The sequence below is a fragment of a genome, unplaced genomic scaffold (genome assembly GCF_019419815.1).
Source record: "Pyrus x bretschneideri cultivar Hongxiangsu unplaced genomic scaffold, Pyrus_bretschneideri_v1 Contig32, whole genome shotgun sequence".
Classification (NCBI taxonomy): Eukaryota; Viridiplantae; Streptophyta; class Magnoliopsida; order Rosales; family Rosaceae; genus Pyrus; species Pyrus x bretschneideri.
The window spans coordinates 614327-686415 of record NW_025999635.1 but is presented as its reverse complement, the minus strand read 5'-3'; the positions used below and the strand labels follow the sequence as shown (position 1 = coordinate 686415).

The 72089-nt window shown below is 36.1% G+C and overlaps 3 protein-coding genes and 1 pseudogene across 10 annotated transcripts; 3 read left to right on the top strand and 1 right to left on the bottom strand.

Annotated features, from left to right (window-relative positions):
- Positions 1 to 14190: 14190 nt before the first annotated feature.
- On the bottom strand, positions 14191 to 21370 carry LOC125480124 (putative serine/threonine-protein kinase). The gene is made up of 6 exons (XM_048590435.1): positions 21161 to 21370; positions 20525 to 20640; positions 20168 to 20378; positions 18343 to 18580; positions 18072 to 18222; positions 14191 to 14705 (listed from the first exon to the last, which is right to left on the bottom strand). The coding sequence occupies exons 1-6, from the start codon at positions 21228 to 21230 to the stop codon at positions 14382 to 14384; spliced, it is 1110 nt and encodes a 369-aa protein (XP_048446392.1). The 5' UTR covers positions 21231 to 21370; the 3' UTR covers positions 14191 to 14381.
- Positions 21371 to 38131: 16761 nt separating this feature from the next.
- LOC103966626 (aminodeoxychorismate synthase, chloroplastic-like) lies at positions 38132 to 46588 on the top strand. 7 transcript variants are annotated; one of them, XM_048590621.1, is made up of 15 exons: positions 38133 to 38569; positions 39113 to 39496; positions 39682 to 39813; positions 40207 to 40274; positions 40452 to 40534; positions 40725 to 40791; positions 41471 to 41731; positions 41819 to 41945; positions 42349 to 42420; positions 42469 to 42671; positions 42905 to 42984; positions 43219 to 43321; positions 44082 to 44164; positions 44593 to 45210; positions 45920 to 46588. In XM_048590621.1, exons 2-15 carry the CDS (start codon positions 39166 to 39168, stop codon positions 46398 to 46400), a joined length of 2709 nt encoding a protein of 902 aa, XP_048446578.1. In that variant the 5' UTR covers positions 38133 to 38569; positions 39113 to 39165; the 3' UTR covers positions 46401 to 46588. The 7 variants fall into 7 exon arrangements, with proteins under 7 accessions (XP_048446579.1, XP_048446578.1, XP_048446576.1 ...); XM_048590622.1 differs by having other exon boundaries at positions 38132 to 38569; positions 42349 to 42671; positions 45615 to 46063; XM_048590619.1 differs by having other exon boundaries at positions 38133 to 38543; positions 42349 to 42671.
- Positions 46589 to 49168: 2580 nt separating this feature from the next.
- Positions 49169 to 58696, top strand: LOC103936634 (annotated as a pseudogene).
- A 1087-nt stretch (positions 58697 to 59783) lies between these two features.
- LOC103941229 (chorismate synthase, chloroplastic) lies at positions 59784 to 69015 on the top strand. Of its 2 annotated transcripts, none has more exons than XM_048590624.1 (13): positions 59784 to 60016; positions 64030 to 64180; positions 64527 to 64603; positions 64716 to 64774; positions 65259 to 65342; positions 65428 to 65520; positions 66276 to 66356; positions 67049 to 67180; positions 67405 to 67507; positions 67659 to 67753; positions 67856 to 67921; positions 68187 to 68271; positions 68518 to 69015. In XM_048590624.1, exons 2-13 carry the CDS (start codon positions 64137 to 64139, stop codon positions 68673 to 68675), a joined length of 1077 nt encoding a protein of 358 aa, XP_048446581.1. In that variant the 5' UTR covers positions 59784 to 60016; positions 64030 to 64136; the 3' UTR covers positions 68676 to 69015. The 2 variants fall into 2 exon arrangements, with proteins under 2 accessions (XP_048446581.1, XP_009349701.1); XM_009351426.3 differs by lacking the exon at positions 59784 to 60016 and adding an exon at positions 63465 to 63624.
- The last annotated feature ends 3074 nt before the right edge of the window (positions 69016 to 72089 follow it).

The following is a 72089-nucleotide window of genomic DNA, read 5'->3' as shown; positions in this document are numbered from 1 at the left end:
ACATTAGGGTATAGCTCACCTTATTCGTATTCTCTTTGTAAGGGTTACAACCATTCAATGCATGTTGAAATGTATTATTTGCTTGTTTATAAATAGGTTTGCAGTCAAACGTAATCCTTTCATTCCAATTACATGATTTGAGAGAGTCTATATATGAGAGATTTTTTTGTGTGATCACGGGACTAAAAACAACTGTCATCACAAGAGATCCTACTTGCTTTACAATTATACATAACAAGTTGTATAAATCATGGTTGATTTACGTATATTAGCAAATAAGGTATGATTAATCAGTCGATCAAACGGCTATAACCCGCTTGCATACAATACAAAATTTATATAGTATAGAAAAATCTTAATACTGTATGTGTTTGTGCAAGAGTACATAATACAGACAGACCCAAGCACGGGCACCACCGTCCATGTAAATAGTATAAAGAAAAGTTAGAAGAGGGTTGGAGTAGAATCTAACCGTGAGACAGATAGAAACATACAAACAGGACGGGGCAAGCAAATTAAACCACAACAAAGGAGGGAAAGGAAGTCGACTCTGATCACTGCACAAAACCAAAGGCTCAACATTTCTGACACCAGGATTCCCACACTTGTTGCTTCCAACACTCTACGATAAAGTTTTATTTATTTATTTCCACTTTTAATATATGGGGTTTCTCTCCTTTTTCCTCATTTCTTTTTTCTTTGTATACCAACTTCTCCATGCAAGGAAAGTGAAGCCTTGAAAGGAAGAAAATTCTTGCAGCCTTCCCTAGACATAGAAAGATAGATCGCTCTCCTTTCATCACCCCACACCCCCACTTCTCCTTTTTTTACTACTCTCTCTCTCTCTCTCTCTCTCTCAATAATACATGCATTTTTGTTGCATTTGTATATCTCATCGTTTTGTTGTTAGCTTTAATTTAGTGTACAACTGTAATGTTTGAATCTATGATTTTTTATTTAATTGTTATATTATAGTAAATGTGTAATTTTGTTTATAAATATTATATAATACATTTATTAAACAATATTTTATTTTATTTTTTTAATTTTTAGAAATTTTTTTTATAACGGGCATTAGCCGTGGCCAATTTGTAATCCACAACGGTTAGAGTGCATGTGGTGTTAGATCTTAATCTACAATGGGCACAATCTATGGTTATATTACAATTGACAACGGGCATAACCCGTGGTAGAATCTGTGACTTTCTATCACATCTAGATTACTAACGGGCACAGTGCCCGTGATGGATTGCAATCTACCACGGGCATCGACCGTGATAGATGAGCTTTTTTATACTAGTGATTCTAAGTGGGCAAATGGGGGTGTTCTATGTTCTAATTAGGTAGCAACATCTGAAAATTCATTTTTCTCATCCCTAGCTAGCTAGCTTTCGTTTTGATTGTATCTTTTACAATAATTATATATTCTTAGTTTAATTTTTAGCTATATTTTATATGTTTTTGTTTAATGTTACCAATGGCATGTTCTACATTAACCTTTGTCCTTATGGTTTAACTTTTGTGATAGTCTTGTAACTGAAGAAGCATATATATGTAGAAGAGGAAGAGTAGAGTTCCTGCTTTCTGTGCCCTATTTCAAGTATCACACTGGCTTATTACTAATTTTGAATTCTAGTTCTAGTATATTGTTTAGACAGACAACAATTGGTCAGATTGCAGGATTTATTAAGTTCATGAGCACAACATTTTCATACTTATATTTGGACGGTGAACTGAACTAATTATATATATAGCTTGGCCACGTTCATTTCAAAGGGATTTTAACTTGAAAAACATACATGCAAGACCTTAATTAGAAGCACGAAGCCAAGAAAGATAGCTGGAACAGTTGTATCAAAAAATGAAATTACTTTTCTTGTCGCTTTTGCACAACGGAATCACTGTAGTAGAATACATAGGATCGTCCTCTCGTATGAACACGTACATTTTGCAAGAACTGTCTCTTATATCTGTTCATACTTTTGGAATTATCGCTTGAAGGTGCATGCACAGATGCTTTGTATGTGAATGCCCTAATTCGTGTCCCCTTTAGCTAGAGCTTAGATGGGTTTGCTCGTGATTTTCAAGTCAACAAATCCCAGTGAACATTCTAATTAATGAGAAATGAAAATAGTTTTTCTTTGTTCTTTAATCCCGTTTGTCTCTTTCTGTCAAGTAGATCATTTATTAGATTAAATTACCAAAATAATATTTTCTTTTAGGTCAACATTACCAAATACAATATTTAAGGACTACTAGTTGTGTAATGTTACCCTAGTTAGGAGAATATTTCGGTGACTATAACTTTAAGAAATGTTAAGGAGACTCTTTTAAAAGTGGGATTCTTCATAGACTCTTTTAAAAGTGGGATTCTTCATAGACTCTTTGTCGCCTCACAGTTTAACATTAATTCCCCTACTAACATTATGAAACATTGCATAAAAAACATGAAGTAGCAGAGAGTTCATAAAAAGTTCAACTTTTAAGAGATTCTCCTTAATATTTCTCCTATAACTTTTCCATGGAAAGAACCAATCGAGTTTTCTAGAAAAAAGTTTCCATGAAATAGCCAATGAGTTTGCTACAAATTAAAGTTAGTTCATGATATGTTTCCAAATTATTTAGATTGTTAGAATCAAATCTTGTCTTTGTCAGAGTTTTGAAAGCTCTATGCCGAGGAATCGCTTTCCTCATTTTATAGGGAGATTATTTCATTTCCTTTAAAATAATTAATCATCTCCTTCCTTCCAACTAATAACATTTGGGTATCTCATATTATACACGAAAAGTTTATATATGTAATTAACATAAGTTTTTTTTTTTTTTTCCCTATTCGATTCTTCATATTCTCATTTCTTTGGATTCTTATTCATTCGCATGATATATTCACATTTCCTGAGTTGAATTTTAACCATAGTGCTTTGGCTCTGTTTTTTTTTTTTTTTTTTTTTTGGTGACGGCCACTAATAATAACCCTAAAAAGGATATAGAACAAAACAAGAAAATATTTTCTTGAAAAGCACGGTTTTCTTCGTGCTCATGTTCATGATGGTTATCTACAATCCACATCAATGGTAATATCAGGTGATTACCCAAAAAAATAAAAAAAATATCTGGTAACCAAATAAAAGGCAATCCTTTCCTCTTTCAACGCTTGGTCCTTTCGAATGGTCGCTTCATTGTTCGTCTACTTGTGGATAACATACAAAGCTATCTTGGACTATTCTGTTAATAATTACTTTCTTCTACGTACTGTCTTATTTTAAAATATATATACACATTGGTTGGACAATGCTAGCTACTATTGGCATTTCCAATTCTAGTTTCTTGCATTTCAAAATGGGTATTTGTAGGTATAGTTTCAATATTGCACTCATAATGCAAGTTAATTAGAAGGTAGCAGAGAAGTGTGAATAGTAATTAATTAAGGAAAATTCTACCTACTCTTTAATAAAAATTAGGATTTTTATCACAAATGGTCCTTAAAGTTAACCCTTATCATCAAGATGGTCATTGAAATTGAAAATTAATCAATGTAGTTCCTGAAAATAGGTGTCCCAAATCAATGTGGTCCTTTCGTCACAATCTTGTTAAAAATTCTGTTAACTGCTGATGTGACACATAAATGGGTTCCATAAGTCCCTTTTTTTTTCTTTTTTTTTTCCTCACAAATGGTTCTTGAATTTGACCCGCTACTAGGGGTGCAACTCAGGCGAGTTGGGTGGGTTGGAAGGTCAACCCAATCCTAACCCAACTTTTACGATTTAGGCTCAGGTTTGGGTTGTGTTTCATTTGAGTTCATTTAGGTTCGGGTTTAATTGGGTTAGGGTTTACTTGGGTTGGGTTCGAATTGCCCATTTTTTCAAATTTAATCTTGTAACAACTTAGTTTTCAACAATTCCTAAAAAAATTAAGTCAAGTAGCATCAAAGCTAGCTAACTTTAATTTTATAAATCAATCTACTATAAAGCTTTAGGTTTTAGAGACTACAAATATGCTGACTAATTAAAGCCTCTTATTCCCTAAAAGCTTAAGTAATTGTACAAGGTAATTTATTAAAAAAAATATTAGAAAGGGCATTGGTTTTTGGACTTGGCTTAGTTAGGTGTAGTATAATCATTAATTGATATGGGTTACAATCTGGTTAGATTAGGTTTGATTAGTTGGGTTGGGTTGGGGATGGACGAGCAAATGATCAACCTAACTCAACCTAATCAATGAACGGGTTGAAATTGGGTCGGGTTCGGGAGGGTTATAACTAAAAAAAAAATCCACTTGTTCGGGTTTAAAGTCGGGTTGGACATGGGCGGGTTCAAATTGGCCCAACCCAAGTTGTACTTCTAACCGCTACATCAAAATGGTCACTGAAATTGACCCGCTACATCAAAATAGTCCTTGAAATTGAAAATTGATCAATGTAGTCCGCAAGTAAGTGTTTCAAATCAATGTAGTCCTTCTGTCACAATTTTGTCAAAAATTTTGTTATGTGCTGATGTGACACATAAATGAGTCACACAAGTCTAATTAAATTAAAAAAAATTACAAATAGGCTTAATAATGTAATAGTTAATAAAAAATTGTCAACCCAAAAATCCAGTCCTGCAATCACCTCTGATCCAAGTCCACATTTCTCTACCTCTTTCGCTCTCTATTCTCTAAAGAAAATCTCAATGCACCTGTGTTTACACACTTCGATACCTTTCATCGAATTGAACCTGGATCAAGATCGCCTTTTTGACAGCTTGGCCAATTGGCAACGACTTCTGGGACATCACCATTAACATTTAGGCAACATCTTCACAACCTTAATCTTGGAGAGCTTGTTTGGCGCTTCCCTGGTGGCTTGGTGATGGAAAGAACGACGAGGGCTGCCTTGAGATAATGAGGTTATAACCGACGAGTGTCTATTGTTGGTTGACAACTATTTCCACACTCCCTCTTAGGCCTTGGTTAAGCCTTGTGCCTTTGAGAATTTATGGAAGGGATCTCTCTTTGGAGTAGGCTCTACTATAAGAAAAAAATATATTTCATTGTGCAAAAAGGTATTTAGACAACTTTTTAATTAATTATTAAACCCACATCAGCACAGAGCAATTTTTTTTTTTAATTATTTTTTTATTTTTTACAGAATTGTGACGGAATGATTGTATTGATTTGCGACATCTATTTTCAAGGACTACATTGATCGATTTTCAATTTTGGGCACCATCTTGATGGTGTGGGTCAATTTCAGCGACCATTGTGATAAAAACTCGTAAATCTTGTGGGCCCATTTATGTGCCACACCAGCACCTAACGAAATTTTTAACAGAATTGTGACGAAATGACCATATTGATTTGCAACACCTATTTTCAGGGATACATTGATTGATTTTTAATTTTGGGGACTATCTTGATAGTGATGGTCAATTTCAGGGATCTTTTGTGATAAAAACCTTGAAAATTATATTATAATCATCAAAGTTTGTCTAATGTTACATGATAATGTTGAGGTTATAGAATGATATTATTTATTACACTACCAACGTTAATTGTTACATCATGACCACCTTGTTATAATAATATAATATACACGTAAGTTGTAATTAGCGGACGTTATGGAATCACCCATTAATTATCATCATTCATTTTTGGACTCTCTACCTTGACGTTTAATGGTGGTACAACATGATGTAGACATTTAATTAACATTTGAATTACAAGAAATGTACAGTTACATTATAATCGTCAATTAAAGTTTATAGTTGAAGGCATAATATGGGAAAACTGAAGCATTTGTCCCGTTGAAACTTTCGTCCTTGAACTAAAAATGTGTAAGTATTGGTTTTTGAACTTGTCGCAATGTGGAACAATGGTTCTTTTGGGTAACATCGTTAGAACTTTAATTTAAAATAAAAAGTTTAATTAACGGGGCAAATAAGGGATAAAAGTTCTAACGGATTTACTCAAAAGATATATTACTTCACATTATAACAAGTTTAGGGACTAATGCTCCAACTTTCTCTACATAATAATGGTATGGTTATAGTTTATAATTAACCGAATGATATTGTTATTACTATAACAAGGTTAATTTTAACGTTGTGAACGTCGTAATATACCGTATAAGATTGCATGTTATGTGTGAACTGTGAACATGGTTGTATTAAACATTGTTCGATTAAAGGGTACCAATATACTCTTCTTCTTTTAAAGTTACCGTAGACTAATCCTTTCTTGATTCTATAATTTTCATTAGTTGGTAGATATCGATGTGTTTATATATTTAAAAGAGACCGAAAGTTGTTGTTTTTATACATTACTTGGTTAAGAAAGTATATGAGGTCTCATGTTCGAATTCCTTCCTTGTAGTTTAAATGTATATAATGTAAATTTTCCTATTATTTGTCAAAAAAAGAAAAAAAACATGTGCAAGGCACATGCCAACCAATGTTTAGTTTCAGAAATAATATCTGTGTTTAGTTTCAGAAATAGTCAGTTTAAGAAATAGTGTAGTATCTGTGCTCAGTTTCAGAAATAGTTATTTTAAGAATAGTTAATGTTCAGTTCAAGAAATAGTGATAATACCAACGTTCAATTTAAGAAATAGTAATAGTACGTGTGTTCAGTTTTCAGAAATAGTCGACATTCATTTTAAGAAATAGTGTTATACCTGTGTTCAGTTTCGGAAATAATCCGTTTAAAGAATAGTCAGTGGTCAATTAAGAAAAAGTAAAGAAGAGGAGAGCGTGTGTGTGTGTGTGATGGACAAGCGAGGGTCCTGTGCGTCCATTTTATTAAAATTTAAGTTATTTTCATTAAAGTATAAGCCATTTTCATTAAATAAAGATAGTAGATAGTTTGGTTAATAAAAAGTTTGGAAAACCCTTTTTTATGAAAGCTCCCATGATCAAATTGTTTGAAGAGATAACTTGTCGAAATACTCATGCATGATTTGAGCAATATAAAGGTAGCTATAGCATGCACACACAATATTTGGATGTTCAATTGATATTATTATTCTTCTTAAGAGAAATATTAAAGAGACTCTTTTAAAGTGGAACTTTGACAACTTTCACTTTCAACTTAATTCACCAACTCCGTGCCCTTTACACCTAATCATTCCTAAGAACAGTTGCCACCGCCCCCCTCCCCCCCCCCCCCCGGGCGACCGTCTTACCACTGCTGCTAGCATGGAGTTAGCCACGGCTTCTTCATCAAGTCCGGTCATGATCGCGCACTCGCCGAAAGAGCTTTACAAGTGGCATTGCCCTTCTTCACTCAGTCACCTCATTTTTTTTGTACAATGTTCTATAAAATTTGCACAAAAAAATAACGTTAAACAATGAGATGGCACAAATTCCATAAAATGTCCTACTTTTGAGAGAGTCTTTAATTAGCATTTCTCTTCTTGTTAATTCAACTTTATCAAGTAAACTGATCCTAAGAATGATATCACTGTGTAACTGAAATGAAATCAGTGATGACCATAAGGTAGAAATACGAAAGGACAACATATTCTAACGGACCCCTGCTTTTATACGTCAATACTAAAATTTATCCTGTTGATGGCCAATTTGGATAGCTAAAGAGATTCTCGTTGGATATTGACTATTCGTAGAAAAATCGCATAGGGTTAGAATATCAATGGAAAATTTGGCGTTTGGCGTTTGGTCTTCAATAAATGTGGACATTTCACCATGCTAAGTACGTAGTACCCTTAAACCCATGGTGAAGCAAGAAAAGAGAGATAATTAATGACTTAATCATTTGCCATCAAAATTAAATGTCTCGTGTAAAGGTTGGTCCAAAGATATATTCACATTATTGTTTGAATTATTTTTAAGAGACTTGTAGCTCAGTTAAATAAACACAATTATTTATGTACTTAGAGGTCTCAAGTTCGATTACTCCATCCATTATCACTTGTATAAAATAGAAACTGCTAGGATTAGGCCAAATTTTGTGGCTTATCTTATAACTTTGTGTCATCTTGTTTCACAAAGGAACACTCCTGTACCAGCTAGGGTTTCTTACCCGTATATTAAAAAGGCTTATGGGCATTGTAAAAACTCTCAACAAGATCAGTGATACTCAAATATCAATATTCCGTTGGATACGGCAGTGATGACATTGATTTTACATACATTCTAGCAGTTTTGCCAGTTTGCAACATTTCTTTTCTTTTTATCAGCTTTCCCTTTCTAATAGTTCTTTGCCATATTAATCATTAAGTCAATCAATTCAAAGCAATCTGTTTGCTTCTCGCACAATAGATTAATATAATTAGCTTTAAAGATACGAGTTTTTTTTTTTTTTTTTTTTTGACAAACGATAGCCTCAAAGATAAGAGTTTGGAAGTTCTTAGGCGTAGAAAAGAAACAAATCGATCTAGTTCCACACTCGGTATACAACCGTTCGACTAAAAATCAGACGCAATTTTCTCACATTCATGTCTACAAGCAGTTCATATTATACCTTATTCTTATATCTATAACATGTACATTATATTATAAATGAGTAATATTAAAAGGGTAATTCTAAGTGGAGCATTACTTGGCTCCACAAGATTGTGGAGCAACTTCTCATCAAAATAGTTCATGGTCAATTCATAAAATTTCGTGCTTATGACTGAGCAAATTTTGTGCTTAGTTTGTAGCAAATGAATAGACCGTTCATCATAATTTTACCGATTTCGACCATCTTTTTTTATACAATTTAATGACTAAACGATCTTATATTTTTATAGAAATACTCTTTACATAATAACTTATAAATATGAATAATTTCAAATTTATAAACATGAAATTTGTAAACCGGCTACAAACTACTTTTGAGGAGTACTTCAAAACCTTTAGCGCAGTATTGTTCTTGACTATGGGATGCAACCTGTATTGACAGAGAAGTAAAGGTGGGATATTAGGTAAAGCCAGCAACATGTCATAGATTATTCTAAATTTAAAATCTAAACAAAAAGCGGGGTTAAGCACAAATCTCTGTTGGTGAAGCAAAATAGTAATTATAATGAATATTAGTAATAAAATATGTGTGAAGGGTATGAAAAAGGAAAAAGAAAGATATAAAGATTAAAGAGGAAGTGATGATGCAAAAAGAAAAAGATGATAAAATTATGGTATTTTCTCCTTTTTCTCTTTTAGGTCACTTTATATTTTTTTATTTAAAAAGGAAATGAAAGTAAGGAGAGGGATGAAGGAATCCAAGTCTTCCAAGCACTCCCAGACAAAGTGAGCTTCAGAGAAGAGAAAAGCAAAGTTTGCTTTACGACCCAGAAAAGGAGATTTCAAACACCATAAGGCCTAGCTTACGAAATTGCGTGGTTATTAACCCAAACCACAGACGAACCCTATTTTCTCTCTCTCTTGCTCTCACTCCTTCGTTTCTCTCTCCTGGTTGGTTTGGTGCCTATATTTAGAGGGCAATAGCTGGGGGTGCAACTCCAACCCCACATTCTTCCTCCTTTCACTCTGAAAATCCCATACACAAGAAAAAAAGAAAAAAGAACCCACAAAATACTAGGCTCTACCCTTTAAATACCCAAGTTTAGCCCTCTGGTTTGCTTGTTTTATACCAATTCAAATGGGTCTTCCTCTATGCCTGTGGGGCTTTGAAACTCCATTTTGATTATGACCCAGTTCCCATCATTATCGCATTTTTCGCTCTCCCCCTTCTCTCTCTCCTAAATATAAGCCTCTCTCTCTCTATCTCTCTCTCTCTCTCTCTCTCTCTCTCTCTCTCCACTACTGCAACCTCTCCTTGTCTTACCCTCTATAGCCATGGCAAAGCTTCTCCGGTCTAGCTTTACCTACAAAATCTTATTCACTCCAAATCCATGCATAATTTGCTCTCCCTCAAAAACCCATGTTACAAAAAAAAAAAAAAAAAAAAAAAAAAAAAAACACTCATTTTTATAGCATACGTATGCATACCTACTCATATTCATGGAGAGTATTAGGATGTTGGGTTAGCATTAGATTAGGTTTAGGGTTGAATATTTTCTACAAACCCTAGCTGGTAAATATGTAAGAACATATATACCTCATCAATTGATCCATGTAGGTTTGTTAATTAGTCGTATATATGTAGCTAGCTAGAGTGATTCACGGATACATACATATACATGTATATAATATATATGTGCCTGGCTCCCTGTATGCCATTTGCAGAGTTCCACCGAACATCGATGGCCTCCGTGGATGGCGTATGAGGAGCCATGCATATAAAACCCATGTCCATGGCTGTGTCTCTTCATCTTGTTCTATTTCTTCTTCCTCATTAATTTTGCAGATAGTTTCAAAGCTTTTGTGTAATGTTTTATTTTCATTTCAAAGATTTTAGCTAGAACTAGCTAGATAGGGATATTATGGTCATGTTGGAGTATTTGTAATATTATTCCACAGGGGCAGCACTGTAATTTAGAAAGTATGGAGGCAGATGTTTCTGATCAGAAAAGGTACTTTATCTTCTTCTTTCTCTCGTTCTTCTCCTTCATTTGGATGGTTTAGGGTTTTTTCACCATGGATGTGATGAGATGAGATGCTTCTACTTTTGCAGTGAGAATTATTATTGCTTTTCTGAAATATAGATTTGTCATTTTACTGGTTGTCACATGTATTTTCCATGAGACTTTAATCATTTCACCGTACACATGTAACGAGGGGCACTGGAAACCAACAAACTGTGGCAAAAGCTTTGGCCCAAATTACGGTAAAATTAGAAGCTGGTTCTGGTTAAAAAGAAGGTCGAAACCTGACACAACATGGAAGTTACAACTTACTTACAATGTTGCCCATCAGATCAGATCAGATTACTCTCATGAGCCGTGACACATGACACCAAAATCCATCCATCTTGTTCCACGCTTGTCTCATGGACATTTCTCATGACCTCTCTGGTTAATAAACTCAAAGGGAGCTATATAATTTGTTTTTTATTTGTTTTCTCTGTATTTTGTCTTTTAATTCGCTTAAGTTTTGTTATCACAAGAGTTCGATGAAGTATTAGATGATTATTATGTAATTTCAAAGCTTAGACATTCTTTAAACAATAAGAAACTCGTTTTTTAATTAATTCTGCAGATAAGTCCCATTAATCCAATCAAGTTATCTGTTGTTGAATAGATCGTATGGTTAGTCCAACCATTCGGACAAATTACATTTTAATTTAGATTTATAAATCTAACGCAAATTTAGGGTTTACTAAATTAAGTTATGGTCTTGGCGATTAGATTGCATGACATTATCCATTATCAATTTTCTTTCTCGACAAAGAAAAAACAAGATTTTCAAGACAATGAGATATTTCAGATCTTTGAGTTTTGAGACCACAATATCAAATGAGTTAAGATTAAAGAAACCCCCAAAAAAAAAAAAAAAAAAAAAGGAATAAAAAGGTAAAGAAATCAAAAAATTAAAAAAGCTTTGCCTGATCAATAGTCCCTTTTCCTTCGAAAGAGGGATGGCGCTACACACATTTTAGACCAGGAAAAGGAGGTTAATCTCACATACTTCTCTACTAAAAATATATATTATATAGAGATGTGATAAATTTTCTTTGAGAGTTATTGGATTTAAAGGCTCTAAGTAGGGCAGCATTCACTAAAGAAAATGCTAACATTAGCCATTCAATAATATGGAGTAATTTTAGATTTTTTTGATTATATAGATAAGATTTTCCTAATTCCCAGACATATGATCACAATAATAATATTCCTTGTCCTGCAGCATGCGCACAGCTAACTAGTGGATCAGTGAGCACATCTTCCCATCTGTGTTATACAACGAACGAACGTATAGAGAAGAGAAAAGAAAAGAATTTAAGTTTAGGCTCATCTGCGTTGTATGTATCTAGGTCTAGCTAATCTCTCTCTCTCTCTCTCTAAAGTTGTAAACGCAAATTAAGAGTCACTCAAGGCACAAACAAACGTACGACCGGCCAGGGCTTGAAGAAGAAAAGTATGCATGTATGGATTCCAGGAAAAGCAAAAGTGTTTTTTTTGCAGCAGAGAGGATTATCATCATGCTATTAGGAATCTCATACATACATACTACAAGCACAAAAGACTGGACCACCTCTCTCTCCCTCCCCTTCTCTCTCTCTCTCTCTCTCTCTCTCTCTCTCTCTCTCTCTCTCTGTGTGAATATATATTTAATATATCTTTTCACCAATTGGCTAGCAGGGAATATATAGCATACAGTCAAAGCAGGTCAAGAAGAAAAAGGACATTTCGTCAGGCAAAGAGAATGGACCACCTTGATGAGCTTCCCTCCTGGGAAACGCAAAACCAAAACCAATTACTGGGGATTTTTGGAAATTGGATTCCCATATATTTAAATTTTCAATTTAAGTGCATGCATGCCGTTGCCTTGGTCATACACAACCAACATTCTCCTGGGATTGGCCAGCCTAGAGGCACAAGGCCTTAACTAGCTTAAATTGTGAAAATAAAATTGTAAAAGTATACTTATATATTATTATGAATCTAGGAATAATGATATAGATCTAGGTATGTACATCATGTAGAAAAAAATTTCGTTGTGTCCGAAATACAAGTGCATGGTACACCATGTGTCATTGTATAATTTGAGAAAAGTTTTATTTTTAAAGTTGCTAATTTTTTAACACAAGTATCTCACCACTTATATAGTGACACATAGTGTACCACTTCATGTTCCAGACACACTGAAATATGTTCATCTTGTACTGGCTAGTGGGGACCTACATAGCTACCTTCTGGGTTGTATATGTATAGACATTGTACACTCGAACTCAGGAATAAGATTCTTTCCCAACTTTTTTTTTTACAGGAAACCATAGGGTGGTATGCCATTAATTAGTGTCATTTATTATATTGTTCTAGTGACCAATAATTTGATCTGAAGTGAATTTGTACAATTAAACAAACAAGAGTTAACCCTAAAAGACGACAAATACAAACGCATAATTGCCAAGTGCACAATTGTCATCAATATTGTCGGTCACAATAAACAATAGACACAACAAAGTTATACTGACAATGACATCGATCATCGCTAAAGAATGAGGCCACATAAAATCATTGCAGTAAAGCGAGACCACTTAACTCATAATCCAAAGGCGAAGACCAATTCGGCCATCACAACATCGCGACCACAGGTCCACAGTACTCGCAAGCGAGGCAAAAACAATTACACTACTCTGGAGAGGGAACCACTAGTCAACTCATCTCAGTGGAGGACAACTATACACTAACTTCTGATTTATCAGAGTTTTGCTCTTTTTTTTCTTTCTTGGGGGTCAATGAATGATCTTTTTATGGAATTAGTGACCAAACTCCAATCAATTGCATTGGTATGAAAGAGAATCCAAGAAGTACTGGATTCTCTTTCGAATAGGCCTTGAAAGAAGAAGGAAGGTTGGAACGTCAACAGACATCTATTATTGAATTTAATTCATCCGATTTGATAGTACCTATTTTTGGAACGTCCAGTGCCAAAGTCACTAAATGGGTAAGTCGTCAATCCTTAAAACGGACTATGTAATGTACTTTATCTACTGGATTATGGGTGAGCATTTTATAATTAGTATAAATTTATATCAAAATTTATTATGCCCATAAACCAGCAAAACCGGTCTTTTTTTTTTCACGACAATTGTGAAACAAGACATATATATATATGGCCCCCAACAACACATATCCATATAATATAAGAACATGTTCTCTTAGATTGATAGTCTCTCAATATCTATACGCGTTTATATTATCCGATTATAAATTTGGATCACTAAAAAGTAGCCTTCTTGTGTGTCATTTTTTTAATCGAGTGTGGCATAAATTCAAAATCTATATAAAATAAACATTAACAAAATTAAACAATTCGTGCTTAAATGAGATATAGAGAGAAGAGTGGAGAGAAAAAGCTTTGATATATATATATATATATATATATATATATATATATATATATATATCTGAACTTATTGATTGGATGGCTCTGCAAAAACCCTATTACATCATGTTACAAATGGGAGATTATATTCTGTTAGATTCTTCATGCCTGTATATGCAACTGCACCACAAGTAGTAGTTGCTAGGCTTGTAACAATCTATACAGCACATTACAAGGGAAAAATGTAATAGTGGAGAAAATTGGTGGGACGAGTTAAAAGAAATGTATAAAGAAAGTTCGACATACAAAAATGAAAACTAAAGACTAAAAATAAAAAGTTATTTTAACTTGTTTTTACGTTCAAAAATTTTGTTTTCATTCATTCATCGTTATTTCTTTCTCTCTTCCATCATCCACATCTTCATATCTTAAGCACCAAAATACAAAATAAATTGGTTATCAAACAAGCCTTTAAGCGCTTAAACCTACAGTTAATTCAAATTTCTAATTTTTCTTTTAATAAAGATAGATTTGGGGGCTTTGCATGCTGGCGGTGATGCTAAGCGGTGAGCTTCTCTCAGTCCCTTGGGCTAATTTGAGGTCCATATTGTCAGTAATGACTCCTGGCTCGCCTATCTTCATGTTATTAACGTTGATCTCATTCGTCGTCATCAGCTTAATGGCTGTCGACATGCGGGGTCGGAGGCTGGATTTTTCTTGTACACAAAGCAGACCCACCTTTAGGAATTGGACGGCTTCTTTTTCTGAAATGTTTCCGTCAAGTTCGAGAGAAGAGTCCACTAGATCTACAAGCTTCTTTCCCTTGTACATTTCCCATGCCTGCATGCATCACCATCAGGTCCATGCAGTCTCACTATTAATTCAGGTTTGGTAATATTTCATATAGGTTAATTAGGATCCAAATTTGATGCCAGTTTCTTTTTTGGGTAATACGTGTACTTATTAATTTGTGATTTGAAATGTGCTTACCAAACCAATTTATCACATGCATGCATCTATACATCTATACATATACATATACATATATATATATATGTATGTGTGTGTGTGTGTCACTTTCTTGTCGGGTGACTAGAGTTAATTATATGAATAATGTTAGGGAAATCAAAATTTTAAACTAAATTTGTAAATCAAATGATGTGTTACAAATAAGAAATAAGCACGTTAATCAACACTTAAGTAATAATCCAATCATTAACATCCACATCATTTGGTTTATAAAATTTGGTTTAAAAATTTAGTCTTCCTAGTATTAGCCGATTTGTTATACATTAAGGTCTTGTCCGTAACTCAGATAGTTAAAAGCATTGACTTATGCATAATATATAAAGGAAAAATTAGTATCCAGTCTCTAGTTACTAATGTTCATTGACTGAAACCTTATTAGTTTTCAGATTTTTATCCAAGTCCCTAGCATTAATGTAATAATGAATTTACATGTCAGTTACATAATTCTTTAAAATAAAAATTAATAATTGATTTAGGATTTTAATACTCACACCTTTATTAAACTCCTAACTAATTTTTAATCCAAAACATTTCCAAAATAAATAAAAATTTAGAATAAGTTTGTACCCATTAGCTTTTTAAAAAATGTTTTCAATTTTTTAATCTTATATGTAATACCCTGAAAATTTAAATATATGAATTATATATTCATAATTATGATTATGTGGGAAAAATCGAAAATAAATCAATTTATGGTTATGAAGAATTTAATCGAGAACTTTTAAACTTTTGTTTTCAGAAATTATTATAATTTACGGGTTTGTATTATTAAGACTTCATGTTATTTTTTGGAGAAATTATATTAATTCATTTGAGTTTAGTTCTAAATTAAACTGGTTATGAAGTTTGGGAATTAATTATTTAAAATCCATAGACCTTTCAAAGTCACAATTTATATTTTTGAATAGATCTCGATCTCACGAACGCGTAGGCACAAACCGTTCGTGAAATCGGAGTTATAACGAAGAATTTATTAATGTTTAAAGTTGAGGACAAAATGATCAATTTATTTTGAGAAGGCTCCATATTTCTTTGAGCCAAATCTGGGGAAAGCCACGTGTGTGGCTAAGATTTAGGGAGGAAAAGTAGGGACGGTTTTGAGGAGAAGGGCAGAAGGGGAGAAGAGAAAGGAGAGAAAGGAGGGAAAGGAGGAGAAGAGAGGGCCAATGAGAAAGAAAAGAAAGGACGGGAAATGAGAGAAAAAAAGGAAAAGGAAACAGATCCCTTTGAGGAACCGTGACCCGACCCGGTTCTATCTCCCAACTCCGGCCACCATGGACGGCGAGGTTGGTGTCATAACGATCCTTACCTAGAGGTCAATCGATCTCTCTATCAATTCCACCCTCAAAATTAGAGAATTTGGCTTTGATTTTACAAAACGCACATCAAAGGGTGCGACGGGTTTATCTTCGAATCACCAAAATCTAAAACAATTTCCTTCAACCACCACTACCAATAGACTCCCCTCAACCCCAGGGACAAAGCCCATGCATTGGTTGGGGCGGCGGAGTTGTTTTGGAGTCGAATCAAGAACACCCAAAAACAAGGGTTTCTGGCGGTTCGTGGAAAATGTGAGGTGTTTCCCGGCCAAATTGGACTTGGTCGCAAGTATGAAAATTTCTCCACTCATTGAGATATACTTGCCTGTAAAATTTGGTAATTTTTGGAAATAGTTGATATTTTCTGGCGATTTGGGCGGCCGGTGGCCAGTGAGCCGACGCTATATTTTTAAGCAAATTTTGATGTTCTGAAACCAAAATTAATAAGAATTTGATGTGATACACTTCTTGGAAGCTAGATGGTGATTGTTAGTTATTTGTAGAAATGTCAAAATTAATTAGAATTAGCAAACTACGAATGACTTGATCCCTGTTTAGGGTACGTAGGCAGTCTAACGAGGAGTGAGATGCAACCATAAAACAAGTAAGGTTAAATAATCGAGAATAAATTTTTAGTTGGAAATTTGATCTAAGAGAAGAAAATGGAAATTCATGGAAAATGTAATTGTATGTTGATAAGAGAATAATGGTTATGAATCATATGTGGAATGAAGGAATTTATATAAAGAATAGTGATTAATGTTAGTGAATTAAATTGGTAATGTAATTGTATGTTTTGATAATTAAAAATATGGATGGTTTTGTAAAAAAATGAATTATTGAAGTAAAGAAATGTGATTAATGGTAATGAATTAACCACAATTTAGAATTGGGCCGACCAACGGAATTATTCCCGAAAATATATATTTCGGGGGCGGGGTGTTACATGTACCCATTCATGTAATTTTTTCAAATTTTTAATCTTAAAATGTACTCATTCTTAAATATACCAATTTGTTATATGTAAAATGTACCATACCAATTTTTTTATATATAAAATCTATTCAATTTTTTTCTAATCCATTTTTAAACTTATATGGGTACATTATTATTATTTTTATTTGAGAATGTATTCATATCAAGTTTTATCGAAGAAATTTACTAATGTTATTAAGCCTAGTATCTTTTGTTTTTTTGTAGTTTTGAAGAATGTACCCACATTTTGGTACAATAATTTTTTTGTTAATTTTGATGAATGTACCCATGTTTACACCCACACACACACACACACAATAGTATAACTTATATTTTAAAATTTTTAATCCCACAAATTATGGATTTTTATTTAAAATCTCATTAACATAAACTACTATAAATTTCAAATTTTAATTTAAAAAATATAGTAACATAAATAGAAATAAATTATCATATTAATTTCAGGGACTTAGATCAAAAATTGAAAATCAACAAGGTTTCAGTCAAAGAATATTGATAGATAGAGACCGCATCCAAAGTTTCCCATATATAAATCAAGGTTCGGTTCTAGAATAAGTGTTTTAAAGCTTGTATATGCATAATCATTTTAAATAAGCGTTGGACCCTTGGGCTACTGTTGCGAAGAAGACCTTTCAGAAAGGTCTACCAATTATTTCATGAAGTGGGTGAGGATTTAATTTTCTTTACAAAACTACTCTTGGTCTACTCAATCCATCATCGATACAAGGTTTTATGATAAATCCTGGACAATGTTTTAAGAATTTAAAAGTGCAAAATTAATTTCCAAGTATAAAAAGTCATGCATACCACTAGCATTATAGTTTATAGAATTTGTATATAATTATCATATATAAGATCATACCTTTTCGACAAGATAGTGTTCTCCAATTTCCATATCAAAGTCAACTATCGATCGTCCACTGACTATTTGCAAAATCAACACTCCGAAACTGTATATGTCTGATTTTCGGGTTAAATGTCCAGTGATTGCATACTCTGGAGCCAAATAACCTCTTTGTCATCAACAAAGAAGTTTGCACCATTAGTATTGTCAATACAAACCAAATCATATATGCAATTTCTATTGAAACCAATTCTAGCATTTCAGCTCTTGGACAATATATTCTACTTACAATGTTCCAGCCACTCGTGTACTAATGTGAGAAATGTTCTGTGGAAGTAGTTTTGATAACCCAAAATCTGAAATTCTTGGATGAAAGTTCTTCTCCAAAAGTATATTGCTGGCTTTGATATCTCTGTGCACAATATGTGGTTTCACCTCCTCATGAATGTGAACAAGGCCCCTAGCAATCCCAAGACAAATTTCTCGTCGTGCCCTCCAACCTAGTTTCGATCTAATTTTCTCCTCACCTAATCAACAGATGATTAATCACATATGTACTATATATCCATATACATACGCACTTTCAAAAAAAATTAAAAAAAATTAAAAATAAAAAGGAAGGAGGATATGTTTAGCATGCTATGTTGTGAAGTCGACAATTTGAACCATCATTTAGATATGATTTCACATTATTTATGAACCAACGAGTCTATTAACCTGATAACATAATATATTAGATATTGTTTGATAGGAGAATGTGTTGGACAAGTTTAGTTAGCCGTTTGATAATTTATATATTAATTAGACTTTTCCACTAAGGTAAGGATATGATTACTTTCTTAGTAGTTATTATTGGTTTCCTACTTGTTCAGAATTAGGTTTTTATATAAATACATCTCTTGTAACTCAATAAGAACTATGTTTGGTAGGAAACACAACAGTAACTACAAATATCATTTCTCTGGTTTTCTAAACACAAGAAAAGCCCTAGCCACCGACTAGCTAGCCTTTGGCTTTTGTTTTCTCCTCCGTCCCTCCTTCTCTTTCCTCCCTTTCTCTTTTATTTCAATTTTCTTCTGAGTTTTGTCTCGGTTTTCCTTGAGCTTTGTCTCAAATGGTTTTCCTTGAGCTTTGTCTCAAATTTTTTCTTGAGTTTGTCTCAGATTTGGGCTTCATGCCTCCTCCCTCCTTCCCTCCCTCTCTTTTGGCCATGCCCTTCTTCCCTGACCTTTCCCCTACCTCTCTTCTTCATAATCTATCCCCACCCCATTCTTTGCTCCGATCTACGATCTTTGAACCGAAAATGAATGCTAGATCCATTTCTATCCCTTACTTCCCCTCCCCCAACTGGGTTGGTATCCCCTCAAGGTCAAGTGTTTTGCGGCTTCAGCCAAAGTAAAGGTATTTTGCATACCTTGGTTCATGTGTTACTGTGTTTGTATATGTTTGTAGGGGTTGGTGAAGGAAATTTGGATCCGGTGACTATCTCTTGGTTTAGGGCTTTTAGTGATGAAATCTAGTTGTGATGTGTTTTTGGTTGCGAGTTTGTTATTTGTGAGCTGCGATGGTCAAGTCTTGGTCGAATTGGCCACTCGGTGCTGCCATGGTGGCTGCTAGCAAAACTTTTGTGGCCGGGGCGACATCAGCAGTGGCAACAGCTGCGGGGCGGGCATTGCTTTGTGCACTTGGAGAATAGGAATTAGGGTTTTAGTTTCTGTTTATTTGTTTATTGGGCTAGGCTTTTGTGTATTTAAGTGTCATCTGGGTTATTTTGTCTTTCTTTGAGTTGACTTATGACCTCTTTTCGGATTAATGAATGTTAATTTTCAGAAGGAAAAGAAAAAGAATTATGTTTTGCAAAAATTTAATTAGTTATTTTTTGTTATGTAGCCTTGTTTGACAATTTATATAATTTTTTTTTTGCCCTTTGTGTAAATGAAACAAGAATCATAGTTTCAATCCGCTTTTTTGTTATTTTCTCGTCCTTCGATTTTTAACATAATGTTTACCGCTATTTTATATATATATATATATATATATATATATAAGGTGAAAATAAGGAAGGTCATCATGCATGAAAACTAATAAGGAGCTAGGTTAATTTATGTGTTTACCTAGCAAGATGTGAGCAAGGCTATTGTGCTCCATGTAATCATAAACAATAATTCTACGGCGGCCTTCCACACAACCACCGCGCATCTTGACCAGATTTTGATGGCGAATACTGGATAGTGAAGCTAGCTCAGACATGAACTCCCTATCTCCTTGCTTTGATTCAGCTGAAAGAACTTTCACGGCCACGGCCACTCCGTCACTAAGTTTTCCCTTTTAGAGTAATTCAACCACAAGAGTTCTTACTGTTTAGCCAAAACTAATTATAAGCACTTGAAAATTAATAAAAATTCAGAATGCAAGCAGTCTTTTCTTAGTACTCCAACAGTAAAAAAAATCAACGTATATGCAGAAATTACCTTAAAAACAGAACCAAATCCGCCTTCACCAATTTTGTTGGATGGATGGAAATCGTTGGTGGCGACTTTCAATTCTTTGTATTTGAAGTTGTGGACATTTTGAAGAAATTGTACACCTGTTTTAATAAGTAGATAGCCAAGAACGATCCACGTTCTATCAAAATACTAATTAACGTATAGTATAAATTAGATAAAGTGGGACAGGTTAATATCTCATTAGCATATACAATACAATTCACATCATCAAGTTGGTTACAAAGAAACCCAAAAGTGAAAAATGAAAGGGCAAATTGAACTATGATATGCTCCAAAAAACAGGCTTCCGTATTCTCATGTTTTATGAGCAGAAAATAATTTATGCACACTCATTTTCTTCTTCTGCACACATTTGTTTAAATTCTCTTTTTGCACACATTTGTTTAATTCTTCCCTTAATTCTTTTATACATCATTCAATCCAAAACCCAAAAATTAACATGGGTACATGAGAAGAAAATGAGTGTAAAAATCAATTTTTTTATTATCAATCAATGAGGAAAGATAAAAACGTAGGGTATGATAGGTAGCGAAAGATATCCATAAAATGAGAGCGCGGTTTCTACAGAAAGCAGAAGTTCTATTTTAAGTTTCTACTTACCGTGTGTGTTGTTATCATCGATGACTCCAGGTGAAGAGAAACACTTTGAGCAAGGAAGCAAGAACTTCATGATATATGGTTGTTGCAGCTGGAAATTTGATGTGTGCTCTTAAACTGAATCGGATTTTAGCAAGGTAGCTGAAAGAGTTATCAAGTTACAATATGAGGGAATGATGCTGCACTTATATAGATTATATTATTCTCTTATAAACCCTCTTAAACCCAAATTAGAGGAAGTTTCGTCTTCTTTATTCTTGGAATAGATTGATGAAATTAAGTCAATATGAGGTTACACTTAATTACTGTCATGCAGATTTTTTTCGCCGACATTATTGTTTATACGTTTAATCCCACTTGTGATCTTGAGGCGGCTTGGAGCGTTGGAATAATGTCTACTTGTGTACGTCTACATTCAAAACCCCTTTTGTGTGACCAGATATAAAATAAGCATATTTTAGCCTTCTTGACTTCCTCCATTAGACTATTATAGTGGAAATGCAAAATTTCAATACGAAACGTTTTAACAGACACTAAGCGCTAGTCGGTGGTAAACTGGGGTCTAGTGCCAAGGCAACTAGATGAGAGCCTATTAAGAGAGAGACTAGGCGAACTAGGCGAACTAGGTAGACTATGTGGATTTAGTCCAATTTATCATATAACATATAAATAGGTACCCACATACACTTTAAAAATGGTAAATCTCAATTTATTATCCTTAAGTTTCGTGATTTTCAACATTTGATACATGAAGTTTTTTTCGTCCCAGAATCATACCTAAAGTGTTAATTTTGAGACAGTCTCATACATCTGTTAGTCTGGTTGTTAAGTCTTCTGTTAACTGATGACGTGACGTCCACGTGAACAATAACTGAACGTCGCGTGAATATTAAAAAAAGAAATTTAAATTAATAATAAAAAAAATAATTGACAAAAAAAAAAAAAAAAAAACCCTAAAAATACACTCCAATCCGCAGCCACCCATTCAATCCCCATTTACACATCCTGCAGTCCACCCTCACCGCCAGCCACCCTCCAATCCAACCCCATCGCCAGCTACACTTCTTGCAACCCAATCCCACCCTTTCAATCCCCAGCCACACTTCCTGCAATCAACACTCATCGCCAACTACCCTCCAATCCAACCCCATCGCCACCCCAGGCTCCCATCCAACCCCTTCCTCCCTTATCTCATATGCGCCCGCCAAACCCTCTATACCCGACCCATCTCCCTCTCCTCCAACCTCTTCACCACCCCTCCATTCTCTCTCCTCCACCCTTTGTAAAAACCCTAACTCCCAAAATCCTTTGTTTTAAAAAAAATTGAGCAAACCCAGCACGAAATCCCTAATCCACAAAATCTTTCCGACCCGTTTGAATTCGACTTCGATTTTGTCAAACACATAATGAAAACACAAAAAGAGTTGGAACCAGGAGATGTTGCAGGGTGCCTTGAAAGTCCTGCAAAAAGATGTTTGGAGCCTATACTACCAAAATTTGTAATTAGACTTCGAATTCGTAGAGCAGCAGAAGCAGGCCGTGGTGCTGCTGAGGAAATCGAAGTCGAAGTCCTTTTCAGAAGAAAGAAGGGAGGAAATCGGCTTCGAACTCACATACCGAAGAAGTCAAAGGGAGGGTTCGGCGCTGAGCAAAACCCATTGCTGCTATGGTTCCTTTTTTGAGGTCTTTGAGGCTGCTATGGTTCCTTCTTTGAGGTCTTTGAGGCTGAATGGGTGGCTGCGGATTGGAGTGTATTTTTAGGGGCTTTTTTTTTTTTTTTTTTTTTTTTTTTTTTTTCAATTATTATTATTTTTATAAATTTTAATTTTTTTAATATTCACGTGACGTCTAATCATTGTTCATGTGGACGCCACGTTAACAGAAGACTTAACAGTCAGACTAATGGATATATGAGACTATCCCAAAATTAACACTTTAGGTATAACTCTGGGACAAAAAAAGCTTCATGCACCAAATTTCCACAAAACTTGAGGATAGTAAACTGATATTTATCCTTTTAAAAAATATATATATTTACATTCAAAATTTGGAAAAGTTAAAACTTAAGCCATCAATAATATGGGTTTTTGGGTAGGTTACCCAGAAAACCCTTTAACTTAATTGAAAAAAAAAAATTAAAAAAACAATGGAACCCTGAACCGCCTAGACCCTAGGCGATTTTCCTCTACGTTATGACCTAAATCACATTAGTCCTCCGCCACCTAGACAGATTTTTAGACTAGTGCCATTTTTTTTTTTTTTTTTTTTTTTTTGTCAAGCGATAGATTTTGTTAGATTAGATGTTAAGATATATTTTGTTAGATTAACCATCGACGAGATTTGAACCCACAGCGTCATGTAAGGGCTCAACATCTTTCCACCACCGTGGTAAAGGGCCACTTGCAAATAGCGCTAATCTTTAGTGCGTGACTAAAATCAAGCTAGTGATTAGTGTGAAAAGGGTTAAGTAACTAGGCGGCTGCCTAGGCTGAGTTTTAGAACAGTGCCAATACTTAGCATGCATGCAACTAAAATCGAGATAGTGAGTAGTATGCAAAGGGATAAGTAATTTTTCAGATCTATAAGTGTAAAATGAGGGAGTACAAGTATTTCGTCTAGAAGAAGTCTACGCGTGAGATGTGAGAATTGACAGATGAATCATTTAATCGACGAGATTTGAACCCACAGCGTCATGTAAGGGCTCAACATCTTTCCACCACCGTGGTAAAGGGCCACTTGCAAATAGCGCTAATCTTTAGTGCGTGACTAAAATCAAGCTAGTGATTAGTGTGAAAAGGGTTAAGTAACTAGGCGGCTGCCTAGGCTGAGTTTTAGAACAGTGCCAATACTTAGCATGCATGCAACTAAAATCGAGATAGTGAGTAGTATGCAAAGGGATAAGTAATTTTTCAGATCTATAAGTGTAAAATGAGGGAGTACAAGTATTTCGTCTAGAAGAAGTCTACGCGTGAGATGTGAGAATTGACAGATGAATCATAACAGAGTTGCAGAAGCTATGGTGGAAGAAGCAGAAGCTATGGTGGAAGAAACAGAAGCTCAAAGAAAGCGAAGAAGAAGATGAAAGGAATTCAGCTCTTTTGTATTACTAACAGAATGAATGTATTGGTTATTTTCAATCCTATCCCTTATTCTATATGGATTTGGATCCTCCTGAGCCCATGGAGAGGATCCTCCTGACCAAAGGACTTGGGCCGTTGGATGAAAATTCGACGGCTATAATTATTATAACTTTAAAGGGATCCCTCTGTTTGTAAATCCAACGGCCCAAGTTATTTGGTCAGGAGGATCCTCTCCTTGGGCTCATGAGAGGATCCAAGTCCATTCTATATATATAGAAACTATGTAGCTTACAGAGTAAGCCATCTCTCTAACAACCAATTACATATGATGATTACATTTGTCATTATTAAAAGATCATGACTCCTGTCTATACCACTCAATAATGAAATGATAGCTTAAATAAGTCTTTGTGTGAGATGTGATAAATAAGTCTTGTAAGATATAAGATTAGGTTATTCAAGGAGATATGATATAAGATTAAGTTATTCAAGGAGCTACGGTTGACCGTTAACTTATTCTTTACAATTTAATTCCAATGACATAGCTAATAAACCAAGTAATCAAATTATTAATTTTATGATAAAATTTGAGTCCAACACACTCTCAATAATAACCAAAACATTTATATTAAATTGTTTTTAGTAGAACGCTATAGATAGTGGGTTAGATAGTTGTTAGGGGGAAGAAAATCGGTGGAAATCAAATTTTCACTAGAAGCATAAACATAATTGTTTTTCGTCACTGTGACAAAGTGTCATCTATTTTATATACAATATAAAAATTGAATGCACAAAGAAAACATTTGGATTAACTAATTAATGAGATTGAAGAGGCAAATCAGCTAATTAAGAGTTGCACTTAAAGCTTCGAGTTCGCTTCTCAGCTCTTTCAATGTTAATTGGATTATTGAAATTCTGAAGTAGTTAAAACTTTTGAAACACATATATAAGATCACTGACAAACTAATTCACCAAAATATATCTCAATGAGTTTTTTGCAACAATCGATCCATTCAACAAATCAAGACAGGACTGTATCAATACAAGTATATCTGGTCAAGGTCAGAGTGATTAGTGCCCCAACTTTGATTTCAGAAAATAAAGTCAACTAATTAATAAGACTGAGCCAGATTGCAATTCAAATGCATGTGTAATTTTAGTAAGGTGGAAATACGATTTGGTACAATAAATGTAAATAATATCATTGGTTAGAAATTTAACAAAATTTTGACAAATTATATTATAACATTTAATATTCCTGACCGTATTTCCTAACATATGAAAAATTTTCTCATTTAAGTCCTATTCTTCTTATATAGGTGCATGGTACACCCATGCATAAACGAACATTCTATTAACATCTATCATTTCTCCATCCAAATAATTATAATTTAGTACTACTTTTCTGCACATGCAACTCATAAAATATAGAACAAGACTTGGCTGCTGAATTGTTCAGCAGCCAAGTTAATTCCTAAAATATACGAAGCCGCCTCTTATTTTTCCCACATGATCAAAACTCAAAATCAATCACTAAGTTAAAAGTACTCCGAACGGCCCCTTTCTTCCCTCAGTTCCCTGTGCGGAGCTGCCATTTTTGAATACACAAAATATGCATATAAATGCTCGACTCTATCGATGTGAATGGATGCCCTTTTTTGCACGTCATGCCCAAATACAATATACACTACAACAAATAATCTCTTTAACGACGAAGTATTTCAGCAAGGAATCTTTGATAAGTAGATAATGATTAATAGGATGGTAAAAGGCTCCACGGCTGCACGGCAGGATATGGTTTCCTGGGATACCCGACCCCAACCGAACTTGGGAATTTTATAACGGTTGCGAATTATATATTAGTTAAAGTGTAAATAGTAGTTTGTTGTCTCACATTGATGAAGTGTATATGTAATACAAATTGTAACTTTTATATATACTCCACTTTGGAAATAAATGAATCTATAAGAAATTCCCAAATATTGTCATATATATTTTTGGTACAGTGTGTGAACAATGATCTGCTACAGTGTTCTGGTAAATTGTTTTCATTCCGCTGCGTATCTTTTGCGCCTTTATTGTTCGTGATTTAGTTCAATGGCTCAATATAATCATAGTGTTGTTATGCATCTTGGTGGAACAAATATATGGATAATTAACACTGGGGCCATTGATCATGTGACTAGTGACCCTATAGTGTTTGATGAGTTATGTGACTATGTTCGTCATCCGTATATTACTAGTGCAAATGGAGCACATTCCCCCACGAAGGGTGAAGACACAATCTCTTCTACTTCGACCTTATCACTGGTCCATGCTTTACTTGTTCCTGACATTAAGTGCAATCTTTTGTCGGTAGGAAAACTACTTGATACGTTATACTGTTCTACTCACTTCTACCCTACGTATTGTTATTTTCAAGACATTCAAAATCAGAAGATAATTGGCCGTGGTAAAAGAATAGGGGGTTTGTACATCTTGACTATGGAGGATACTGTTGTTTCCAGTTCAAATAATCATCAAGTATTAAGTGCTAAAGTGGATAACATACATCAAATTTGGTCGTGGCATCAATGATTGGGACATCCATCATTCAGTTATATGAAGCATCTATTTCCTTCTTTGTTTCGGACTTGTAGCGATTCAGAGTTCAAGTGTGAAACATGTGTCATGGCTAAGAGTCATCGTGCTTCATTTCCCATAAGTGATTCTAAAGCTACTTTGCCATTTGATTTAATACATTCTGATGTGTGGGGTCCCGCAAAGGTTACTTCTAATGGATTCCGTTGGTTTGTTACTTTTATTGATGATTGTACTCGATTAACTTGGATGTTCTTGATGAAGAATAAGAGTGATGTTCCTTTGCTTCTTCAAGAATTTTGTTTAGTGGTGTTTACTCAGTTTCATACCAAAGTTAAAGTCTTTAGGTCTGATAACGGAAGAGAATATGTGAATCACACTTTGGCATGCTTTTTTCGTGATCAGGGTATTATTCACCAGACGACTACTCCGTTTACACCCTAACAAAATGGTGTGTTCAAACGGAAGAATCGTTAGATAATGAAGGTTGCTCGCTCATTGATGTTGGATAAATGTGTGCCTAATCATTTATGGGGTCATGCTGTTTTGGCTGCTGTGTATTTGATAAATCGTGTTCCAAGTAGGGTTCTTAGTTTTCAAACACCGCTTGATGTGCTACAAAAACATGTTTCTCTTGTTTCTGTATCAAAACTTTCTCCAAATGTGTTTGGGTGTATTGTGTATGTGCATGTCTACTCTCATCAGAAGAGTAAACTTAATGCATGTGCTTTTCAATGTGTATTTATTAGGTATGCTAACAATCATAAAGGCTATAAGTGTTCACCCTCCGACTCATAAAACTTATATTACCATGGATGTCACCTTCTAGAGGAAGTTTAGTATTTTGTGAAGCCCTCTTCCGACTCTTAATTTCAAGGGGAGAAGGGGAGTCAAGTGCAAATTCGGTGAGATGATATGGATGATGTGTTACAGGCAGAGTTGGGGACATAACTTATTATGTTGCATGATACTGATTAGTTGGCTATAGATAGTGATTGGTCACCTGTCATTCCCGAAACTATTTCTACTAACGACAGATCAGATGTGCCCAACGAATTGCTTGTTAGTATGTTTGAGGAATTACCTTCTGATGATCGGTTGCATGCTGCTGGTATGTCTAACGAATTGCTTGATGATGGTTCATCCAGTGATGATTCTTCTAACAATTTTGGTACAAGAGGTAAATTTTGACGATTCTTCTACTTATTAATTGCCTCTAAGAGCTAATCGTGGAAAACCTAAAGTACAATATGAGCTTGATATGCATGCCAAAGCCAAATATCATATCTACAATTATGTGTCTACTTATCGTTTGTCCAAACCATATGCATCTTGCATATGTCAGCTATCTACTGTATCAATTCCAACAAAATTGCATGATGCTTTGTCTGACCCTAAGTGGGTTAATGCCATGAGAGTTGAGATGGAAGCTTTGGAAAAGAATTCCAGTTGGGATTTGGTTCCTTTACCAAACGGGAAGAAAGCTGTTGGATGTAGATGAGTGTTCACTATTAAACACAAAGCAGATGGTTCTATTGACCGGTATAAAGCCAGATTAGTTGCTAAGGGTTGTACTCAAACCTATGAGGTGGACTATCAAGAGATTTTTGCTTTTGTTGCCAAACTTAATATTGTGCGTGTTCTTCTGTCCTTAGCAGCAAACCAAGATTGGCTTATGTTGTAGTTTGATGTTAAGAATGCTTTCCTTCATGGTGATCTCAAGGATGAAGTTTATATGGATATCCCACCTGGTATCGGAACATCTTCTGGAAAATATGTTGTATGCAAGTTGCGAAAGGCTTTGTATGGTTTGAAACAATCTCTTGAAGCATGGTTTAGGAGGTTTACAAGTTCAATGAAGAAGTTTGGGTATGTCCAGAGTCATTTAGATCATACTTTGTTTCTAAAGCGACAAAATGGTAAGCTAACTGCATTGATTATTTATGTTGATGACATGATAGTGATTGGTGATGATCAAAATGAGATACAATGCCTTCAAAAGTACCTAGCTACTGAATTTGAAATGAAAGAATTGGGTGAATTGAAGTATTTTCTTGGAATCGAGGTTGAACGATCCAAGCATGATATTTTTCTGTCTCAACGGAAGTATGTTCTTGATTTGTTAGCTGAAACATGCATGTTAGATTGCAAACCTGTTGATACTCCAATTGAGCAGAATCATCGTCTGGACTTATTTCCGGATCAAGTTCCTACTCATAAGGAACAATATCAGAAGCTTATGGGGAGATTACTTTATTTGTCTCACACTTGCCTTAACATTGCTTATGCAGTTAGTGTGGTAAGTCAGTTTATGCACTCACCTAGTAAAGCTCATATGGATGCAATAATCCGTATTTTGAGGTACGGGAAAATGGCTCCTTGCAGAGGCTTGGTTTTCTCCAAGAATGTCATTTAAATGTCGAAGGGTATACAAATGCAGATTGGGCAGGTTCTATCGCTAATAGGCAATCTACATCTGGATACTTTACGTTTGTGGGTGGTAATCTAGTTAGTTGGAGAAGTAAGAAACAAAAAGTGGTGGCTAGGTCAAGTGTTGAAGCTGAGTTTTGTGGTATGTCTCATGGTGTATGTGAGTTGTTGTGGTTGAAAAAATTGTTGAAAGATCTTGGATTTAAACCTAAGGGTGCTATAAAACTCCACTGCAATAACAAGGCTGCTATTGAGATTGCTCATAATCCAGTGCAACATGATCGAACAAAACATGTGGAGATTGATCGACATTTCATCAAGGAAAATTTGGATGTTGGAATTATTATGTTTCCGTTTGTGGGATCTGAAGATCAACTCGTTGATGTTACTAAGGCTATGTCTAATAGTGTGTTTTCCAATTCGCTTGACAAGTTGGGCATGCGTGACATCTTTGCTCCAACTTGAGAGGGAGTATTGCAAGTTATATATTAGTTAAAGTGTAAATAATAGTCTATTGTCCCACATTGACGAAGTGCATATGTAATACCAATTGTAACTCCTATATACTCCACTTTGGAGATTAATGAATATATAAGAAATTCCCAAATATTGTCATGTATATTTTTGTTATTTACCACGTTTCGTTTGATAATAACAAATTCAAGTTATATAAGAAACAGTGATGATATTGCCGTTCTCCGATCCTGATTCAAACCCAAATTGAACTTGACTCGTTTGGAGGTTTCTATGTTATTACATGGAATGATAAACATTCTGAACTAAGACTCTTATAGCGCGTTTACTAACCCGTAATCGGAATGAGAATAAGGAATCTGATTCCGATTATGGATTATACCTGTGTTTACTAAAATTAGGAGGAATCAAAAGTGTGTGGCGCCCACACTAAAAAATGAAATCCAATTCTTGAAATTGGAGGATTTGGATTCCCAACATATACAAGGTATTTGGATTCTAGATTGCCCAAGCAATCGGAATGATAATTTTTTTCCCTTTATGCCCTCACTTACTTTCATTTTTTCCAAGATTATCCTTGTAACCCTAGACTTATTTTTCTAAAAATGCTCCTAACAGTTTCTTTCCTTGTCCTTCTAGCTCATTAAGCATAATTCTATACTCATTCACATTATGCACAACTCCATACATATGCCGAAGAGAAAAAACTACAATTTGAGCGAGAAAATTTAGATATTAAAGTCAATACTTAAATTTATAAAAAAATAACAAAATCATTTTAGTATGTCTATGAAATAAAAAAACAATTAATTTTTTCTTACTATTATATACTATAGCAAATTTTATTAGAAAAAAGTACATAAATATTTAATTTGAGACAAGGACATTTTAGCAATCATACTGGTTTATATTCTGATTCTGCTGAATTAGTAAACAGCTTTATGGAATTGTATTCCGATTCCGACAGTTTTAGTAAACAACTTCAACATGAATCTGATTCTGATTCCACCTCATTTCAATTCCTCCTCAATTCAATTCCTCTCAATTTGATTACAGATTAGTAAACACGCTATTAGTTTAGTCGCTTTATGCGACCGATTCATTCTTTATTTAGCCTTGATTTTTTATCATTAAACAACTTAATCAGATTTCATAAAAAGAAACCATCTTGATTCTTCAACAAACCTACTATGATGGGCTGTACCGAATCACAATCTAATCCTAATCCTTAAACAATCTCATATTTCCTAGGACTCAGTCAAGCCATTAGTATTTTACCATTAGGGCGAGCCCTGCACCACTAGTCAACAAATTTCATTATTGGGCTGAAATTGGTAGTCTTCTTACTAGGCTTACTCTTTCTTAACCTAAATCTGAGATTTCAAGCTCAAACATATATAGAGGGCTACGAGCTTTGATGTTACCGATCGAAGCATTTGTTGAAGCAATCATGGAAGAGATATGGCACAGTGATTGTTCGAGCAGTGTTTCTACACACTTTTGAAGTTTCTCTTCATCTGAGGAGATAAAAATTTACATATGGTTAGCATTATATTTATTTACTAACTTGTTAATGCTAACACAATACTATGACAAAGAGAGAGAGAGAGAGAGAGAGAGAGAGAGAGAGAATGAAGGTATATATCATTGGCATATTTGGAACATTACTAAAGCGAGCAACCAATTTTGTAGTAGTGAATTGCATGATCATTCACATTAACTTGACGCTGACCAGGGCACTTCCCCAAGCATAGTGTAATGCACAGTTGAGGTAGCAAACAATTATCATCTACATTAGTTGTATATCCAATAAGAAAACAAAATTACCATATTGATGCTTGCTTGAACTTTTGTCATTTTGCGAAATGTTGTGAAAATTTCACTTATGAGAACTTGTAGAAAAATTGTCACACTTCAAAATATGTGACTAAACCAAGGGCTAGAGTATACCTATTATAGGTCACGTTTTCTAAACCTACCATTGAATTATCAGTCAAGTAAATCTGATTAGATATTTACAAATTTCATTCATAACTTAGAGAATCTCATGACTGTTGAAAATGCTAGTGGGTAAGGAATGCCCACAGTAACCTTGGCACAGTAATATTGAAATCCTTGGCAGATGAATGTGGACTTTGGGAATGCAGGAGATCATATTTTCCAAAAGGATGCTGTAAATTTTCAATGTATAATTAATGCATCAGTATTGGAGTTGCTCTATAAATAGAGCACTCTGTATGCTTTCAATACACAACAAAAACATACAAACAGAAGGAAAGAAAGATCAATAACATCATCCATTCCTCCGTCTTTTATTTGTTATCCTCTTGTGCTATACTTTTAGTGTGACATTTTACACATGCTTCACTCCATTCACTAAAAGGTTATCTCTCTAACTTTTACACCCCGTTCCTCATGTCCATACTGAAAATGGTTTAGCAGAAGCATTGATTAAGTGGCTTCAATTAATAGCCCGCACTCTGCTTATGAAAACAAAATTGTCAGTTTCTGCATGGGGACATGCCATTTTACATGATGCATCATTGGTTCGATTAAGACCTATAGCCAACCACCAATACTCCTCAGTACAACTTGTGTTTGGACATCAGCCAAACATTTCACATTTACGAGTTTTTGGTTGTGTTGTTTATGTACCTATTGCACCGCCGCAACGCACTAAAATGAGACCTCAATGTAGACTGGGAATTTACGTGGGTTTTGATTCACCATCTATCATTAGATATTTGGAACCCTTGACAGATGATATGTTTACAGCTCGTTTTGCTGATTGTCACTTTAATGAGACAGTATTCCTGTCCAGAAGAACGGAAAGAGCTGACATGGGTTGTACTCACCTTGTCTCATTTTGATCCTCGAAGCATTCAATGTGAAAATGAAGTGAAAATGATCGTTCATCTTCAAAGTATTGCCAATCAAATGCCAGATGCATTTAATGATGCTATAAAAGTGACAAAATCACATATACCAGCTGCAAATGCACCTGCAAGAATTGATGTCCCTATTGGACAAAATAAAATGGCAGCGAAGATTCATCTGGTGCATGCCTAAAGCGTGGTAGACCTCCAGGTTCGAAAGATTCAGCCACTCAAAAGAGAAAGACAAGGGCACAACTAAATCCAAATGAAATCATTCAAGAAGAGAAAATGAATGACAAATCCACAATTCATGATTCTGCACGTTCAGAAAAAGAAATTGTCCCTGATGAGACACATGTCCGTGAAGAAACAGAGGTACATGAAAATAAAGAAATCTCCATAAATTATGCATGTACAAATGAATTGTGGGATCAGAATGAAATAATCATCGATGATATGTTCGCATTCGCAGTAGCCACTGAAATCATATTAAGTGATGATATTGAGCCTCGTTTGTTGATGAATGTAAACAGAGACAAGATTGGCCTAAGTGGAAAGATGCAATCTAGGTAGAATTAAATTCCTTGGAAAGGCGAAATGTTTTTGGACCAGTAGTCCAAACCCCGCCTGGTGTAAACCCCGTGGGTTACAAATGGGTATTCACAAGGAAACGCAATGAGAAAAACGAGATTGCAAGATATAAAGCATGACTTGTTGCACAAGGTTTTTCGTAAAGACCTGGAATTGATTATGAACATACATACTCTCCTGTAATGGACGCAATTACGTTCCATTACTTAATAACTTTAGTGGTTTCAGAGAAACTTGACATGCGACTTATAGATGTCATCACTACATATCTATATGGAGAATTAGATACTGACATATACATGAAAGTCCCAGAATGACTTAAGTTGCCTGAAACAACTAACAAACCACGAGGTATGCTCTCGATCAAATTAAGGCGATCATTGTATGAGCTGAAACAACTGGATGAATGTGGTATAATCGTCTCAGTAAGTATTTGATCAAAGAAGGGTATATCAACAATGTCATTTGCCCTTGTGTGTTCATTAAGCAATCCAACTCTGGATTTGCTATAGTGGCAGTATATGTCAATGATATGAACCTAGTTGGAACTCCTAAAGAGCTCAATAAAATTGCTGAATATCTAAAAAATGAATTTGAAATGAAAGACCTTGGGAAAACAAAATATTGTCTCGACCTACAGATCGAGCATTGTGCTAATGAAATTTTGGTCCACTAATCAGCTTACATTGAAAAAATCCTGAAGCGATTTGGCATGGACAAGGCTTATCCACTTAGCACGCCAATGGTCGTTCGTTCTTTGGACATTAAGAAAGATTCATTATGTCCAAAAGAAGATGATGAACTGGTCCTTGGTCCAGAAGTACCATATCCAAGTGCAATATGTGCTTTGTTGTATTTAGCACAATGTACTATACCAGATATAACTTTTTCAATTAACTTGTTAGCAAGGTATAGCTCTGCTCTAACAATTCGTCATTGGAAAGGTATCAAAGATGTATTGCGATACCTTTGTGGGACAACAAACATGGGTCTCTTCTACTCAAAGAACTCCACAAATGACCAGGTCCTTGTTGGATATGCAGATGCTGATTTTCTCTTTGATCCGCATAAAGCCCGCTCACAAACTGGATATGTGTTTAAGAATGGAGATACAATAATCTCATGGTGCTCAACAAAGCAAGCATTAGTTGCTACATCTTCAAATCATTCAGAAATACTTGCTTTACATGAAGCAAGTCGTGAATGTTCTTGGTTAAGATCAATGATCCATCATATCCAGAATTCATGTGGTCTAACTTCGAAGACAGACAATCCAACAGTCATCCATGAAGATAATGTAGCATGTGTTGCCCAATTTGAGAATTTCGATGTAAAAAGATCTCGGCTCGGAATAAAACATTATTGGCTTCCTCCACTTTATGGTTCGGCCACTTTTATTTTCGTTTGCTAAAATATATATATATATATATAATGAATAAATTATTTTCTTAACCATTCGGTTTTTCAGCTGATACTTGAGAAAATAAGGGGGGCAACAAGATGGTGTGCTGGGCTGATGGATTGGAATTTTAGTGTCGAATGCATTTTTATTCGGCGGTGGTTTGTCAGTAGTCCTCGGCCACATGGCTCGGCTGATTTTCACATCTTCTGAATCATGTGATTATTGATTATTGGTGATCTTCGGTAGACTCCTCTTGGTCGAAACCCACAACTCAAAAGATTGGTAAGAAGAAAAACTTAGGCTACCTATTTTTTCGGTCGAGGCTGAAAATGTAGTAGGCCTAGAAGAAAATGTTCAAGTTTCTAAGCCAAAAATTGACTCAGAAAATAATTCGTCAAAAAAGTGTTCCAATGACGAACAAGACCAATTCATGGTTTCAGTTGAACAAACCACGTCAATCGATATGATTATTGGTGATAAAGCAGATATGGAGCAATCCCGTTCGGCTCAGTTGTTCGGGTTAAAAGCCGAAATTGGCGAAATTATTATGCCTAGGGGGCATAATAATTGTCCAACACATTCAGTAGTTGAAAAAGAAAAATGTTTCGCTGAGTCGAAAATATTTAGAGAAAATTCTTTCTTCGGCCTAGAGCAAAATCAATTTGAAAATTTTGTTATTACATGATCTCGACTTGGAATAAAGCATCGTTGGCCTCCTCCTTTTCATGGATCGACCACTTTTATTCCTATATATTAGATTATCCATCTGGCTGTTTGAGCCAATGCATACGAAAATAGGGGGGCAACGAGCATCCTGAAATTTACACAAAAAAAAAAAAAAAAATATATATATATATATATATATAAAGTTAGCTTACATCAGGATGCCATTACCAAGAAGGAAGGTAGTAGGCTTCAACCTATGAACGTGTGGTTGCAGGTGGGGAGTCATGACTAGTTCCAAGTTATGTCAGAACATCATTGGTAAAGATTAAAGTTTTGTCGATACTAGTTCCAAGTCATGACAATATGATGTGGCAATCCAGAAGATAATGTGTTCGGTTTAAAAGTTGTTTCTAGCCGAGCCAATTTTAGACTTATAGGTCTATCTGGTATAATCGGCGGTTGCTCGTCGAGAAAGATTATTCACCACATGCTGCGTATAAGAAGATAAATGCCATGTTGTAATTTTTGGCACGCCACTGATGGATTTCCTTAAAGCCGAATGATGGTGGTTTTTGATGGTGTTACTTCGGCCCAATGCTTCTCGAACTCGGCTCATTTTTCTCGACCCCGTATGGTTCAGTCACTTTTATTAGTCGCTAACATATATACATACATGCAGGTGTTACTTCGGCCCAATGCTTCTCGAACTCGGCTCATTTTTCTCGACCCCATATGGTTCAGTCACTTTTATTAGTCGCTAACATATATACACACATGCACATGCCGAGCTTAGCGAGGTATTATTGCCAAGTGCTGGTGTTCGACCATAGGGTCATTCGGCCTGCTGGTGCTCGACCATAGAGTCATTTGGGCTTGCCATGTGTGTGTATATATATATATACACACACATACAGAGATGTTGCCGAGGAACATCCTATGCGGCACATTTAGTAAGTCTACGTGATTGACAGCCGTGTGGATCAATTCACACTAGGCTTGTTTAAATAAAGGTTGTTTTACTGAGCCGAGGGACATCCAGTGCTCTACCTATATATATATGCCAACTGCATGGCCGACAAGTCTTTATCAGGCAATCAAGTTATCTATATATATCCAAAGTACCAGGAGAAGCAGTGGGCAAGAGTCCTCGAGACTTCGGCCTCATTTGGTTTATCTCGGCCCTCGACCCCAGTTGGTTTTCTTCAGCCCAATTATTTTCTCGGTGTCATTTACAAGTTCTATCCTTCAAGATGGTCGACGTGATTACAAGGTTATTTACTAAAGTTGTCGAGCCTTGTATAGAATTGTGGCAGCCGAGGAAGATCACAACGTTGGCAACACAGAGATGTTATTGCCGAGGAACAAAGTTTTTCGGCAATACGGGATTTTGTTGGCTACAAAATAATTAATTTCCTTAACCATTCAGCTTACGGGCCGAAGCTTAAGGAAACTGGGGGGCAATGTTTGGACCCAAAATTACACCATCGGCCCGAGTAATCAAGGTCGTTGGGTAAGCATACTTCCAACCGTCAGATGAAAAGTGAAGGTAATTTTGCTATTATTGAAAGATATATTGTGGTTTTAATCATGGCATTATCTTTTAATATGTTTTAGCCTTTCTCTGCATGGGATAATATTAAGTAGAAGAATTGCAATTCATTTGCAATTCTTTAAGTCAGCACATGCATATACGTGGAAGGTTGGGAGACTATTTCCTAGGTAATTATACACCACAAGTTTGTGATGGTTATCTCCAAAAAGCAACCAACCACATCGGTGTACATGGATTGGTGGTTATTTTGATGGGCATTATTTGATCAAATCCAAGCATGCAGGCTATCTTGGGTTTTGATGTGATAGGGTTGCATAAGGATTGAATTAGGTTGCAATTTTGACTAAATTCAGAGTTTTGGGAATAGTAAGGCTTATCTGACGCAATCAGTGGAAGAGTTCTAATGCATGGCGGAAGCCTATATCAGCTTATCAACCAACACGCATATGTCCCTATAAATACAGAGGTAGTGGCAATGTAAAAGGACATCCAATTCAACACACAATTGCCTCGCGCAAACTCTCAGACATCTTGAGATTTTTTTTTATTTTTTTTTTCACCGACACATTTTCAGTTTGGATAAACAACACTGTGAAGGCAATCGGTGAACACCTTCAATTTGGATAAACAATACTGTTGCCGTAGAATCAATTGACCACGAAGCACCTTCAGTTTGGATAAACAGTACTACGTCGAGGCCGACTGGTTATCTATCCAAGTCTTGGTCGAGAAGGATTTTCGATTCCTTATTGGCAGAGGTCATCTCATTAACCTTCTCAACGAAGTGAGGTGTTACTAAGTTACTACATTCGGCACCCTGAGAGTCAAATTTGATATTGAACTTCGCAGAACTAGTAGCCTTGTATTTAGGCTCAAAAATCCGAAGGCCGAGATTTGTTCCTTCCTCGGCCGCAGTCGCAAGATAAAGAAGTCAGCAACGCGCTCAACGCAACATCAACAAATTTTACTTCTCGACCGACGAGTTGGCACGCCCCGCATTCAACCGAAAGATGTAGTTAGCTTATTAGTTACTCTGCCTGCGCGTCACGTAGGCTTTGTAATTTTTAGGGTCAACAATCTTATACAAAAATATATTATGAAAACTAATGAAAAGAGTTTGAAAACTTTGAGTTTTAACGATAAAAACAAAATAAAGAATAAAGTAAATAGTACCAAAATTAATTTTTTTTTAATGTAAAAATATGATTTTATGTTAAAATAAATAATATCAAAAACTTTTCGTTAAAGTTCTAAAAAATATTTGCAAGTGCCAGTCCAATCCCTCTCATAAAAAATATTAATAATAATAAAATAAAAAGGTATAGCCTTCTGATAAACCAAACGAAATAGTAAAACGGAGCTCTGCGCCTGCCAACCCTTCCGGCTTTGGAAGTCTTGAACTCGAAGGAAGGAGAGGACCAGGTAGCAGCCAAGCAAGCCGCAACATGCGGCCCAGGATTTCCCCTCCACAATATGAATCTTGATCCTTCCGCCTCCTTTTTCTCTGTCCGTATCGAGTTTGTGCTCGTGGGTCCCACGTCCCTCCTTTCCGTTTCTTCTTCTTCTTCGTCCTCTCTCCCTGTCTCGTCCAATCTACACCACCACCCACCGGGGCCCATTTCATCACCAAGCCAACGATTTCTCTCTCTCTCTCTCTCTCTCTCTCTCTCTCTCAAGTTATAAATACATAACCCAACAAACTTCACAAGTATTTGCAGGTCCCTAACTATCTGAGGTTATCTTCTCATCTTACTATCTGAGGTTATCTTCTCATCTTCTTCTTCTTCTTTTGTTTTTCCTGTGTCTGCAAGTTTATGTTTTGCTTTCTGGGATTTTTTTGGCCAGCAGAATAACTGGTAGTTTAAGCATGGGATTATTGACTTGAAAGTAATTTTCTTTAGCTTCCTACGATTAATTTCAGATGTCATGTCAGCTACATATTTGTCACATATTTCATTATTCCACATTTTGTATTTTGTGAAGGAAGTGAACCCATTTGGTTCATTGGTTTAGCAGTCACCACTAAAGAGAGCATCTTTTTGAGCATTGCCATTGCATCAATTGTCGCTGGATGAGTTTAAATTTCAAGATTCATTAGCATATGGATTAAAAATCACATTCATCCAACGACGGTTAGTGCGGTGGTAGAAATGGCATTCCAGGTGTTATAGTGTAGTAAACTGTTGTTAACATGTCAAGGTGTATTAACTATAACTTTTGTGCATTCAGTGGAGTAGTTAAGAGTGGAATAATCTTGGAGTACAGGAAAAAGAATATTTAACTCTCTGCATTTTTGTGTTGCAGAAGCTCTGGTTTGGGCCCTTGTGTCTGATTTTATCTTTCACAGTCGTACAAAAATGAATTTCACTTTGTGTTCGTCATCTTCCGAGCTCAGATACCCTTTGGTTGAGGGGCTGCCGTATACAAACAAGAATATGCTAGAGTCTGAACCTTTTGTGAAGGTTGATAAGTTCAATAAGAAGGATAACACTCAAGTATTTAATCATGATGCTGGAAAGCTTGTGATGTCTTCCAATTTGATGCCTCAGTGCTTAAATGGATCATATGTGGGAAAGAATAACCTCAAGGAACCCGGGTGGAAGCTGGAATTTGTGAGGACATTGTTGATTGACAACTATGACAGCTACACTTACAATATATACCAGGAGCTGTCTGTCATTAATGGGGGTACGTTTTACTCTAACCCCTTCCCCTGTCTCTATGTATCGAATTATGTATGTCCTGTGTCCGTTTATTATTTCCAAGGGCAAAATGTTTGCATCATCTATAACCTGGTTAAGGAAAATAAAAACTATACTTGATGTTAGCCTACCAAAAGTTGGCTCTGACATTTTGGCTTCTAATTGTGCCAGTGCCTCCTATGGTCGTGCGGAATGATGAATTGACATTGAAAGACATCTGCTATTACTTGTATGAAGAAACTTCTTTTGACAATGTTGTTATATCACCTGGACCTGGTTCGCCAACATGTCCAGCAGACATAGGTGAGTTTTTCAGAAGTGAATTTATCTTTGCCATGCTATTTCCGCGCTTATTTCCACGATGTATGGCAGAATAGTGACTAGAAGCACATATGCAATAGTTCAGCAACTATCTTCTTTTTGTGTTATTTGTTACTTCTGAATTCCATCTGGGCCAAAAATAGAAAGATGAAGGCTTTATGTTGATAGCCCTTATGCTGCAGACTAACAGGATAGGCATCACTCTCAATAGTTTTCAACATGTTTTAGATTATCTATATGCACCATGCATATATGTTTCTCCTCTGTTGGTTTTTCTTTCTCTTAGAGTTCTTTTTGCAGCCCTTTTTTTTGGTCTGGTTTCAATGCTAAAGCTTTTTATGATTATTTCATTTAGAAACTATTTGAATCTGTCAGGCATATGTCTTCAGGTGCTGCTTGACTGCTGGGATATCCCTATTTTGGGTGTTTGTCTTGGGCATCAGGTATTTTGGTTTTATACTTCTTTTTTTCTTCTTTTAACGTACCTAGATGCTTAAGAATTTGAAATAGTTACATACAAAATAAGATCGTTTAGGAAAGAGTACAATAAATCAACTATGTGACTCTAAATGCTACTCCTAAAATCATATATACATGCCAAGTGATGTTGATTCTCCCAGATGCCGTTGGTTGAACAGGCTTTAGGTTATGCGCATGGTGCTAAAGTTGTCCACGCACCTGAACCAGTCCATGGGCGGTTGAGGTATTGTTATGTTTTGTTACAAGATTTTGGTTCTCACTGGTGCATATTTTTTCTTATATATCTAGTCATGACTACTTGGAAATATGCTTTATAATTGAAATTTTGGATTGGAGCTTTGGTGTAGTGATTTTGTTGTTTCCCGTTGGTTCCATTTTATTAACTTTCTACTCTTTCCTTTTCCCCAATACAGCGAAGTTGAGCACAATGGGTGCAGACTTTTCAATGACATCCCTTCTGGTCACAATTCAGGATTCAAGGTCAGTCTTTTCTTCAACTGAAAGATCATTGGTTTTTTGCAATCTTGTATACTGTAATTAAGTTAGCTGTACCATGGTAGGGGTATCCTTGAAAGATGTCATATATTTCAAGCTTGCTCTATGACATCGGTCTGTTTTGTTGAATTTTTATATCCTGCTAAAAGTTAATCATCATAGGAAAAAATAATTTAGTATTTCCAGTTACTTGTTCACTTTCAGTTTGCTACTAAACAATAGGTAATTGTTGAGAATTCTAATGTTCAATCCAGATGATTCTGTTCTGTATACTATGATGTTGAAAACCATTTTCTCTGGGAAGAATATGTGATTAGTAATTAATTTGTGCATATACATTCACTTTTTTAAAGTCCACTAAGATTAAGTTTTCATCTGAACTCGAGACACATTGCAATCATGTATTTGAGTTATGATTAATATTTAACTAAAGTCACATACTTTCAAAATCCCATCTGTTTTTTTGCTGAACCAAAGTTAGTCATTCCTCAGGTAAAAAGAAAAAAAACTTAAAAACTGGAGAAGGTTAAAGATGGTTTCTTGAAACTATAATGTTTTAATGTGGTTTTGCTGAAAGTGCATGGTTTTGCTACCATGGACCTTTTGGGGTGTTGTGAAACTTATTCTTAACTATGCTTAGCCATACGACTTTACCTAATTTCAGGTGGTTCGGTACCATTCACTTGTCATAGATGCTGAATCACTTCCAGATGAACTCATTCCTATAGCATGGACTTCCTCCATGGATGCACTTTCTTTCGTCGAAACCCAGAAGTCTGATTTTTCCTCGGAATATGCTGCGGGATATTTTTCAGAGAAACTGAAAAATGGAAGTTATTCGCCTTTCAGTCATTCTGGAAAAATGCGGAGTGTAAAGGTTCTCATGGGCATTATGCATTCTACCAGACCTCATTATGGTGTGCAGGTGTGTTGCATGTTCATTGCTTTTGTGATTATTTGGGCTCTGCTTTTACGTGCAATATTCTGTTGACTTTATCTGTGACCCTCACAGTTCCATCCAGAGAGTATTGCAACCTGTCATGGAAGACAGATATTCAAGAATTTTAGAGAGATCACTGAGGAGCATTGGCTGAATTCGAGACCGTCATTCATCAAGAAGCGAAATTTTGATTATACAGGTAAACTAGAGCTCTTTTCCCAGAATACCTTTTATCCTCTTCTTTGTTACGTCCTTTGTCAATATTTCTCTCTGCCGAAATCTCACTTGCATATCTGCGTGCGCACATGCTAAGTCACATGAAGACATTGCATACTTTCATATGCATGCCAATTTTTTTTTATGCTTTTCTGAGGATGATTTCGGAAACTTTCAGGGGTTTTGTTACGAATGTTATTTCGATCCCAATTCCTTTTTGACAAACCTGAACATTATGTTCATTTGAAGGATCCCACAGATGTCTAGAACCCCAGCTGTACTAATTTCATTTGTTTGTATTGTTGTATGCTTTATAATTACTATCATTATCATTTATTAAAATATAAACTGCCTCTAACTTCAACTGACCAGTAAAATTATTTTAGCATGCTTGCAGATGCCCCAGCGACTGTTCACAGAAGTTCCCGGACATCAGCAATTAGTAAATAATGCAGATGGTCAGCTATATAGCAAGGCTTCTAGAAGTAGCTTAGTACAGAACAGTGAAAGTAACGCAAGTTGTTCTGGTATGGTCGATATGGTAAACCTTTTGCATCCAAGCGCTGGTGTTAAATATCTGAAGTTGAGATGGAAGAAATTTAAGCACTTGGCTGGTACTGTTGGTGGAGCAAAAAATATTTTCTGCGAACTGTTTGGACATCATAAAGCTGAAAACACCTTTTGGTTGGACAGTTCATCGATAGAAAAGGTTTGTTTGATGTTAGTCCATCTCATATTATAAGTTGTTTGGTAGGTTAATTTCACTTGCTCCTGCTTACTAGTTACAAATCTTAGCATGAGTTTTCCTTCTCTCATGATGCTCTGTGAATGTTTAGTTGAAGCATTTGACATTATCATAATACCTTAGTTTTATTTTGAGTAGCGGTCGTAAAACCATTATTTCTTACACATTGTCTCTGTTTCTGTTTTCTTGAATGTTAGAGAAGAGCACGCTTTTCATTTATGGGAGGAAAAGGTGGAACTCTTTGGAAGCAATTGACCTTTAAATTATCTGATAGAAGGTATGACTGAGCAATGAGCATTGATTCGGGAAAATTCGAACTTTTGGTTTTGTGTGGATTTTTGTTCACTGATGGCGGTATCGTGTTATAACATGAGATGGAAGTACCATCAGCTAACTACCTTTGTTCTTCAATAATCGTATTGAATTCTTGTGGAATTATTTGAAGTTATTTTCTAGAATAAAGCTCTTATGAGTATTTTAATGTTATGGTGATATATACCGCATTTTTCAGTGATAAGATTTTGAAGGGAAGTGGTTTTCTATCTGTTGAGGATGCTCAAGGCTCTAGCAGCAGCACATTTTTGGACGAAGGTTTTCTTGATTTTTTGAAAAAGGTATTAGTGAAATTACAGCTTGTGTTGTAGTCTTAGACCTACTTCAACTCTTGGAATAAAACTCAAATTTTAGGTTCTAAACTTACCCCAACTTGCTCCAATCCTAGGGCAAATATGAGTTAAAATCCAAAACTCATTTCTAGGGCAAATTTAGCCCAAGATTCGCCCTGGGTTAGTGGGCTGACTCACCATATATGTGTATTTTTTTTAGTTTTATACTTATAAATTCATCGAATCAAACGGCTAAGATCTAATTTGATCAAATCAACGGTAAAAAAAAAATTAACAGCTAAAGTAATTTAAAAAAAATATTTTATGTGTTTCATATTCTTTCGTAGTGTTCCATGAGTTTCATGGTGCTGGTTTAGTGATTTTTCAATATTTATATTTAAATATTTTTAGGTTAAAATGTTCATAAAATTAAATTAGGATAGTCTACATAAATTTTTTTTTTTTTAAAAGTTACTTTAAGAGAAAAATTATCTTAAATTCATTCTTTAATAATCTCGAGCTAAAAAATTAACCCAAGGGTTGGGGATGGCTTCTGAAGTTGCCCTTATTTTGTTTTGTTTCTGTTCTTGAATTATTGGGATTCTATAATTTGCCAGTGTTATACTAAATACAGATCATCTCAATGATCATAAACTTATGTCAGAATGCACTTTCTTCTGTCCATTTGGAATATGTTTGTCTTTCATTTTGTTACCGTGTTCAGTCCTCCCAGTGTGAAGTAATATCGGCTACTTGGTCTTTATTTCAGGAGCTCCTGTCATTTTGTTACGATGAAAGGGATTATGAAGGCCTTCCATTTGATTTTCATGGTGGATATATTGGCTACATGGGGTATGCAGTTAAGTTTATTTGAACGTAATGTTCTCGGACCATCTTTTTATTCTTATCCACTGCTCGGTGCATGAGTTCAATTTTTGTTTGTTTGTTTTAGTTTGTGGCAAACTAGTTTCTCAGAACTTGGTCTCTTGCAAACTCTACCAATGTTTTTATCGGCTTTCCCATGTTTGGCTGCTTTTTGGTTTAATCCAATATGGGCAGTTGGCTCTGAAGAAATTGATTGAATCTTAGACATCTCTTAACATTTTAGCTATCACGATTTCTGATTGCCGTTCAGTTGTAAGAAGTCATCATCTCCTTCCTCTGGTTTCTGCTTTTCGGATATTTATGCTTGGATTGAATTTCTGTTGTTATCCAAAAATATTAATTTCCACGGTTCTTTAAGTTAGCTGGCTAATATTCATTGATTTCATGTTATACAGATATAGCCTTAAAGTTGAATGTGGTGCATCGTCTAACTGCCACAAATCCAAGACTCCAGATGCTTGCTTTTTCTTTGCCGATAATCTTGTAGTTATTGATCACTGCTCCGATGATGTTTATATACTGTCTATTAAGGAAGAATGCACAAGTACGACGCCATGGTTGGACAATACAGAACAGAAGCTTCTCAGCTTAAAAGCTTCAACTACAGAGGAGGGAGGTGAGCCAACTTTACAGGCTCTTCGATCTTCGGAATGTCAAGGAAGTTTTACAGTTGATAAATCAAGAGAAGAGTATATAAAAGATGTCGATAAGTGTCTGGAATACATTAAAGATGGTGAAAGCTATGAATTATGTCTAACAACTCAGATGAGGAAAAGAATTGGGGAAATGGATTCATTAGGACTTTACCTTCACCTTCGACAAAAAAATCCAGCACCATATGCTGCCTGGCTTAATTTTTCAAAGGAAAACCTATGTGTCTGCTGTTCTTCCCCAGAGCGGTTTCTACGGTTGGATAGAAATGGTATACTAGAAGCAAAGCCCATTAAGGGTACCATAGCTCGTGGTGCAACACTAGAAGAAGATGAGCAACGCAAATTACAACTGCAATACAGGTAAAATCTCTCTCTCCTTTTTTTAAACAGGATTAAATCATTATCACATATCTTTTTCCCATTTATATAATTATGGTCAAATAGATGACAATTTGGTCTGGTGAAACAGCTGCTATCAGAATCTTAGTTTTCTACTATTAGCTAGATTTATTCTCACTTTCTGGTCTGGGATGCATTTTCTCATGTTTGAGGTCTAAAATCAACTCGACACAAATGGTGACTAAATAGTACTTCATTAGCATCTGGGAGTGATGACACATCCTCCCTCCTTAAGAATGAGGGTGAGCGATATAAGATCTAGGGTTCGATATCCAGCTAGTGTGTATGCAGTTACTTGACAAGAAAGAACTGAAGTGGTTTTCTCTCCCTTTTTATAAATTAGTATCTCTTTCCCTCCTCTACAGTGAAGAGCTATTCTCAGCCGACCCCAATTAATGGGATACGGCTTGGGTGTTGGTTGTTGTTGTTCTGCTCCGGGATGTGTTTTCTCATGTTTGGGATTTAAAATCAACTCAACACAACAGGGACTGAGTAGTACTTCATTAGCATCTGGGAGTAATGACACATCCTTCCTTTTAAGAATGAGGGTGGGCGATACAAGATCTAGGGTTCGATATCCAGCTAGTGTGTATGCAGTTACTTGGCAAGAAAGAAATGAGGTGGTTTTCTCTCCCCTTCTATGAATTAATCTCTCTCCCCCCCTCTACAGTGAAAAGGATCAAGCTGAAAATCTGATGATCGTTGATCTTCTGAGAAATGACCTTGGGCGTGTATGTGAGCCTGGCTCTGTTCATGTGCCCCATCTGATGGACGTGGAATCATATGCTACTGTTCATACTATGGTGAGCACAATTCGCGGGAAAAAGCGGTCAGATGTAAGTGCAGTCGACTGCGTGAGAGCAGCATTTCCAGGGGGTTCAATGACAGGTGCACCAAAACTGAGATCAATGGAACTTCTTGACTCAATCGAAAGTGGTCCACGAGGAATCTACTCAGGCTCCGTAGGGTTTTTCTCATATAACCAGACATTCGATCTCAACATAGTTATCAGAACTGTTGTTATACATGAGGGTGAAGCTTCAATAGGCGGGGGAGGAGCCATTGTTGCGTTATCAAATCCTGAAGACGAGTATGACGAAATGATACTGAAAACAAGCGCTCCGGCAAAAGCTGTAACGGAATTTCTGTAGGGATTGACAATCTGCACTGTATTTCCACAGTTTTCCTTGTGGTGAATGTTTTGGTAGTGTCAAAGAAGATACAGGCCTGTGGAAATAGCAGGCAATATAGCTTTGTTTTTGTTACTATTGAATTCATTATTCATTTTAACAAAACAAAAAAAGGGATGTTTCTTAATTAATACCTTATTCCAAATTCATGAATTAATTGTCCTTATTTCCAAATCAACTTCATTTTGGTCATAATAAATAATATTTTGCTACTCAAAAGATGAGTAGGAGTTCCTATTCAAAACTGTTCTTTGTCAATTTTTAGAACATCATGTTTATTATCTGAACCATTGATATCATAAATCATTCTATAAAGCCGTCTCTGGAAAAAAAAAATCAATTAAAATTAGTGTCGATTAGTTATCGAACTTTATAAAAACATATTAACGGAATTAGTAAAAGCATTTCAAATCATTTCGTCTATATGTTTGCTACAATAGATTGACTAAACGACTCAAGTTTAATCTTTTTTTGCAGAGATAATCTTTACAAAGTGATTCTTAATACGAACGATTTTAATCATAAGTACAAAACTCTGTAATTCGAACACAAAATATTTTAAATATGAAATCCTACTCATCTTTAAATAGCTAAACATTCTTCATCTATGAATATGTGGCAAAGTCAACCATAACAGAGGAGGAATGTCTGCTTGCCCAATTTAGCCTTACAATTGACACCACCTACCCAATCCGACCCCAAAAGTCTATCAAAGTACCAAACAAAATTATCACAAAGATCATCAGTAAGAGACTAAAACCTCTGTTAGATCTTTGCATCTCTCAAAAATCAAGGTGCTTTTGCTCTAGGTAGAGCCATTTAGGATAATATTCTTATTGCTCACGAAATGTTTGTTGGTTTCAATACGATGAAAAGAAGAACTAGAGCTATGGGTGTCAAGCTGGATCTAGAAAAGGCTTATGATTACTTACACTGGGAGTACATTTGGTATGTTCTGCTTAGATTTGGTTTTGATAACCGTTGGGTTGAATTAATTATGGAATGTATTACTTCTCCTTCATTCTCTGTGCTTATAATGGGCGCCCTCATGGTTGTTTTTATCCGAAGCAGGGAATTAGACAAGGGAACCCATTGTCCCCTTATTTTTTCATCATTTGTATGGAATCATTAATTAGACACCTCAATACCCTAACAAATAATACAAAGTCTCATATTGGTATTTTGTCCTAACCTAGAGGATTTAAAATCACAAATCTTGTGTTTGCTGATGACTGTCCCGTGTTTGCTAAGGCCACAACGAGGGGTACGAGGAATATTTTTCAAATCCTTAATATGTTTTTTAAAGCAACGGGCCAACAAATAACTTTTCATAAGTCGTCCTTGTATTTTTCCAAGAATACAACTTCTCCAACTAAAAGTGATATTGTTAATATTTTACATATTCAACATAAAACTACTATTGATAAGTATCTAGGAATTCATAATATTGCTTTATGGAAAGACCAAGTTAATGGTAATGAGTTACTTAAGAGGGTTAAGCAAAAACTAGCAAGTTGGAAAGCAAACACTCTTTCGAGAGCAGGGAGGCTTACTTTAATTAACTCTAAAATAACAAGTATGCCTAATCATGTTATGTCTTACTTTAAGTGTCTTGACAAGATTGTCAATAAGCTTAATAAAGAGTGTAGGGATTATTTTTTGGGGTAGGGACAAGAAAATATTTCCAGTGGCTTGGGATTTGATCTGTGCTCCTAAGAAAATGGGAGGTTCAGGAGTTAGAAGACTAGATCATTTCAATAATACTTGTCTCACTAAATTGGGTTGGAAGGTAATGACTGGGGAGGATAACTGGTGGGTTAAGTTAGTAAAGAGAAAGTATCTTAGAAAAGAAAGTTTTCTAGATAATAAAATTAGACATAATCATTCTTTTGCTTAGAAATGTATCTTGAAAAGTAGGGATGTTATTCTTAAGGGTATGAGATGGAGAGTGGGTAATGGTAGGGACATTTTGTTCTGGTCCCATAATTGGGTTTTTCCTTACCCATTATTCCATCTTTTACCCAATATTGACAACCAAAACATTAATTGGGACTTGAAAGTTAATGAATTTATTGATAACTATTGTTGAGATAGGAGAAAGCTTTCGCAAATGGTTAGTAATGAAATTGTAAGGAAACTTTGTAATATTACAATCCCATTGCAGGATTCCAAAGATATGCTTGTTTGGGGTCCAAATACAAATGGTAAGTTCTCTGTTAAATCAGTTACTTGGATCCAAAAAATGACATTGACTCAATCCACAAAGCATAAGTTAATTAATAAGATATGGAAACTTAATATTCCTCTTAAAGTTAAGATGTTTGCATGATTGTTCATTCGTAATAAACTTCAAACTAGAAAAAGATTAAGTCATATTGTAACTAATAGTGATAAGATGTGTCTTTTTTGTAATTCCGTAGATAATGACCAAATGCATTTATTTTTTAATTGTGCATGGTGGCACTAGATTGATTTGGGACCCTTGTTCAATTAAGCCAAGCAATTTCACTAATGCTAATTTCAACTCGGTAGTAGATTGGCTAAATTCTTTAAAGTATGTTGATAAAGAAGTTCCTAGTGATTTAAGCTTGTGTTTGCTTCTTTGTTGGCAAAATTGGAATGATTGTAATAATATTGTGTTCAGAAATGTTTTGCCCATCCCGGCAAGATCTTAGTTCTTGATTATATCTATAGGTGAGCGATATCTTAAAGCTAATGATAAAGGTTTGAGAAGAAATACCATTGATAAAGGTGAGCGATATCTAGTGTTTGCGCTTGTTGTGCGTGTGCGTTGGTGGATAAATTAATGGATTGCAGTCATTGCATGAGCCACGATGTGCTGTCCCTCTCAGCTGTGGCCCATTGCATGGCTGCTACGAAGACAATACCGGAAGCACGGCGTACATTTCACTCCCTCCATATTTTCCTTCTTCTTCCTCCTTTTTCTTCTCCTTGTTTTTGGTTGTCGGTGGGCTGAGAGTTTCAGTGGCCGGGTTCAACTGCCATGGCTTCCTCTCTCGTTTCCATACCATTCCTCGGAGCTCCAACCACCAATGCCCTTTCTGGTCTTCGGACCACCTCGTCCTCCGTTCAATTTGTGATGCGCCCGAGAACCGCAAAGAAACTACATCAGTCTCTCTCTCTCTCTCTCTCTCTCTCTCTCTCTCTCTCTCTCCCTATTTTTGCCCATTTGGTTGCTTACTGTTATTTAACTAGGAATTAATTTAAGTACTTTTTTTTGAAGATTTATTTGCATTTTTATTTCATCAAAATATTTTCAGTCATTTTAAAAGCTTTTAAGCTTTTTCGATTTAATTTTTGTACTTCCTCAACAGCAATGTGCGAGCATTTTTGTTATGGGAAAATTAGAATCCCTACAATTTTTCTATATTATTTAGATTAAACATATGTGCCTTTTTAAAATTTGATTAAAGTGTTTTAACCAATAATCATGACACACCCCGACCGAGGTAGGAGCGTGCTGGCCGTCACACAAAGGCGACGTAGCCATGTGCACGTGCGGAAGCTAATAGAGTAGTAAAATGAAAGTACGAATAATTAAAAACTGGAATACTAGTACTAGAATAAGTGCTAGTTAGTGCGATACAAATTCAGAGCAGGTCTACAGCAGTCCAAATAAAACAACAACAGTAGTACGCCCGAAGGCGAACCTACAATGTGGAGTGTCTGTCAGAACGCCGGAAAGCTCGCAAGGGAAACCACCGCAACGGCTAAGCAACTAGAACCTGGAGGGGCGCAAAACAAAAGCGTGAGTGGGCAAAAACAAAGCTCTTTGAAAACCATTTAGCAAAACACAAACTAACCCCTCGCCGTAAAACCTGTATACTTCCCAGAAATAAAGTATATACTCATATACGTAATATATAAATATGCCAATCATGCTCAAGGGTATGCCAATCTTAAAGCTTCATAATGATATGCAAGTGCTCAGGCATAAATCACATCAATCACGTATCACTGGTAGCCGGAGTCCCCTAAGTGACCTGTACGGCTAAATCTAGAGCCCAAATCTCAATCTCAATCACTAAACCTACCCACGAGTCGGAACCACCTATAGTGGTCTGTACGACAGGCCTGGGTGTAATACATATAAACGCTCTAGTGCTACGATCACGTGAAGGCTGTGCGAATAATCGCGGGTCACCTACGAGTCGGAACCACCTACTGTGGTCTGTACGACAGGCCTATGCACCTAACTTGGATCCAAGCTGAGCGTATGGTGCGGGAGGTGAACAACACGTGAAGGACTGTGCCCTACTCTGGGCGGGAGCACTAACACCGGGGGTGCAGGTTATGAGCTCTCTAAGCATCTCTAAACACTATGTAATGCAATCGTTAATTAACGCTTACCTGGCACTTACCTATGCCTCCACAGCACCCACACATAAATATATATGACATATGCATATGTATATGTATGCCACGAATGATGCATGTAACGATGCATAAACGATAAATAATAAAGTACATGGCATAAGGCAATTAACCCTTTTTAAATCAATTTCTGGGAATATAAATGTATATAGGTAGATACGGAAAAACAAAAGCCCACTCACTGGTATGTAGAAGGGTCGTAGCCCCCCTGTCTCGCCTGTGCACGCTCGTCCTCTGGGTACGTGTCACCTAGATGCGAAACAACTATAAAAACGTTAACTTTAAAGCACATAACCCGTTTCTCGTAATAACTTCTCATACATTGCTCAAAATGGACAAATGAATATACCAACGTGATCTACACAACCTCACGATCACAACCATATTTTTAAAATAATTTTTTGGACACCTCACGCGCCCCCACGCGCCAGCACAGGCACGGGTCCACGCGCCCCCACGCGCGGCCACGTGACCTGCACACTGACGGCGTCAGGTGACGCCGTCAGGAATATTCCCTGGAATATTCCGTTAACCTTGACTGACGCCGTTAGCTTCTGTTAGGAATATTCCGTTAGCCTTAACGGAATATTCCCCTGTCTTCTCCGGCGAGCCGCCGCCGGCGCCGCCGCCGGCGCCGGAAAACTGGAAATTTTTCAAACTTTGTTTTCTCACTCGTTTTTCAACCATTTTTCACGTTCTTTATACCAAAATGAAGCTTAGGACTAGTAGAATCACGTTAGACTACTCTTGAGGCCTAAAAATCAAAGAATCTCACCTGCAACAACGATCCAAGTTCGGCCAACTTTGAAACTAAGCTTTCCCGACGTCCAAATCCACCCAACGAAGTATTCCCAAGCTCCTTGAGGCCTCACTAACACATCTACAAGCTTAGAATGTCCAAAAACATACTAGATTAGGTTTGCATGAATAGTAACCCAAAACGGACCTTACGAGATCGACGTGAAAACGACTGGTTTCTCACCTGAAAATGGCACCACTAGACTCCACTCAGCTCCACGAGTTCAATGGTGGCCTTGGATCCCTCGATCCGTGACGTTTTAGGTTGTGTGGGTGTGTGTCCGTACATATAAGGTGGAGAAGAAGGGGGAGAGAGAGACACGGGAGGGAGAGAGTGACAGAGACAAAGACAGAGGGTGAGGGTGAGTGAGACAGTGTGTGTGTGTGTGTGGCCCAAGTTTTTCCAACACCACACAAACAACCAAACAACAAAACAAAGTAACTAGGGGTAAAATGGTAATTTCACGCGTACGGTTCCGATAACTCCGGGACGGGATGTCACAAATCATCTCTATTTTTTAAAATTAAAATAACTTTTGAATTTATCCTTTTATCTACGTGATGCACTTTTCCTTATTCAGTGGACATATTAGTAATTAAACTATATTTTCTCTTCTTCGAAATAAGTTTTTTTCCATCATAGATTTTTTTTTTTTTTTGTTATGCAAACATTTAATATTATTTGTTTTTCCAAATGGTTTTTTCTTTTTCAAGTAGTTTGTGATCAACATAAAAGCTCAGTGTAATTTTTTCAATTTTTTTGTGAAATTATATAATTATATTTTTTTGCTGTTTTTTTAAGTATAGTTGTTGATGAATTATTATTAAGTACAATACATTACGTATATATTATCTAGTTTGAATTTACAAAAATCATTAATTGGTACGTTTATTTGTAATTTTGGTACGTTTAATTTGATACATATTGTTAATATTGGTACATTATTTTTATTTTTGTATGTTTTATTTTGTACACATTGTGTATTGGTACGTTTATATTATTCTCAATCCTATTTTGTTTTAACATATAAAAGAAAAACTTATTTCGGTACGTTTGATTTCGGGGGATTTAAAAATATTTTAAACTATTTTGGAAAGAAAATATCTTAAATCGTATATAATTATTGCTAAATTGTAGCATTATTGTGAAAATAAATTGAATCTAACCAATTTTTGTTTTTTTACAATTATTTCTAACGGAAGAGAGTGTAATCAAAATGTTAGATTATAGGAAATTTGTTACAATATAATGTGCATATAGTACCAAAATTATGACAAAAAAAAAAATTTAATCAAATCACTAAAAAACATGGATGTTTGATTTAGAAAATTCAAATTAAAACGCCTATATCAAAAAGATCCCTTTTGTTATCTACAATGCAGCCACTGAAATTATCCATGTGCGCAAAAATCATGAACCTTTTGTAAAATGATAATCTTGTTTTGGCTCGAGAAAAATGGTCGAACCCAAAGCAAATGCATGCTTACACTGTGTCAGAAAACTCTAAAAACATTAGGCATGCATATTGCAAGTTGTAAAATTGTGTGGACATAAGGCAAAGTCTAAGTCGGTGTGCATTAGTTGGAAAAATCTAGCAAAACGGCAGCAAATTGTGTGGCTGGGCATTAGTTGGAAAAATCTAGCAAATTTGCAGATTTGTACTAGACGGCAGCAAATTGTGTGGCTGGGCATTAGTTGGAAAAGCAAATTGTGTGGCTGGGCAATTCCACCGACTTGGTGAGGAGTGAGAAGTAAGAAGTGTGAGGAGCGAGAAGTCAGAAGTAATAAAGCTTTTAAAAGTATTTGAGTAGTTCCTCTTGTATTAATTTTTTGTGTGAGAGTAAAAAACATCTTTGTGTGTAATACTTGAGTGTTCTTTTTTTCTTCTCTTGCCTATCAAATTTCTGCTGCATTACATTTTTCGTTGGGAGACAAACATTTACAAAGTAATGAAGTCTTTTTAAGCCCCAACATCTTTCACTCTAAAGACTATAACTTATTAGCTTCTGCAATCACTAACCAAGTTCCAAAACCCAACTTTTGAGCCATGTGGGGACCAAAACGGTCCTAGGCCTATTCTAACATTTTCTTCACATAGGAAAAAAATAAGAATTATGCCTCTGATTTCCGAAGATTTTTCAGGGTATTAGGGTCTCAACCAGAATTTGTTCCTTATTTCCTTCACTAGGTTCGATTCAAGATTGATGGTTGTTATGTAGCTAACAGGCATCAATGTGAGTTTTGGGGGACTCAGGTGATCAAAAGAGCGAGAGAGATGAAGTGGGCGAGAGAGCTCCCTTCATTATTCCGCTTAGAAGGACTTCTATTTTTAATATGAGTAGTGATACTAGGCATGGGAGTTGAGTTGAGCAAGAGGATGACAAGAACGATGTCATACCAAACCCAAATGATGGTTCGGTTTTCGATTTTTCAAACCTACCCCTAGTACATTTAGGATACAAGTATCCAGCTTTTAGGATACATTTACACATTCAAAAAAGATAATGAGGAGGAGTAAATTAATAGGAGACATTACAATTGAAAGTTGATGAATACAAAGAGTTTCCCTCTAATTAAAACCTTGAATACAATTCTCACACTTCTTCTACTGTATATAAAGAGGATTATATTTCCAACTTTTCTTCTCTAACAACTCAAATGTACGTGAATTTGAAAGATGAATGATGTTTTAAAATGTATATTTTTGTTACTCTATATATTTTTACTTGCCGTATCCATAGCGCATCCTATAATTTTGAGAGATTTTTTGTATCGCCTTATTGGGGTCGTATCCTATCGCCAGTAATATAAATTTGATATGTTAGAGATCGTAGTAAGTTACAACTTTCGGATCAATTCTGAAAGTTTTGGTGTTGAATTTCAGAGGTGCAGGCAGCTGGGAACATTACCGGGAATCATTTTCGTGTTACAACTTTTGGGGAAGCTCATGGAGGTGGTGTTGGTTGTGTAATTGATGGATGCCCTCCTCGTATGCCCCTCTCCGAAAAGGATTTGCAGGGTGACCTTGACCGAAGGTATTCGACGTAGAGTTTGTGAGGCATTTGGTCTGGGATTATTGCATGCTGGCAGTATTAGTTTCCTTGGATGTATAGGTGTTTATATCGGGACATCAGTGTATATTATTCTATGCAATAATCATGGAAAGCTTCCTCTAAAATTGTTGAGTTCTCGTTTGTTTTGATGCAAACTTGTTATGAACTTATGGGTTGTCAGGAGGCCAGGTCAGAGTCCAATTACTACCCTTAGGAAGGAAACTGACACATGCCAAATACTTTCGGGAGTTCATGATGGTTAGATCTTTGTGGAATTTGTGTGTGTGTGTGTGTTTATTTGGGATTTTGGTTCCTTTTGCAGCTGTCTTCAGTGGCGTGTATTCTATTTGATGTCATATTTGACTGCAGGAGTGACAACTGGGACACCAATTCTTGTGCTTGTACCCAATACTGATCAGAAAGGAGGTGTAAGTATCCAGTCTAGAGGGCATATATATGAAGAGGAATGAAAACGGGTGGAGGGTTTAAGGACTAATATTTCTTTGCTCGTGTTTTTTTACCTTTATTTTTTCTGGGCTGTGGAATTTGTAGTTTTCAATCTATTTAATCATGCAACCATGGTTTTTGAAACTAGACAAAGCTTAAATATTTTGAAGTTCATCTCCGTATTAAATGTGTCGGATGCATGGTGCTTGTTTGAGGTGCCCAAAACATTTTGCAGACAGATTAGATAAGTTGACGAACGCAATGTGAGTGCTGGGAACTTGATTAAATTGTATTTTGGGTGCTAGAACTCGTTATAGGGTTTACTGTTGTATTTCACTGATTCATGATATATAGGATACTGTACATTAACCATCGCATTTATACTCTGCATAATTGAGTCAGTAGTACAGACGAGCAGAGTTGTATTAGTTGGCGTTCTTTATGGTGCATGGAAGTAATTCTGTCGCTGGAATATCAGGTTTATGACGAAATGTCGGTAGCTTATAGGCCTTCGCATGCAGATCGAACTTATGACCAGAAGTATGGTATCAGATCCGTGCAGGTAATGGTTTTAAGCTTAACGATTAAAGGTTCACAGGCGTATTTTGGAATTTCAGATACATAAATCTTAACCTAATTTGTAACTGAAGGGTGGTGGTAGATCTTCTGCTAGAGAAACAATTGGAAGAGTTGCTGCTGGAGCCCTTGCCAAGAAAATCCTCAAGGCTTTGTCAGAAACTGAGGTGGTTGTAGTAAACTATGTGTATGCTTAAATAATTGCACGGTGATGCCCGAGATTCCAGTTCGTTTAATCATTGTTTTTCTCCTTATTGTAGTACAGCCTTGTCGAATTGCAAATGTGTCCTGCTATTTGTTTTAATTTTACCTGATAAACTCAAGATGGACAGGAACACCTGACTTACAGTTGTCACTGAATAACTTATGATCTTTCTGTATAGGACATCCAAGTTGGTCGCGTCTTTGGATTCTTACGAAAATACATCTTCATTTGCGTTGAAAAATTATAAACTTATTTGAACCTTGAGAGTTTTTCAGAGATAAAATGGTTGTTACTAACGTAAATTTTTTGTGATAATTTGCTCAACAAATGATGAAATTGTCCATCAAAAAATTACACATGTATTGGCATGTCGAGTGCTTAGGCTTTCGGAACTGGACTTGACATGCACCCCATGTCCTTGTCAATACATGACAATCATGTCCCTGACCTTGGATCATGGCGAACGAGTACCTGAAGATTGAAAGAAAAGTTTCCAAACTTCTCTTGCCAATCTTGTGTGTCATAGATTTAGCTACAGTATTGATATCATCTGCACCTTCTTTTACTGATTGCAATTCCTGTTATAATTTTGAAGACTTTTCCCTAATGTTTGTCACATTTCAGGTCCTAGCTTATGTTTCACAAGTTCAGAAGGTTGTGCTGCCCGAGGAATTGGTCGATCATCACACTTTGACACTTGATCAGGTGCGATAATGGATATTAATTTATGACTTTCGTAGCAAGCCATTCGAGAGTAGCAACCCAAAATGGGAGTCCTGGAAAAGGAATAACTTTCCAATCTGTCTCATTCGCTTATAACTTTCCAATCTGCCTCAGTCCCTGATAACTGTCTCATTCCCTTATAAGGAAAAGGAATAACTTTATTTTTTATTCTTTTGAGACATATTGCCAGATAGAGAGTAATATATTTAGGTGCCCAGATCCCGAATATGCAGAGAAGATGAACGCTGCGGTTGATGCTGTCAGAGTGAAAGGGGAATCTGTTGGTGGTGTTGTCACGTGCATTGTTAGAAATTGCCCACCGGTATACTCTCTCTCTCTCTCTCTCTCTTCCCCTCACCTCGTGTTTCTATTTGCAAGAACATGTCTTCAATTGAGGGGCAGACTCTTTACCTTAACCACTGCAAAGTTACATTGCTCTTTCAGTGATTTGTTTAATCTTCATTAAGTCATATATGGAGAATTGCCGCTCATTTTCTTGCATCTCAGGGGCTTGGTTCGCCAGTCTTTGATAAACTTGAAGCAGAATTGGCTAAAGCTGCTATGTCAATACCTGCAACAAAGGGATTTGAAATTGGAAGTGGATTTGCAGGTTAATATTCACCAACTTTCTGGGGTACTTAAATTGGACTTGATGATTGAAGAACGGTTGCAAGAATTTCTAGTATGATGGACTTGTTTAAATTTTGTTCTCCAACTGTATTTTGAGTAAGTTCTTCTTGTTCTTGAATGCGTAACAGGTACCTTTTTAACTGAGTGAACATAATGATGAGTTCCATTTGGATGATCAAGGAAAAATCAGGACAAGAACAAATCGCTCTGGTGGGATACAGGTACCTTTTGTAGATTCCCGTTACTTCTTCCAAATGTAGAGCAAGTTGGTAAAATGTTTTGTTGAGCATCTCTTTATGCTGAGATTGTATATGCTGGCATTCAGGGAGGACTGTCCAATGGGGAAATCATAAACATGAGAATAGCTTTGAAGCCAACAGCTACAATTGGAGTATGTCTGACCTCTCTCGCTCTCGCTCTCTCTCTCTCTCTCTCTCTCTCTCTCTCTCTCTCTCTCTCTCTCTCTCTCTGAGTACTAATTCGAAAAGAATATTGGTTTCTACACTACGTATTCATTATTCCTGCTGTATATATGGTCAATAGGAGAATCGTGAACCACACTCGGGTCTTTCTTTCATTTATATGTAAATTCTTGTTAAATCATCAAACTGTAATTAACTGACCAATCTGTCATGGTGTTTCTGTGGTATTTGTGCAGAAGAAGCAGAATACAGTGACTAGAGATAAAAGAGAGATAGAACTTAGAGCCCTTGATTGCTTTGATCCTTGTGTTGTTCCGCGAGGTACGTCCGTGAAGGATATCCGAACTCTCATGCATCATTCTTTATGCACATTCCTTTTGTCGAACTTGTTTTCCTTTCTTTTCTGCTATTAGATATAATTCAACAATCTTATTCCACTAAGGGGACTCGACTGTATGAATCATAGAACGCCGCTGTCCTCAGTTTTGTGCCAAGTCTTTCATTAGCTTTGAGTACTTGATGTCTTTTCGTAAAGCCTCTTTCCAAGTCTTTCCAGACCTTCCTCTACCCTTTTTGTTCTGAGACTCTGTTTCGTTATCGCACTTTGTGTATTAATTACATAGGCCATCATAATTTCAAACTCTCATTTTCGCCCTTGCTTACATATGTTTTGCTTGGTGGAACGGCGCAGCTGTGCCGATTGTGGAAGCTGCAATAGCCCTTGCACTCGTGGACCAACTAATGGCTGATTTTGCTCAGTGTCACATGTTTCCTATCAATCCCGACCTACAAGACCCTGTGCGGCAGCCATTGGTTGAAGCAATGGAGGCAGCTGCTTAGCACATTTGAAAGTAGACCAACTTTCTAGTGACACTGTCACACTGGAATAAATGTGAGAACTTCAACTTTGAAACTGAACGCAGCTCACTCAATTGAATCCAAAGCTGGAATCTCCCCTTTTCATTGGTCACAAGATATGAAAAAGTGAAATTTTATTTGAACCCTTACATAATCTCTTTCTACATCTGACTTATTCTCTACAGTCTACACTCATATTATTTTTAATTAAACTATCAAATATCTCTTTAAATCCAAATTGACTACCTAAATAGAACTACCCTGACAAACCCAATCCAATATGTTAATTTAACTTTACACCAATTTAGAAAATAAAAATCCAAATGTTCTGCTATTCGAGGCGTAAAGAGAGCAGTCAAATGAATGATGTTTACCACAATATGTGAGTGATCATTCAAAAAGAGTTTAGGGTATTGTGATGTTTACCACAATATGTGAGCGATCATTCAAAAAAAGTGTAGAAGTATTCAATGATGTCGTTTGTACAAAAAAAAAAAAAAAAAAAGTGTAAAAAGAGCCGTCAAATGAATGATGTTTACCACAATACGGATATATATGGACATATAGATATGTAGATATTCAAAAAGTGATATCTTATTTAGTCTCTCTGTCTAAATATCTATATATCCATATACATGTTCTTTTTCCCACTCTGCAATCTGCAAGCTGCAAACACACAACGCCAGGCTTGCCTGCTGCCATCCAACTCTTCCCCAAGTGTAGAAGAATCGCATCAGCAAGAATCACCTACACTTCCAAGAGACATATGTAGTTGGTGGAGGTTTCCCCATGGTTGGGGCCTCAACTCCAAGTCGAAGTATTCTCTCTTGCTTGCTTTCTCTTGAGTTAATGGGATTGGACCAAAACCAAAGCACATGTTGAATTTTCCAAACTGCAACCCCCGTCAAAATCCAACATGTGAAAAGAAGTTCAACTCTTGATTTAATGAGATATTTCGTTTTGTTACACCCGAACTCTCGATTTTTAGAAATTATACTGCGGAAGAATTTTATACTGATGCCAGTCTATAAATACTTCTGTCACTTTGCACTTCCATACGTAGAAATCGTTCGCATGGTTATTGTTATGGGGTTATTTGATATCTCCATCATTCGCATGGTTTCAAAACTAGGACTAGTTTTGTTGTTGTTTCATGATGTTGTTATTGCTAACTCTTCCTACACTTTGCAGAAGCAATATCCATCTTGCCCTGATCAGGAGAGGTCCGCCCTGCTGCGATTCCAAGACAGCTTTATTATTGAAAAATCTGCTTCTAGATTTGCCGATGCTTATCCAAAGGTTTCATCATGGAAACCAGCTGAAGGAGAAAGTAGCACCTGCTGCTCATGGGAAGGTGTTAAGTGTGATGAGAAGACGGGTCATGTGATTAGCCTTGATCTTGGCAGCAGTTGTCTCCACGGTTCTATCAACACCAATAGCAGCCTCTTCCACCTTGTTCATCTTCAAAGGTTAAACCTCTCTGACAATAACTTCAATTACTCTCAAATTCCAACTAGCATTAGGAATTTCCCAAGCCTTACTCATCTTGACCTCTCTAGCTCTGTCTTTTCTGGTCAAGTCCCTTCTCAAGTTTCACTGTTATCCAAGTTGACAAACCTTGATCTATCTCGTAATCTCGATAGATTGTCAAAACATGAGAATCGTCCCTTGTTGAAACGTGCAACATCGGATCTTGGCAGCCTAGTGCAAAACTTAACTAGTCTAGAAGTACTTTCTCTCTCAACTTCATAAATGTATCTTCGGCAATTTCTCATTCAATGGCTAATTTATCATCTTTGACAACCCTAACCCTCAGGAACTGTCACCTGTTTGGTGAATTTCAGGTGAGAATTTTTCGACTACCAAACTTAGAAAGTCTTAGTGTGAGATTCAACCGAGATCTGACTAGATATTTTCCTGAATTTAATCGAACTAGTCCTCTCATGGTTCTGAAAGTTTCCTATACCAAGTTTTTTGGGAACATACCTTATTCGTTAGGAAAGCTTGATTCACTGCTAGATTTGGATGCGGCTCATTGCTATTTTTCGAAAGGGTTGGCTCCATCTGCACTTGGGAATCTTAGGCAGCTCACTTATCTAGACATTTCAGCCAATCAATCTTACCCAGCTAACTGTATTTAGGATTGGTTGGTGTCATTTAACCGGTTCAATCCCATCTTGGCTAGGTGACTTTAGCCAACTAACTTGCCTAGATTTTGCTTTTAATAGACTGAATGGTTCAATTCCTGCGTCATTTTCCAATCTCACAAACCTTCAGATCCTTTGTTTACATTCGAATAGTCTAAGTGGTACACTGGAGTTTCAAATGTTTCAAAATCTACAATTTCTTTACCAACTCCAATTAAATAGGAACAGTTTAAAGTTTGTCACTGAACCAGAATTGTCAATTCAACAGTTCCACAGTTCACCATTCTAGGATCGAGTTTTTGCAACGTAAGAGAGTTTCCATCGTTATTACAATATCAGAAGAGATTGGAGCGTTTGGACCTTTCTAGCAATAAAATCCAGGGCAAAGTACCAAAATGGATGTGGAACACAAGCATATAAACTTTGGTATTATTAGACGTTTCTCAAAACTTCATTTCAGACCAACCTCCACTTGTCCTTCCTTGGCTGAACCTGATATGCTCAAGGATTTCGTCCAACATGTTTCATGGACCACTACCGATACCTCCACCAACCATGCGAGAATATGCAGCTACAACCAACAACTTTACTGAAGAAATCTCACCGTTGCTTTGCAATATGAAAAAGCTTCTGTACCTTGACTTGTCGAGATATAACTTGAGTGGCATGCTTCCTCAAACATACAACAACAGAAGCAGTTTGAGGATGATTGATTTGAGTCATAACAAATTGCAGGGGCAGTTGCCGAGGTCATTGGCCAATTGTATGATGCTTGAGTATCTTGTTTTGTCAAACAATCGATTCGATGATGTTTTTCCCATTTGGTTGGGGGACTCTTCTGGAGTTTAAGCTTTTGGCAATTCGCAATAACGGATTCTATGGTGTGATTGGAAAATCTAGAAAGAATGTCGATTTTCCCAAGTTGCGCATTCTTGATTTGGCTTACAATAATTTTACTGGTGCGGTTCCATCTGTGTTTCCAGATATTATTATGAACAAGTCAGCATATATGTACATAGACATAATTTATGATGTCAGTGGATTCACAATGGTTAACAGTGTTGATTACTCACTCACAATAGCAACAAAAGGATTGGAGCAATACTATCCAAAGATTCGGGAAGAATTTGCATCCTTTGATATCTCAAGCAACAACTTCAAAGGGAAGATTCCAGAATTCATTGGGAATCTTAAGGAGCTTCGTTTGCTGAATCTTTCCCACAACATTCTCACTGGTTCTATCCCGTCATCCTTCGGAAACTTGATGAAGCTTGAATCGTTGGACCTCTCACAAAACAAGCTCTCAGGACGAATCCCCCAACAACTGATACAACTAACTTTTCTTGCCCATTTCAATGTGTCTCACAACAATCTCACAGGTCTTATACCACAAGGAACCCAACTTACTTCATTGAATATCACTTCGTACGAGGGAAACCCAGGGTTGTGTGGAGATCCATTGCCAAAGAAATGCGGAAATCCTAAGGCCCCTCAACTTCCACCTTCAACCGTAGACGAAGGTGATTCTAGCTTAGCAGGGATATTTGAATTTGATTGGAAAATTGTCCGGATGTGGAAGTGGGTTGGTAGTGGGAGTAGTTCTTGCAGATGTTGTCATCACAAGGAGGCCCGACTTGTTTCTTAAGATTGTTGGAACGATCAGACAAATGATAAGGAAAATATGGAGTTACAATGTTATGCATTTGTTGTTGTCGTTTGTTTTCTCAGTTGTGGTTTCTTTCCTTCTCTTTCTATACGTTTAGTTATAAGTTTGTTTCACGTTAAGTGTATCTCCCCTTATTTTCTTGTATTTTCGCTTTCTTTTTTCTAACCTCTTTTTATTTCGAAAGGTAAGGTTTATGTTTCCTCCTGACTAGATGTAACTTTTTTTTTTTTATTCAGTAAAATTTTTCCTCGTATCTTCGAGGTTTCTTTAAAAAGAAAAAAAGAATGTATTCATGTAAGACCCTGCCCTATATATGATATTGTTTTAAGTTATATCAACATTTGTTCTTAACGTTGAGTTTCTTTACCAAAAATGGAGTTGCAAGTAATGTAAATAAAGTCTGCATGTTTTTATGGAGTCCAAGGACCTAGAAATCTCTGACTCACTTCACACAAACCAAATATCCGAGTCTCTCTTTCTTTTTCTTAGTCAGTCCAGATTCTAATCCTTAGGCTCTCAAGAGGATCCAAATAACCCACCAGAAATCTTATAGTTCTTGATTTGTGAAGATACGTTGTTAGCTGCTCCCGAAAAAGAAAAAATGAATTGACCAAAAGAAAATAGAAAATTAAATAATTCAAGGTTTATTTTTAGGAAAACTAATGAAAAAAGGTTTGAAAATTTTAAGTTTTAATGATAAGAACAAAATAAAGGATAAAGTAAATAGTAACATAATTGATATTTTAATGTAAAAATATGATTTTTCGTTAAAGTAAACAGTACCAAAGTTTTTCGTTAAAGTGTCCCTTAATTTTTTGGGGGTAAAGGATTGAAGAACGAGGAGTTGTGAGATTTGGGGTAGGTGGAAGTGGGTTGGTGGATTGTGTGGCAGCCAGGAATACGATACCGGCAGCACGCCAGACATTTCACTCAAAACAGACTCATCAGTCATCACATCTAAATTCTCAGCCCACCTACTCCCTCCATATTTTCCATACAAATCACATTTTTATCACCCAAATATTTTAAATCGAATTCTTATCTTTCCTCATCTTCTTCCATTTGTTCTCGTTGTTTTTGGTGGTTGGTGGGTTGAGAGTTTCAGGGGGTTCAACTGCCATGGCTTCCTCTCTCGCTTCCAAACCATTCCTCGGAGCTCCAAAGACCGATGGGCTTTCTGGGTTGTGCTCCTCCTCCGATCTTCGGACCCTCTCGTCCTCCTCCGTTCAATTTGTGATCCGCCAGAGAAACCCCAAGAAACTCCGTCAGTCTCTCTCTCTCTCCCTGATTTTTGTTCATTTGATTGCTCAGTGTTGTTTAGCTAGAAAGATTTTAGCTTTGTCGTTTTAATTTCTACTTCCTCGATTGCAATGTGCGAGAATTTTGTTATCTGCATTGCAGCAGCTACTGAAATTGTTTCGTGCACAAAAATCATGAATCTTTCACTTTAAAGACTATAACTTTACTTTAATTAGCTTTTGCAATCACTACCCAAGTTCTAAAATCTAAGTACACATATTTACATTCGGTCGAATTATTCCCGGGATTGAAAGAAACAATTGGTCTGCTGTAATATAAATTTCGAAATAAATGGAATTTTGATACGTTAGAGAGAGTAGTAAGTTACAACTTTTAGATCAATTCTGAAAGTCTTGGTGTTGAATTTCAGAGGTGCAGGCAGCTGGGAATACTACCGGGAATCATTTTCGTGTTACAACTTTTGGGGAATCTCATGGTGGTGGTGTTGGTTGTGTAATTGATGGATGCCCTCCTCGTATGCCCCTCTCCGTAGAAGATTTGCAAGGTGACCTTGACAGAAGGTATTTGATACCGGGCTCGCCCTGGTCATGTTCATTTTAAAGTTCTTGGGGTAGCTGAACGATGCACCTGACTTGTGCATTATGACAGTTGTAATGGGTTGATGCCTACTTCACGTTCAATTTAAGGATATTTTACTAGTATGTCTTTTACATGTTCAATTCATCGTAGAGTTTGTGAGGTTTTTGGTCTGGGATCATTGCATGCTGGCATAATTAGTTTCCTTAGATGTATAGGTGTTTATATCGGGACATTAGTGTAGATCGTTTTATGCAAGAATCATGATAGCTTCCTCTAAAGTTGTTGAATTCTCGTTTGTTTTGATGCAAAATTCTTATGGGTTGTCAGGAGGCCAGGTCAGAGTCGAATTACTACCCCTAGGAAGGAAACTGACACATGCCGAATACTTTCAGGAGTTCATGAAGGTTAGATCTTTGTGGAATTTGTGTGTGTGTTTGTGTGTTTATTTAAAGGGGTGTTCCTTTTGTAGTTGTCTTCATTGGCATGTACCCCAATTGATGTTATAATTGACTGCAGGAGTGACAACTGGGACACCAATTCTTGTGCTTGTACCAAATACTGATCAGAGAGGACGTGTAAGTATCCCGTGTTAGGAGGGCATATATATGAAGAGGAATGAAAATGGGTGGAGGGTTTAAAGACTAATATTTCTTCGCTTGTGGTTTTTGCGTTTATTTTTACTGGCCTATGGAATTTGTAGCTTTCAATCTATTTAATCATGCGACCATCGTTTTTGAAACTAGGCAAACTTTAATGTATTGAAGTGCATATCTGTATTAAATGTGTTGGATGCATGATGCTTGTTTGAGGTGCCCAAACATTTTCCAGACTGATTAGATAAGTTGACGAACACATTGTGAGGGCTATGGAACTTGATTAAAAAGTTTGTATTTTGGGTGCCAGAACTGGTTAAAGAGTTTACTGATATTTTTCTAGTATTTTCACTGACTCATGATATATAGGATACCATAGATTAACCGTCACATTTATACTCTGTATAATTGAGTCAGATGACATTCTTTATGGTGCATGGAAATAATTCTGTTGCTATAATTTCAGGATTATGATGAAATGTCGGTAGCTTATAGGCCTTCACATGCTGATCGAACTTATGACCAAAAGTATGGTATCAGATCAGTGCAGGTAATAGTATTAAGCTTAACGATTAAAGGTTCACAATCGTATTTGGAATTTCAGATACATAAACCTACCTAATTTGTAATTGAAGGGTGGTGGTAGATCTTCTGCTAGAGAAACAATTGGAAGAGTTGCAGCTGGAGCCCTTGCCAAGAAAATCCTTAAGGCTTTCTCGGGAACTGAGGTGTGTGTGGTAAACTATGTGTATCCTTGAATACTTGCATGGTGATGCCCGAGACTCCAGGTCATTTAATCATTGTTTTTCACCTTATTGTAGTATTTTGTCAAATCGTAAATGTGTCCTGCTATAATTTGTTTTGATTTTACCTGATAAATTCAAGATAGACAGGAAACACCTGACTTACAGTTGTCACTGAGTGACTTATGACTGTTCTGTATATGACATCTAATGACACATCAGTTGTGTCCACCCATGTTCATGACGTCTTTGGATTCTTACGAAAATACATCTTCATTCGCATAGAAAAGTTACAAACTTATTTAAACCTTGAGAGTTTTTTCAAGAAAATCTGAAAATGAAAAAATGGTTGTTACTAATGTTAATTTTCTGTGATAATTGGCTTAATAAATGAAGAGATTTTCCACTAAAAAAAATTACACATGTATTGGCATGTCCAAGTGCTTAGGCTTTTGGAAGTGGACTTGCCGGGAACCCATGTCCTTGTCAACATGACACTCATGTCCCTGTCCTTGGACCATAGCGAATGAGTACCTGAGGTTTGGAGTCTTTTAATAATTGTTGTCCTGCCTGTTGATTGAAGGAAAAGTTTCCAAACTTCTGTTGCCAATTTTGTGTGTCATAGATTTAGTGATATTATTGGAAACTGTGTCCATAAATTATCATCTGCACCATTTTTTACTGATTGAAATTCTTGTCATAAGTTTGAAGATTTTTCCCTAATGTTTGTCACATTTCAGATCCTAGCTTATGTTTCACAAGTTCATCAGGTTGTGCTTCCCCAGGAATTGGTTGATCATCACACTTTGACACTTGATCAGGTGCGATAATGGATAGTAATTTAAAATCTTTTGTAGCAAGCCATTCAAGAGTAGCAACAAAAAATGGGAGTTGTATGTTGATACAAGAGTAACTAAAGTGCAGACTAAACTCTGAATGTTATTGTAGTCTATAACGTAATTACCGGGATGCTTCTCCTTTACACTCAAACAGTATCTCACCTCTACAAACTTGAGTGCCTCAATTTGCAACGTGACATTTTAGGCTTTTACGATTGCTACATTACAAATTTTTTTATGGGGTTGTCACATCTACTTCTATTTCCTGATTTATTGACTACAAAAGCATCCACTCTCCCAAATCTGGGAAGAAAATTTCCCTCTTCATGAGGTGTCTCCTAATTGGTTCCAACCTGTAGCTGACCTATTGGAAGACAGACTCTCTATAGGAATACCTTTCCCTTAGTAATTGAATCCAGAGTTGTTCGAGGTTTCATGTCAGAATCTCAGATCCAAATTGATTCAAAGCAAGAAAGACAAGTACCAGTCTGTTGCTTGCTCTTTTTAGATTAACTCATTTTCTCTCAGTGCATTTTTGAAGTACTTATTGACACACATTTATCTTTTCTTATTCAACAAAATTCTTCTGAATTTTGTGTTTTTGAGCGGTTAATCAGTTGTGTGTGCTCTCTCACTGAACCTTTATTTTTTCTTCTTTTGTGACATATTGCCAGATAGAGAGTAATATCGTTAGGTGCCCAGATCCTGAATATGCAGAGAAGATGATCGCAGCCATTGATGTTGTCAGGGTGAAAGGGCAATCCATTGGTGGTGTTGTCACATGCATTGTTAGAAATTGCCCTCCGGTAATCTCTCTCTCTCTTTCTCTCTCTCTCTCTCTCTCTCTCTCTCTCTCTCTCTCTCTCTCTCTCTCTATGTTTCTGTCTGCAAGCACATGTCTTCAACTGTTTAGATTAGGGAGTAGGCTCTTTACCTTAACCACTGCAAAGTTGTATTGCTCTTTCAGTAATTTGTTTAATCTTCATCAAGTCATATATGGAGAATTGACGATCATTTTCTTGTATCTCAGGGGCTTGGTTCACCAGTCTTTGATAAACTTGAAGCTGAATTTGCTAAAGCTGTTATGTCATTACCTGCAACAAAGGGATTTGAATTTGGAAGTGGATTTGCAGGTTAATATTCAAACTTTTTGGGGTACTTAAACTGGACTTGATGATTAAAGAACAGTTGCAAGAATTTCTACTGTGATGGAGTTTTTAAATTTTTTTTCTCCAACTATATTTTGAGTAAGTTCTTCTTCTTCTCGAATACTATACCTAACAGGTACCTTTTTAACTGGGAGTGAACATAATGATGAGTTCTATTTGGATGATCAAGGAAAAATCAGGACAAGAACAAATCGCTCTGGTGGGACACAGGTACTTGTAGATTCCCGTTACTTCTTCTGAATGTAGTGTAAGTTGGTAAAATGTTTTGTCGAGCATCTCTTCTACACTGACATTGTATATGCTGGCATTCAGGGAGGACTATCCAATGGGGAAATCATAAACATGAGAATAGCGTTCAAGCCAACAGCTACAATTGGAGTATGTCCGACCTCTCTTTCTCTCTCTCTCTCTCTCTCTCTCTCTCTCTCTCTCTCTCTGAGTACTAATTTGAAAGGAATATTGGTTTCCACGCTATGTATTCATTAATCATATCTATTCTACAATTTGGTATTATTCCTGTTGTATATATGGTCAATAGGAGAATCTTGAGCCAAACCCAGGTCTTTCTTTCATGTATATGTAATTCTTGTCAAAACAGAAGACTATAATTAACTGACCAATCTGTCGCGGTGATTTTGTGCAGAAGAAACAGAATACAGTGACTAGAGATAAAAAGGAGATAGAACTTATAGCCCGTGGTCGCCATGATCCTTGTGTTGTTCCACGAGGTATGTGTGTGAATGATATGTGAACTCTGATGCATCATTCTCTATGCCCATTCCTTTTTTCGAACTTGTTTTCCTTTTTTCTGCTATTAGATGTAATTAATCTAAAAAAATAGAAGCATATCCATTGGGAATGTGATTTGGTCTTCTATGGTCTTCTATAGCAAAATTTGTATTAATTTAGGCCATTTCATACTCTCTCATCTTTCGTCCTTGCTTACATATGTTTTGCGTGGTGGAATGGCGCAGCTGTGCCGATGGTGGAAGCTGCAATAGCGCTTGCGCTCGTGGACCAACTAATGGCAGATTTTGCTCAGTGTCATATGTTTCCTATCAATCCCGACCTACAAGACCCTGTGCCGCAGCCGTTCGTTGGAGCAGCGGAGGCAGCAACTCTGCACATTTGAAAGTAGACAAACTTTCTGTAGCATTGTATACGTTTTGTATCGGGCATTGAAAATTCATTGTCATGAAACGCATGTGTGGTGTGGGACGGCAAACCAACGTTTACGGTACTCAATCAAGTGAAACTGTCACACTGGAATATATGTGAGATGTGTCAACCATTTTTTTTTTCCAATAAGTTTTTGTTCAATCATTCAATTTGTAGAAGTAAACTTTTGAGGCAATAAATTTCTTCTGTAATATCGTTATCAGAGTTATTTATTTTAAATATGTAAAAACAATTTGTCGTTTTTCCGGTCGAGGTATGGAATAAAGTTCGAGAATGATGTGTTTTAACTCCAATTTTTAAACTAAATGAAGCTCACTGAATTGAATCCAACGCTCGAATTTTCCCCTTTGCATTGATCAGAAGATATAACTATATATCAATGAAAAATTAGTGAGGAATGCATAAACCAACACTATATAAACTTTTTGGACCACAATTTTCAAGGACTATGACCCAAAATAAAAACGGACTTGGGCCGAAGAGAAATCATTTGAAGCCCAAGTCATACAAGACCTAAGATGTGAAGTTCAAACTAAGATGGAGAGAAAGGGATCCGAGGACTTTATGACATGAGTTCACCGTCACTCTTGTATCTCTTATTAGAATGGAACAAAGTCCCTCTAAAAGGAAGTCACCTTTTTTACCCCATGCAATGGAAAAATCTTGGGCGATTAGGGTATTTCCCTCTTTATTTTCTGGTCACGTGATAAGAGGGAAATTTATCCATCTTCGTATAATCGAAAGAACCCCAAGTTACGCGTCAAATCTCAAACATGCCCAACACATGTAATATTATATGTTAACACGAAAAGCCCAATTGATTATTCTAGGTTGTCAATTTCATTTAACGGCCAGAGAGAATAATTACCACCTAATTTCACCTATAAAACTATGCTTACTTAGGACTTCTCCCCATTAAGCATGATAGTTGGTGACATCAAACAGGGATTCATGTCTTTTTTTTAGTCCCGTTTATGCTATATCCGCCGAACAACTGATTTACCGAATATTTAGCCCGTTATATTTTTTAAGACTCTTTTGACCAAATAAAGAAAAGAAAAATCTTGACTCTCTGTTCGACTTTACATGTCATACAATAGAGCATGATAAAACTTTTCGAGAGGAGATATGCAAAAGCTAACCTGAAAGAAGATTCCTTTATAATGTTTGGTTATCCAAATATCGTTGAAGGAAACGAACTAACATTAGTTTGTCATAAATAAAACAGTCGACTAAACATTGTATATGACATTTGTCCAAAAAAAAAAGAAAAAATTATTGTATATGACAGACAGGTGAAGTGACTAAAACAATGACATTAGGCAACATATTTCAAATTACAAAAAATATTAATGTGGATTTTTAAGAGATGACCACCGACAGATGCTTCTTTTTTTTTTTTTTTTTTGAAAAAAAAAAACCAGTTGGTGGTTTTGTCAAGGCAGTTCACATTTTCGGTGGCCGGGAAGACTCAAGAGACATTTCAACCTCCTCCTAACCACCATCGTGTGATTCATCAGCGTTGGGAATCAAACCCAGAACGTACCGTGTAGAATATGAGCCTAAAATTCGTCCCCAACTCTTAAGCCACCCCATGGTAGTTACCACCGACAGATATACTTGAGGTGGTGTCAAATATCTCATTTTGGTAAAGAGATTGAGGTGCTTTAGCTCTCTTATGGTGGAGTCGCTTTCTGCTACATGTGGTAATATCCCTTTCAAGTTACTGTGGGCGGAGGTTTAGAATTTAGGGTCTAGGGTTTTATGGAGTGACTATTGCTCCCTGTTCTTAAAGTGTGATTCGAAGACGGGATTTCGAGTGCAGGGTAAAAAATATTACTTAAATTACAGGATCTCAAGTGCAGGTATAAATTGGCAATGTCATATTAAATATTAGGTAAATTATGTGAAGGAGGTTGAAGGGGAAATACTCTTTTCAGTTTTTGGTTTCAACTGAAATGAGAAAAATGCTTTATATATGTGAATGCATGCATGCATGCTTGTATATCCTTAGATATAATTGTGGTGTCTACTGTCTATCATCATGATTTACTTAATTAATTATCTTATCTCCAATAATACATAAGGTCAAGTCTATTATACGCTTCTTTTCATCATTAATCTGACATTACGTTTAACAAGAAATTTTTCAATGTTGGGATATGTGTGATGAAAAATTAAGGAGTTAAAAAAATTAAACTTTTCACCATTTATATAACAACATGTAGTGTATCATTCATGTTCTCATTACAATGAAAACTTCTCATGTTTTGACAGATAATTACTGTTAGCGACCTGACATGCACCAGTATGAGCTAGGTGGTACATGAATACATAAATAAATTAATTAGGACGTATTAGCTTCCTTCTTGATTGATCGATCCTGACAATTATTGATCGTTGCATGTATGAGTACCTAATTTTCCTTCATGAAGCGTAGACGCATGCAACCAACTCGATCGACCACATAAACCTAGAATACTCGATGACTTTAGTAACAATCACTTAGCAACTACTATACCTAATTAATTAGGAGGAACAGTTATATACATACATACATACATACATACATACACACACACACACACACACACATATATAATAGTATATTTTATATATTATATATGATATGCGTGTAGGTAAATCTCCCACGGTATTATGTTCACCAAAAAAAAATTAATTGATTTGTTGATGCTCACTAAAGTCTAAAGTGATGTAGGTTTAGGATGCATAATCAGGATTTAGGTGTGCAGATGTATTATGATTAATTGAGGATGATAATTATATATAATTTGATAAATTTTTTAGTGTGTTTGGAACACAAAATGGTACGTGTCATTATATAAGTGGAGAAAAGTTTTATTTTTTAAGTTGTTAATTTTATAGCACGAGTATCCAACACTTGTATAATGACACGTAGTGTATTACTTCGTGTTCCGAATACATTGTAAAATCTCTCCTATAATCCTACACCACGTCATCATGTCATGTTGAATTATAAAATGATTTGTCTAGCTAAGATAGGGAGAGAGGTCTGTCATGTCATGTAGGAATTAGGATGGAGACGATCGAACGTTTAATAAACACCAGTTGGCAAAAAGAGAAATAGCACCATGCAATATTAATTAACAGATGGTTTACCAACCAAACCCATATAAAAAAGCAAAACAATACGAAGCTAAAAATATGAGAAGAAGGTGACAAAAAGGAAACATATTCTGCACCCTTTACTTTGTTTTGAACAAGGACTTAGCACCAAATTAAGAAATGACTTTCGTACAACGACTTGGCCATTTTCCCAACTCCATCGTAACCAAAATAATACACGCTCCATGCTCCTACCTCATTACCAAATAATACACGGGAA

Coding starts and splice junctions, on each gene's coding strand:
- LOC103966626 (XM_048590619.1), top strand. CDS start 39,166: ATGAATTTCACTTTGTGTTCGTCATCTTCCGAGCTCAGATACCCTTTG. Junction 41,732..41,818: donor GACCTCATTATGGTGTGCAG/GTGTGTTGCATG, acceptor TGACCCTCACAG/TTCCATCCAGAGAGTATTGC. Junction 41,946..42,348: donor GCGAAATTTTGATTATACAG/GTAAACTAGAGC, acceptor AAATTATTTTAG/CATGCTTGCAGATGCCCCAG.
- LOC103941229 (XM_009351426.3), top strand. CDS start 63,480: ATGGCTTCCTCTCTCGCTTCCAAACCATTCCTCGGAGCTCCAAAGACC. Junction 67,181..67,404: donor TTGTTAGAAATTGCCCTCCG/GTAATCTCTCTC, acceptor CTTGTATCTCAG/GGGCTTGGTTCACCAGTCTT. Junction 67,922..68,186: donor AGCCAACAGCTACAATTGGA/GTATGTCCGACC, acceptor GATTTTGTGCAG/AAGAAACAGAATACAGTGAC.
- LOC125480124 (XM_048590435.1), bottom strand. CDS start 21,230: ATGAAGTTCTTGCTTCCTTGCTCAAAGTGTTTCTCTTCACCTGGAGTC. Junction 20,379..20,524: donor GATTTGGTTCTGTTTTTAAG/GTAATTTCTGCA, acceptor TTACTCTAAAAG/GGAAAACTTAGTGACGGAGT. Junction 18,581..20,167: donor CCTTGCTCACATCTTGCTAG/GTAAACACATAA, acceptor TCTGTTGATTAG/GTGAGGAGAAAATTAGATCG.